Here is a 72,089-nt window from a genome sequence, read left to right on the forward strand (position 1 = left end):
AAAAAAAATTAGTTACTTGTTTTACTTTATTTAATTCGGTTTGCTTTATTATTGCTAAAATGGGTACTCCTTAGAACACTAAGTTGTGTGATTTCACTAGTTAGGCTTAATGGAAAACAACAAAAATATTAGAGATCTTTATAGTATTTATCTTGAGTTAGGACATGAGGTGTTTGAAGAGAAAATTTAAAAACCTATGGAACTTTATATGCATGCTAATGGCAATGTTATTAGTATGAATGCTTTGAATACCATTGTTGCCAATGCTATGGAAAATTCTAAGCTTGGGGAAGCTGGTTTTGAGGAGCATGCTATTTTTAGTTCCCCAAGCATGGAGGAGAAAATTTACTTTGATGATACTTTACCTCCTATATATGATGATTACAATGATGACTATCATATTTTCAGTCCACCTACTATTGAGGAGAAAATTAATTATGATTACAATATGCCTCCTATATATGATGATTATGGTAATGAGAATAATAATGATAGCTATCTTATTGAATTTGCTCCCACTACAATTAATAGTAATGACTATGCTTATGTGGAGAGGAATAATTTTATGCATGTAGCTCATGATAAGAATGTTTCATGTGATAGTTATATTATTGAGTTTGTTCATGATGCTACTGAAAATCTTTATGAGAGAGGACAATATGGTTGTAGGGATTTTCATGTTACTAAAACACCTCTCTTATTGCTTAAAATCTTGAAGTTGCGCTTGTCTTGTTTTCCTATGCTTATTGCATTATGCTTACATGACTTGTTTATTTACAAGATTCCTTTTCATAGGAAGTGGGTTAGACTTAAAAGTGTTTCTTATTTTCTTTTGATGCTCTCTTTTGCTTCAACTCTTATTTCTTGCAGAGCATCATTAAAATTACTCGAGCCCATCTTAATGGCTATAAAGAAAGCACTTCTTGGGAGATAACCCATGTTTTTATTTTGCTACTGTTTTGTTGTGTCTTGGAAGTTGTTATTACTGTAGCAACCTCTCCTTATCATGTTTTATTGCATTGTTGTTCCAAGTAAAGTCTTTGATAGTAAGGTTGATACTAGATTTGGATTTCTACGCAGGAACAGATTTTTACCTGTCACGAATTTGAGTAGATCTGTCTGTAGGAAACTCAGAAAAATCTGCGAAAATTCATGAGTGATCCTCAGATATGTACGCAACTTTCATTAAATTTGAGCTTCTTCATCTGAGCATGTTAAGTGCCTCTAAAAATTCGTCTTTACGGACTGTTCTGTTTTGACAGATTCTGCCTTTTATTTCGCATTGCCTCTTTTACTGTGTTGAGTGGATTTCTTTGCTCCATTAACTTTCAGTAGCTTTGGGTAATGTCCAGAAGTGTTAAGAATGATTGTGTCCTCTCTCGAACATGTGAATTTTTGATTATGCACTAACCCTCTAATGAGTTTGTTTTGAGTTTGGTGTGGAGGAAGTTTTCAAGGGTCAAGATAGGAGGATGATATAATATGATCAAGAAGAGTGAAAAGTCTAAGCTTGGGGATGCCCCAGTGGTTCATCCCCGCATATTTCAAGAAGACTCAAGCATCTAAGCTTGGGGATGCCCAAGGCATCCCCTTCTTCATCGACAACTTATCAGGTCACCTCTACTGAAACTATATTTTTATTCCGTCACATCTTATGTGCTTTACTTGGAGCGTCTGTATGCTTTTATTTTTGTTTTTGTTTGAATAAACTCGGATCCTAGCATTCCTTGTGTGGAGAAAGACACGCTCCGCTGTTTCATATGAACACTGGTGTTCTTAGCTTTAATTTTAATGTTCATGGCGAAGGTTGAAAACTGCTTCGTTCATTGCTATTTGGTTGGAAACAGAAAATGCGCCATGTGGTAATTGGTATATTGTCTTGAATAATTTGATACTTGGCAATTGTTTTGAGCTCTCAAATAGATTATATTTAAGCTCTTGCATCATGTAAATTGAACCTATTAGTGGAGAATTACCATAGAGCTTGCTGAAATTTGGTTTGCATGATTGGTCTCTCTAAAAGTCTAGATATTTTCTGGTAAAGGTGTTTGAACAACAAGGAGACGAGTGTAGAGTCTTATAATGCTTGCAATATGTTCTTATGTAAGTTTTGTTGTACCGGTTCATACTTGAGTTTGCTTCAAACAACCTTGCTAGCCAAAGCCTTGTACTGAGAGGGAATGCTTCTCGTGCATCCAAAACCTTGAGCCAAAACCTATGCCATTTGTGTCCACCATATCTACCTACTATGTGGTATTTTTCTGCCATTCCAAGTAAATTTCTTGCGTGCTACCTTTAAAATTTCATTCCTTGTCTTTGCAATACATAGCTCATGGGAAAATAGCTTAAAAAACTATTGTGGTATTGAATATGTCGCTTATGTATCTTATTTCTTATAAGTTCCTTGTTGAGCGGTAACCATGTTTCTGGGGACGCCATCAACTGTTACACCTTTGTTGAATATCATGTGAGTTGCTATGCATGTTCGTCTTGTCTGAAGTAAGGGTGATTTATCATGATTAAATAGTTTGAGTATGCATATTGTTAGAGAAGAACATTGGGCCGCCAACCAAAGCCATGTATCATGGTGGAAGTTTCAGTTTGGACATTAACCCTCAATCTCTTATGAGAATATTATCTGTTGTTGAATGCTTAAGCATTAAAGAGGAGTCCACTATCTGTTTTCTATGTTGTCCCGGTATGGATGTCCTCAAGTGAGATCTATCAAAAACGAGAAATCAAATGCGATCTATCTCCTTGGACCTCTGTACAGGTGACATAGAGGTGCCCCTTTGTGACACTTGGTTGAAACATATGTAATGCAATGAAAATCCATGGAAATCCGAGCTAATTAGGACAAGGTGCGAGCACTATTGGTATTCTATGCATGAGAATTGCAACTTATAGGATGTTTTATGCATAACACATATGAATTATTACTACCGTTGACAAAATTGTTTCTATGTTTCCAAAATAAAAAGCTCTAGCACAAGAGTAATCCCTGCTTCCCTCTGCGAACAGGCCTTTCTTTTACTTTATGTTGAGTCAGTTTACCTACTTCTTTCTATCTTAGAAGCAAACACTTGTGTCAACTACGCGCATTGATTCTTACATACTTGCTTATTTGCATTCATCATATTACTTTGTGTTGACAATTATCCATGAGATAAACATGTTGAAGTTGAAAGCAACTGCTGAAACTTATATCTTCCTTTGTGTTGCTTTAAAACCTTCTACTAAGAATTTATTGCTTTATGAGTTAACTCCTATGCAAGACTTATTGATGCTTGTCTTGAAAGTACTATTCATGAAAAGTCTTTGCTATATGATCAGTTGTTTAGTCATTATCTTTACCATTGCTTTGAATCACTTCATTCATCTCATATGCTTTACAATAGTATTGATCAAGATTATGATAGCAGCATGTCACTTCAGAAATTATCCTTGTTATCGTTTACCTACTCGAGGGCGAGTAGGAACTAAGCTTAGGGATGCTTGATACGTCTCAAACGTATCTATAATTTCTTATGTTCCATGCTAGTTTTATGACAATACTCACATGTTTTATATACACTTTATATCATTTTGATGCATTTTCCGGCACTAACCTATTAACAAGATGCCGAAGTGCCAATTCCGATTTTCTGCTGTTTTTGGTTTCAGAAATCTTACACAGGAAATATTCTCGGAATCGGACGAAACAAAAGTCCACGGTCTTATTTTGCGTGGAGCCTTCCAGAACACCGAAGGAGAGACGGAGAAGGGCCAAGGCGGCCCCACACCCTAGGGCGGCGCGGCCTGGTGGGGGGTGCGCCGGCCTGTGGGGTGGGCCCCTCGGGCGCCCTCCGACTCTGCCCCTTCGCCTATTTATTCTCTCCGTCGCGAAAACCCTAGTACCGAGAGCCACGATACAAGAAAACATACTGTGATGCCGTCGCCGCCAATCCCATCTCGGGGATTCTGGAGATCGCCTCCGGCACCCTGCCGAAGAGGGGAATCATCACCGGAGGACTCTACATCATCATGTCCGCCTCCGGATTGATGCGTGAGTAGTTCATCCTTGGACTATGGGTCCATAGCAGTAGCTAGATGGTTGTCTTCTCCTCTTGTGCTATCATGTTTAGATCTTGTGAGCTACCTATCATGATCAAGATCGTCTATTTGTAATGCTACATGTTGTGTTTGTTGGGATCCGATGAATATGGAATACTATGTCAAGTTGATTATTGATCTATCATATATGTGTTGTTTATGATCTTGCATGCTCTCCGTTGCTATTAGAGGCTCTGGCCAAGTTGATACTTGTGACTCCAAGAGGGGGTATTTATGCTCGATAGTGGGTTCATGCCTCCATTGAATGCTGGGACAGTGACAGAAAGTTCTAAGGTTGTGGATGTCTTTGTTGCCACTAGGGATAAAACATCGATGCTTTGTCTAAGGATATTTGTGTTGATTACATTACGCACCATACTTAATGCAATTGTATGTTGTTTGCAACTTAATACTTGGAAGGGGTGCGGATGCTAACCCGAAGATGGACTTTTTAGGCATAGATGCATGCTTGGATAGCGGTCTATGTACTTTGTCGTAATGCCCTAAGTAAATCTCATATTAGTCATCATGATATGTATGTGCATTGTTATGCCCTCTCTATTTGTCAATTGCCCAACTGTAATTTGTTCACCCAACATGCTATTTATCTTATTGGAGAGGCACCACTAGTGAACTGGGGACCCCGGTCCATTATTTTACATCTGAAATACAATCTACTGCAATCTCTGTTCTCTGTTGTTCTCTGCAAACAAACATCATTCTCCACACCATACGTTTAATCCTTTGTTTACAGTAAGCCGGTGAGATTGACAACCTCACTGTTAAGTTAGGGCAAAGTATTTTGATTGTGTTGTGCAGGTTCCACGTTGGCGCCGGGATCCCTGGTGTTGCGCCGCACTACACTCCTTCACCAACATCCTTCATGTGGCCTTCATCTCCTACTGGTTCGATAACCTTGGTTTCTTACTAAGGGAAAACTTGCTGCTGTACGCATCACACCTTCCTCTTGGGGTTCCCAATGGACGTGTGCTTCACGCGTTATCAAAGGGCTATGGAACAGAGGAGGTCATTGAGTTTTGTGTTGACTTTATTCGTGACCTTAAGCCGATCGGTGTTCCTGAATCGCACTATGAGGGGAGACTGCGTGGAAAAGGCACGCTAGGAAAGAAAGCAACAACGTGTATGGACGAACATTGTTTCACTCAAGCACACTACACAGTTCTACATAATTCCATCTTGGTGGCTCCGTACAAAGAGGAACACACTGATATCTTACGCTCTAAATGCCCGGAGCAACGTGAAGATTGGATTGATGGAGCACACATGAAGACTTTCGGCGGTTGGTTGCAAACACGTCTCATGAATGTCACTGATGACGAGCAGCTGTACTTGTTGGCCAAGCAACCATCTTCGACTATATCGACTTTTCAAGGGTACGAGATTAATGGGAATACATTTTACACGTTCGCCCAAGATAAAAAGAGCACCAACCAAAACAGTGGTGTCCGCTTTGATGCAGAAGATGACAATGGGAACAAGGTCACATATTATGGGTACATAGAGAAGATATGGGAACTTGACTATGGACCTAATTTCAAGGTCCCTTTGTTCCGGTGCAAATGATTCAACCTGAAAGACGGGGTACAGGTAGACCCGCAGTACGGAATGACTACAGTGGATCTCAAGAATCTAGGGTACGACACCGAACCATTCGTCCTAGCCAGTGAAGTGGCTCAGATTTTTTATGTGAAGGACATGTCTAGCAAACCTAAAAAAAAAGGCAAGAGGACACATCATACGATGAGCCAAAGCAGCACATAGTTCTTTCAGGAAAAGAAACATCGTGGGAGTAGAGGACAAGACAGACATGTCAGAAGATTATAATAAGTTTGATGATATTCCACCCTTCAAGGTAAAAACTAACCCAAGCATCATCTTAAATAATGAAGATTGTCCATGGTTGTGTCGCAGTCAGAAGAAAGGGAAACACACGAAGAAAACTCAGAAGACTAGCTAGATAGGGATCATAACTTGTGTATCTCAATATGGAAATCACTTTTGTGTAATGATGTTACTGTATGTAAGATATTAACAATGGAGATCGTTGGCTTGTTTTACTAGTTAAGCATCTTTCACGGGCTTGCAGGGAAATTTTTCCGAGGTGGAACTTCCGAATATGCCATATATAGGGCATATTCGAGAAGTTCCGCCACGGGAGATTTCCCAACCCTTTTCCCAACATTGTTAGAGGAGATGGAGTCTTTCACGGGCTTGCAAGGAAAATTTTCCGAGATGGAACTTCCGAAGATGCCATAGGGCCTGTGCACCAAGGGCATCTTCGAGAAGTTCCGCCACGGGAGATTTCCCAACCCTTTCCTCCATCCATGGGGATGAAACTCTCCCTACCTGCTTGTTGATCTGCTTGCCAAGGCGTATCAGTGTTCCTTTTATAGGCACAGCGCTGCTTCTGCTTTGTCTTGTTCCTCCAACACGGCGTCGTGCGCTACATGCTGTATCTCATCGAGCAGGGCGTCCTTATCCTGCCGACAGCTTTAGTACCGGTTGCACCCACCAGCCGGTACTAAAGGTCCCCCACGCATCCTTATCGCACCGACAGTTTTGTTACATGAAAAAAAAAACCACCTTTAGTACCGGTTATACCCACCAGCCGGTACGAAAGGTTACCCACGCGTCCTTATCCCACCGACAGTTTCGTTACATGACAGAAAAACCACCTTTAGTACCTGTTGCACTCACCAGCCGATACTAAAGGTTAGGGTTAGGGTTAGGGTTAAGTTTCCCGCGCCATTGCGTTCCCGCCTATTTTCTTCCCGCGCTTTCCACCGGTTCCCACCTCTGTCTTCCCGCCTCCGTCATCCCGCCATTTTTCACTATATATATGTAGGCTTGGCATCCATTTACATATCACATCTAGACTCATATCTGCAAACCTCATCATTCTCTCCCATGGCTTCCATCGTATCTCTAACCCCCCGGGAGGCGGGGGCGCTTTGCGCCTCGAACTACCCCTGCCCGCTGGGCTACCGCGTCTCGACCGGCTGGTTGCTGAGCGTCGGAGGCGTACCGGTCCCTCCTGTCCCTCTAGGTGTGGCGCGCGAGATGGCCATCACGAACCACTACTACTTCGAGCTCACGCCAGATCAGCGGAGGAATCCCCAGTGGCATCCCGACTACAGTCCGACTTGGGAAAGATTCTTCATCAATTGGCGTGAGAGTGCGCTTGCCAGGCACGAGGAGGACGGCCCACCTCGTTCGAACTTCAACGAGGCCGGCCGTCGGCTGTGGTGGCGCGACCGGACTCTCCAGGGCGTCATGGCCTACTGTGGCCCCCGCCTGCGCTACCCTCAGTCCCAGCCCACGCGTGCTCACCCGCCGAGGTTCGACTACCGCGACCCCGATGCCAGCGACGATGATGACGGCGACTACGACGACTACAGTGGCGACTACTATAGGGCTAGGCACGAGTATGACTGAATGACTCCAACAGTCGAATCTGGCCATGTATCTTAATTTTCAATTGAGCTATGTACTTTTAATTCGAGTTCAATCGTAATAAAATTTTATTCCCGCCCTTTCTTTCCCACATTTTTTCTCCCGCGCGGCGTTGTGGCGGGAAACTTTCCCGCGCGGACGGCGGGAGTAAAGAAAAGATATAGAAAAGAAATAGAAAAGATATAGCAAAATAAGAAATAGAAAAATAAGAAATAGAAAAAAAGGAACATAAAAGAAAAAAGAAAAGAAAAAGAAACATCAAATAAGGTATAAGAAATAGAAAAAGAAATAGAAAATAAGAAATAGAAAAGAAAAGAAACATACAAGAAAAGAAAAAAGAAAAAGAAACTGAAAAGAAAAAAGAAACAGAAAAGAAACAGAAAAGAAAAAAGAAATAGAAAAGAAACAGCAAAAGAAAAGAAAACAACAAAATAAAAAATAAAAAACAAAAAAAGACCACCACTAACCAGTACCAAAGGTCTTTCGTACCGGTTGGTGGTACCAACCGGTACCAAAGGTCCTCCCCTGCACTTAACTTAGGCGCGCGCGGCCATGACGCCCACAGACGCCCACAGACGCCAAGCCACCATCGCCCGCGCCGTCGCCCGCAACTCCACGCGCTACCGCCTTCGCCATCGCCCGCAACTCCACGCGTCGTCGCCGTTGCCATCGCCCGCAGCTCCCCGCGCCATGCCAAGCTGCCGTCGCCCGCAGCTCCACGCGCCGCCGCCGTCGCCGTTGCCCGCAGGTGAGCGCTCCTAACCCTCCCCCTTGTCGGCCCTCCGGCAGCGCCTCGCCGGGAGGAGCCCGCAGCTCCACGCGCCACTGCCTCCCTCGCCTCGCCTCCCTGGTCGTCGCGCGCCTCGCCGGGAGGAGCCCGCGCGCGCTTTGACTGTCGGCATGGCGCTCGCTGCCGCCCTCCCCTCGCGTACCCGCCACCCGTTCGACGAAATGCCAACGAGGAAGGAGACGCCCAGTACTGGCGGGGTCGGAGGGCGTGCGTGCGGCCGCTGCCGTGGGCGACTAGGTGGAGCTCGCCGGGGCATCTCCACGCCGTGCGCCCCGCCCGCGTGCCCCTGGTCTGCCGTGTGCCCCCCCGCGAGCCCCTGCCCTGCAGGTCGACGAGGATGCCGTTGGCCGACACAAATGCCGCCCGCTGCCGCGTCGAGCTGGTGGCGTGCAGAGCGGCCACGACGGCCATCCGCAGCCTTTAGAGTGTGAGAGAGTTGAGAGAGAGAAGAGAGCGCCGTCCCCTAACCGTCCCCTAGCCGGCACGTACTGTAGAGATGGAGAGAAATAGAGAAGAGCGAGAGGAGGAGGGGCACCGAGTCCGTGGCGGTGCCGCCGCGACATCGATGAGGAGCGCCGAGTAGAGGTGGAGAGAAATAGAGAAGAGCGAGAGGAGGAGGGGAGCCGAGTCCGTGGCGGTGTGATGTCTACGTTCCCCCTCCTTTCCTGTAGACAGTGTTGGGCCCCCAAGAGCAGAGGTTTGTAGAACAGCAGCAAGTTTTCCCTTAAGTGGATCACCCAAGGTTTATCGAACTCAGGGAGGAAGAGGTCAAAGATATCCCTCTCATGCAACCCTGCAACCACAAAGCAAGAAGTCTCTTGTGTCCCCAACACACCTAATAGGTGCACTAGTTCGGCGAAGAGATAGTGAAATACAAGTGGTATGAATAAATATGAGCAGTAGTAACGGCGTGTAGTTGATGGTGGTAATATGGTAGCAGTAGTAACGCAGCAGTAGTAACGCAGCAGTAGTAACGCAGTAAAACAGTAAACAAGCAGCGATAGCAGTATTTAGGAACAAGTCCTAGGGATTACACTTTCACTAGTGGACACTCTCAACATTGATCACATAACAGAATAGATAAATGCATACTCTACACTTTTGTTGGATGATGAACACATTGCGTAGGATTACACGAACCCTCAATGCCGGAGTTAACAAGCTCCACAATAATGCTCATGTTTTAGTAACCTTTAGTGTAAGATAGATCAACGAGACTAAACCAAGTACTAGCATAGCATGCACACCGTAACCTTCATGCATATGTAGGAGGAATAGATCACATCAATACCATCATAATGATAATTAACTCCACAATCTACAAGAGATCATGATCATAGCCTATGACAAGAACCACACGGTGCACACACTAGTCACCTTTACACACGTGCAGGAGGAATAGAACTACTTTAATAACATCACTAGAGTAGCACATAGATGAATTGTGATACAAAACTCATATGAATCTCAATCATGTAAAGCAGCTCATGAGATCATTGTATTGAAGTACATGGAAGAGAGATGAACCACATAGCTACCGGTACAGCCCCGAGCCTCGATGGAGAACTACTCCCTCCTCATGGGAGCAGCAGCGGTGATGAAGATGGCGGTGGAGATGGCAGCGGTGTCGATGGAGAAGCCTTCCGGGGGCACTTCCCCACTCCGGCAGGGTGCCGGAACGGAGACTCCCGTCTCCCGGATCTTGGCTTCGCGATGGCGGCGGCTCCGGAAGGTTTTCCGTCTCGTGGTTTTTTCCGTCGATGTTTTTAGGTCACGACGGCTTATATAGGCGAAGAATCGGAGTCGGAGGGGCCACGGGCTGCCCACACTATAGGGGCGCCCCCCTTGGCCGCGCCGGGTGTGGTGTGGGCCCCCCCTGGCACCTCTCTGGCCCTTCTCCGGTGCTCTGGAAGCTTCGCGAAATTATAAGATCCCCGGAATTGATTTCGTCCGATTCCGAAAATATTTCCTTACTAGGATTTCTGAAACCAAAAACAGCAGAAAACAGCAACTCGGCCTTTCGGCATCTCGTCAATAGGTTAGTTCCGGAAAACGCATAAAAATGATATAAAGTGTGAACAAAACATGTTGGTATTGTCATAAAACAAGCATGGAACATCGGAAATTATAGATACGTTGGAGACGTATCAGCATCCCTAAGCTTAGTTCCTACTCGTCCTCGAGTAGGTAAACGATAAAAGATAATTTATGAGGTGACATGCTACCAACATAATCTTAATCATACTATTGTAAAGCATATGAGATGAATGCAGCGATTCAAAACAATGTTAATGCAATGAGTAAACAATTGAATCATATAGCAAAGACTTTTCATGAATAGTACTTTCAAGACAAGCATCAATAAGTCTTGCATAAGAGTTACTCATAAAGCAATAAATTCTTAGTAGAGACATTGAAGCAACACTATGGAAGATTAAGTTTCAGCGGTTGCTTTCAACTTGTAACATGTATATCTCATGGATAGTTGTCAATGCAAAGCAATATAACAAATGCAATAAGCAAGTATGTAAGAATCAATGCATAGTTCACACAAATGTTTGCTTCTTGAGGTGGAGAAAGATAGGTGAACTGACTCAACAATAAAAGTAAAAGAATGGTCCTTCAAAGAGGAAAGCATCGATTGCTATATTTGTGCTAGAGCTTTTATTTTGAAAACATGAAACAATTTTGTCAACGGTAGTAATAAAGCATATGCATCATGTAAATTATATCTTACAAGTTGCAAGCCTCATGTATAGTATACTAATAGTGCCCGCACCTTGTCCTAATTAGCTTGGACTACCGGATCTTTGCAATGCACATGTTTTAACCAAGTGTCACAATGGGGTACCTCCATGCCGCCTGTACAAAGGTCTAAGGAGAAAGCTCGCATTTTGGATTTCTCGCTTTTGATTATTCTCAACTTAGACATCCATACCGGGACAACATGGACAACAGATAATGGACTCCTCTTTAATGCATAAGCATGTGGCAACAATTATTATTCTCATATGAGATTGAGGATATATGTCCAAACTCGAAACTTCCACCATGAATCATGGCTTTAGTTAGCGGCCCAAAGTTCTTCTCTAACAATATGCATGCTCCAACCATGAAGGTGGTAGATCTCTCTTACTTCAGTACAAGACGGACATGCATAGCAACTCACATGATATTCAACAAGGAATAGTTGATGGCGTCCCCGAAACATGGTTATCGCACAACAAGCAACTTAATAAGAGATAAAGTGCATAAGTACATATTCAATACCACAATAGTTTTTAAGCTATTTGTCCCATGAGCTATATATTGCAAAGGTGAATGATGGAATTTTAAAGGTAGCACTCAAGCAATTTACTTTGGAATGGCGGATAAATACCATGTAGTAGGTAGGTATGATGGACACGAATGGCATAGTGGTTGGCTCAAGTATTTTGGATGCATGAGAAGTATTCCCTCTCGATACAAGGTTTAGGCCAGCAAGGTTGTTTGAAGCAAACACAAGTACGAACTAGTACAGCAAAACTCACATAAAAGACATATTACAAGCATCATAAAACTATACATCGTCTTCCTTGTTGTTCAAACATCTTACTAGAAAATATCTAGACTCTAGAGAAACCACTCATGCAAACCAAATTTTAACAAGCTCTATGTATTTCTTCACTAATAGGTGCAAGGTATATGATGCAAGAGCTTAAATAAGAGCACAACAATTGCCAAGTATCAAGTTATTCAAGACATCATACCAATTACTACATGTAGCATTTTCCAATTCCAACCATATAAAAATGAACGAAGCAGCTTTTAACCTTCGCCATGAACACTAAAAGATAAAGCTAAGAACACATGTGTTCATATGAACCAGCGGAGCGTGTCTCTCTCCCACACAAGCATTTATTCAAACAAAAACAAAAACAAAAGCACACGAGACGCTCCAAGTAAAGTACATAAGATGTGGCCGAATAAAAATATAGTTTCAAGAGAAGGAACTCGATAATTTGTCGATGAAGAAGGGGATGCCTTGGGCATCCCCAAGCTTAGACGCTTGAGTCTTCTTGAAATATGCAGGGGTGAACCACCGGGGCATCCCCAAGCTTAGAGTTTTCAATCTCCTTGATCATAGTATATCATCCTCCTCTCTTGACCCTTGAAAACTTCCTCCACACCAAACTTTAAGCAAACTCATTAGAGGGTTAGTGCATAATCAAAAACTCACATGTTCAGAGGTGACACAATCATTCTTAACACTTCTGGTCATTGCTCAAAGCTACTGGAAGGTAATGGAACAAAGAAATCCACCCAACACAACGAAAGAAGCAATGCGAAATAAAAGGCAGAATCTGTCAAAAACAGAACAGTCCGTAAAGACGAATTTTAAAATGGCACCAGACTTGCTCAAATGGAAAAACTCAAAACTAATGAAAGTTGCGTACATATCTGAGGATCACTCAAGTAAATTGGCATAATTTTCTGAGTTACCTACAGAGAATTAGACCCAGATTCGTGACAGACAGCAATGCTATTTCTGCGCAGCAATCCAAATCTAGCATCAACTTTACCATAGAGACTTTACTTGGCACAACAAAACATAAAACTAAGATAAGGAGAGGTTGCTACAGTAGTAAACAACTTCCAAGACACAAATATAAAACAAAGTACTGTAGCAAAATAACACATGGGTTATCTCCCAAGAAGTTCTTTCTTTATAGCCATTAAGATGGGCTCAAGTAGCTTTAATGATGCATTTGCAAGAGATAGTATTTGAAGCAAAAGAGAGCTTCAAGAGGCAAATTCAAAACACATTTAAGTCTAACATGCTTCCTATGAAGAGGAATCTTGTACACAAATGAATTCATGAAGAACAAAGTGACAAGCATAAGAGGATAAAACACGAGTAACTTCAAGATTCTCAACATAAAGAGGGGAAACTTAATATTATTAAGATGCATATAACCATATTTCCCTCTCTCATAATAACTTTCAGTAGCATCATTGATGAAATCCACAATATACCCATCACTTAAAACATTCTTATCATGGTTCATATGCATAAAAGTATCATTAAATTTGGCATAAGAAGAATTATTCTCATTAATAGTAATTGGAGCAGGATTATTATCAAGAATTTGAACATGGTAAACAAGTTGCATATTAAGGAAATTGTTTTTGGTAAGCCTATCATAACTATGACAAGTTTCATAAGGATAATTGTAACATGTGTCATATCCATCTCTATAGCGATTATCTAGACCAGAATATGTGATATCATCATTTTCACTAAAAGTAGAGGTCTCAAGTATAGGATCTTTGAGCACAACATCCCCAAGCTTAGGGCTTTCAATATCATCGTTTGAGGAGACATGAATAATGCTATCATCATTACTTTCATAATCAGTACCAAAGAGATTTCCAACATCAAAGTTAATGTGCTCTTCCAAATCATGATCATTAATATGGGTAAAGGGTATAGGAAGATCATCGTACTCAGATTCATTATCACAATAATCATCAGGAGCAACATACTTACGGTTACCTATCGTTATCTCATATACGCGGGGATATGTTGTTACCTCTTTCTTTTTATTCCCCTTATTCTTCTTCTTCTTCTTCTTCGTTCCCTTCTTCTTCTTCTTCTCCTCCTCCTTTTCCGCGTTCCCTTCTTTAGGAGGAAGAGGCTTGGGTGGCTTGTCCGCATAACCTGATTTACTTTCAGAAACAATGGAAGAAACTTGGGAGGATCCCTCCTTTTCATTAATTAGTTGAAAACACACAGCGGTCCTATCATATTTTGGTAAGGTGTCATCTTCTAAAATATTTTGTATGTAAGTATTTGTATGACTATTATCAATGCAATAAGAAAAACACCCATGCAGGACATCATCGATATCAAGATCACTCATATGTAACAAAGAGATTTTTCTCGACAATTCTTCACACCCCAAAAATAAAGTAAGTTCATCATGCTGATTAGGAGTAATTTCATCATCACAATACAAATTTGCAGCACTCATTGGGTTCAAATTATCATTGGAGGAGCATTGAAAATTAAAATGACCCACTTCATGGCAAACTTCACAAATAAAAGGATAGAGGGCACAAACTTTTTTACCAAGATCATCTAGAGCCCTAAACCACTTTCTAGTTTTTTCATTAGCATGATGGATACAATATTCATCTTTGATTTGATTAACTCCACAAGGTCTATGTATTCCACAAAAATTAACATGCTTATAGGAAATAACATTCTTAGGAGTTTGAGCATGCTCATTACAATAATTAACAACAATTTCATTCTTCATGCAAGCCTCTTTAAAAGGTTCATGATACTTATCAAAATTCTTTTTAGGAAATTCAAAATGAGAAGCAAAGGCTTTATAAAGATTTGCAGCAACTTGAGAGTCAAGACCATAAGTAGCACTAATATTTCGAAATTTATCGGTATCCATAAAAGTTTCAATGCATTCATAATCATAATTTATACCTGACTCTTTACCTTTGTCGTTCTCCCAATCTTCGGCGTTCTCCTTAATCCGATCAAGAAGGTCCCTTTTAAACTCTTCTTTGTTGCGCGTGAATGATCCGGAACAAGTAGCATCCAAGCAAAGTCTTATCTTGAAGAGAAAGTCTCGCATAGAAATTATCAATAATGATATTACCTGGAAGCTCATGATTGGGGCATTTGAGCATTAAAGACTTCAATCTCTCCCATGCTTGGGCAATACTCTCTCCATCATGAGGCCAGAAATTATATATTCGGTTTCGGTCTTTGTGAATTTCACTTGGAGGATAGAATTTAGAATAAAATAGAGGCACAATATCCTTCCAATCAAGAGAATGCTCATCTTTTAGCAGTTTATGCCAATGCGCCGCTTTACCGATCAACGACATAGAGAATAATTTCTTCTTCACTTCATCCATAGAGATACCTGCACACTTGAATAACCCGCATAATTCATGCAAAAACAGTAAATGATCTCCAGGATGCACAGTTCCATCCCCTTCATAGCGGTTATCCATAACACGTTCAATAATTTTCATAGGTATTTTATATGGAGTACTTTCAGTAGGTGCATTTAAAATATCACAAGCATCATTAGAGTTATCGCATATGGGAGATAAAGTATTATCGAGCAAATTTTCTCACCTGAAGATGGGAAGCTAAAAAGATCATGAAAACCAGCTTCCCCAAGCTTAGACTTCTCCATAGCATTAGCAGTAATTGCATTCATACTAATAACATCGCTACTAGCATGCAAATGAGGTTCCATTGGTTTTTTAATGTTTGCACCAAACAATTCTAAATCAGGAAAAAGATTAAAAAGCTCACTAAATTTTTTGTTGTTTTCCATTATGCCTAACTAGTGAAAATAAAAACAAGAAACAAAAAGATGCAATTGCAGGATCTAAAGGAAATAGCTTCGAGCACAAACACAATGGCGCCGGAAAAGTACTCGTTACCCGGAACCGAAGTATGAGTGCCTTTTTACCTTTCCTCCCCGACAACGGCGCCGTGAAAATAGCTTGATGTCTACGTTCCCCCTCCTTTCCTCGTAGACAGTGTTGGGCCCCCAAGAGCGAGAGGTTTGTAGAACAGCAGCAAGTTTTCCCTTAAGTGGATCACCCAAGGTTTATCGAACTCGGGGAGGAAGAGGTCAAAGATATCCCTCTCATGCAACCCCGCAACCACAAAGCAAGAAGTCTCTTGTGTCCCCAACACACCTAATAGGTGCACTAGTTCGGCGAAGAGATAGTGAAATACAAGTGGTATGAATAAATATGAGCAGTAGTAACGGCGTGTAGTTGATGGTGGTAATATGGTAGCAGTAGTAACGCAGCAGTAGTAACGCAGCAGTAGTAACGCGATAGAAACGAGTAAACAAGTAGCGATAGCGATATTTAGGAACAAGGCCTAGGGATTACACTTTCACTAGTGGACACTCTCAACATTGATCACATAACAGAACAGATAAATGCATACTCTACACTTTTGTTGGATGATGAACACATTGCGTAGGATTACACGAACCCTCAATGCCGGAGTTAACAAGCTCCACAATAATGCTCATGTTTTAGTAACCTTTAGTGTAAGATAGATCAATAGACTAAACCAAGTACTAGCATAGCATGCACACCGTAACCTTCATGCATATGTAGGAGGAATAGATCACATCAATACCATCATAATGATAATTAACTCCACAATCTACAAGAGATCATGATCATAGCCTAAGACAAGAACCACACGGTGCACACACTAGTCACCTTTACACACGTGCAGGAGGAATAGAACTACTTTAATAACATCACTAGAGTAGCACATAGATGAATTGTGATACAAAACTCATATGAATCTCAATCATGTAAAGCAGCTCATGAGATCATTGTATTGAAGTACATGGAAGAGAGATGAACCACATAGCTACCGGTACAGCCCCGAGCCTCGATGGAGAACTACTCCCTCCTCATGGGAGCAGCAGCGGTGATGAAGATGGCGGTGGAGATGGCAGCGGTGTCGATGGAGAAGCCTTCCGGGGCACTTCCCCACTCCGGCAGGGTGCCGGAACGAGACTCCCGTCCCCCGGATCTTGGCTTCGCGATGGCGGCGGCTCTGGAAGGTTTTCCGTCTCGTGGTTTTTTCTGTCGATGTTTTTAGGTCACGACGGCTTATATAGGCGAAGAATCGGAGTCGGAGGGGCCACGGGCTGCCCACACTATAGGGGGCGCCCCCCCTGGCCGCGCTGGGGTGTGGTGTGGGCCCCCCCTAGCACCTCTCTGGCCCTTCTCCGGTGCTCTGGAAGCTTCGCGAAATTATAAGATCCCCGGAATTGATTTCGTCCGATTCCGAAAATATTTCCTTACTAGGATTTCTGAAACCAAAAACAGCAGAAAACAACAACTCGGCCTTTCGGCATCTCGTCAATAGGTTAGTTCCGGAAAACGCATAAAAATGATATAAAGTGTGAACAAAACATGTTGGTATTGTCATAAAACAAGCATGGAACATCGGAAATTATAGATACGTTGGAGACGTATCACGGTGCCGCCGCGACATCGATGAGGAGCGCCGAGTAGAGATGGAGAGAAATAGAGAAGAGCGAGAGGAGGAGTGCCGAGTGTTAGGGTTAGGGTTATTGCTTTCTTCATTTCAATCTGTTATGAGCATGATATGATGAATGAAATAATTGCTTTCTTAATTTTGTAGTGACATTGAGGTATGGAGGACGACACCTTCGTCCGAGATGAGGAGGGGGAAGAAGCGGTGCAGAAATTGATCTATGAGGGTGCCCGTGGTACGGAACCCGATGGAGATGACAACAACGAGTTCGAAGACTTTCTGAATGATTTCGGCGAGGGACTTGAGTCTGAACAAATTAGAAGAGACAACGAATTGTCCATAACAAACTCCGGTGAGGTGTATATTTATGTATGAAGTCTATGTTCATCCCTAGATGCATTCATTTATTTGTATTGCACTTATTAACGAATATTTTTTTCTTTTAGCCTTCTGGATCATCGAGCAAGTCTGTTAAAACAAAACGAGGCTCGACGCAACTGCTAAAGGGTGAGGGCAGGTTAGCCCTCACGGCATTTAAGGATAATGGTGAACCGGAGCATCCCAAAGAGCACTGCCGCAAATTTAAAAATCAATCCGGAGTTCTCGTTAGGGACCATGTACCGATCAGCATTCAAGAGTGGCATAAGCCGAAGAATGCGGAGACTGGTGCTAGTTATGTCAACGACGAGATGAAAAAAAAATTCTTTGGGACATGCTACTGACACGATTCAGCCTACCGGAAGACAAGACGGAAGGCCAGAAGAATAAAGTCAAGGAATGGACATGGAAGAAGATGGCCATACAATTCCAGAGCTGGAAGAAAAATTTATGGGACAAATATAAGAATGAAGATCCAGTATTCGATGATAATCTAGTGAAGATAAAAGATCATTGGCCCGCATTTAAGAGGTATAAGCAATCGTCTACTTTTGTGTCCCGGTCGGTCACAAATACGAAAAATGCTTCAAAGAAGAAACTTTGGTATCATTTGGGGTCAGGTGGCTACAAAACTGCCATTCCGAAGTGGACAGCGTTTGAAAATAAACTGATGAATGCAGGAATCACTCCACAGACATGGGACTGGCCCGAACAGTCCAAGTTCTGGTTGTTCGCGCATGGGGCAGGGTTGGACCCAAAGACAGGGCTGATCGTTGCGCAGGGAAAATGGAAGAAAAAAATTGAGGCAATCGTACCGAAGCTTGTAGATGCAATTGAAAAGGTCAGAAAGGGAGAGTACATTCCCGATAGAGAGAATGATGAGCTGACACTCGCTCTGGGGAATCCTGAACACGTTGGACGGGTACGAGCTCGCCCAGGTCTCACCATGAAGGAAGCGTGGCTGGACAGCGCTGACACTTATAGAAGCCATTCGCGAAAGAAGAAGAAGGACGCCGACACGTTAACGGAATTGTTAAATAGGGTGGAGGCGCTTGAGAAAAATCAGAGGGCACCTGGTCATCCGCTGTTTCTATAGGATCCACAAGCCGATGCTGCCCCATCTCAGCGAAGAAGCAGTGTGGGTTCCTGGCATCTTGATGGATGTGGAGGAAGCTACCCCATGGATTATGTCACGGAGAAGACAGATTGCGAGCTACATATGCTATTCAGGACCGCGTCCGTTAAGGTGGCGGTCGGATATGTGTACCCAAGTGAAGATGGAGCAACGCACCATCATATGCCCATTCCACCTGGCTGAGTTCGTGTCGGGGTGGATGAAGTTGTTCCTGGTTTTGAAACAGTGGAGCTTGATATTCCTAGAGGTGACGATGAGAGGACACTGGCCGATGTCAAGCACGGTTTCGCCCTATGGCCGAAGAAATACATCATCCTTTTGCAAAGGCCACCGACTCCTCCACATGAGCAGCAAATGCCATCGACTCCTCCTGGTAGCAGTCCTCATGAGCAGCCAAGTCCACACCTACCTGAGAGGGACCCCAGCGTGAGTCCAACATCTCGAGATCCTCCGCGTAAGACAGCGCCCGTTAATCGGAACGGTACGCCACCTAGGAAGAGATCTAGAAAGGAGAAACCACAGCCGCCCATTGAGAAGTTACCTTGGGAAAAAAGTGTCGAGGAAAACAGGGAAGCCGTTGAGTCCGAGCTGAGAGCCTTTTTTGCACCGAAAGTGCCAGAGATACCTTTCGAGAAGACACTAGATCCGGTGAAAGTTGTGCGTACCGTTGAGAATCTATATGACCCTGTACCATCGCCGCCATCTGACTATAGGCGTTCTATTGAAAGGTCGTATGACAAGATGATCGAGGCGACAAAACCCGTTCAATCGGGTATCAAGGAGATAAAAGGGATACACCAAGTCTACCAGCTCGGATAACAACCCGTTCAATCGGTCCCCCTTCTCAAGGTGTTTGACGGGAAGGCCGTTCAGAGTTTTCGACAAAACACAACCGATTACGCCATCGCTGAAGTAGCATATAAATTTGTTCAAGGGAAAGATTTGGTCGAGAATCTCAGGAAGGTACCAACATGTATGCGCAACTTGCATTCGTGGTAGCTTAATGCCTCAAAGGGAGTGACCGAGACTATCATGGTGCGAGTTAGGAAAGAGCACTACTTCCAGGAATACTGTGTGAACGTTGACTTCAGCGAGCTTTTCCAGTTATACAATCTCCAGGCCCTCGACAAATCTATCATCAGTTGCTATTGTCTGTAAGTGATTTATTTAATTTGAGAAGTCTTTAGCTCAACTCGTTCATTGTCTGCAAATTATAATCTTTTGTGCGCTATATTATGCAGATCGAAGATGCTCGAATGTAAAAGGGACGAAATCACGAACATTGGATTCATTGACCCGGACACAATGCATGTTAAAACCATAGAAGATCCCCTCTATAACAAGGATACACCGGAGACTTTGCTAAGGTTTTTGAAGCGACAACGTGACAAAAGGCTAATAATTTGGCCTTACAACTTCCGGTGAGTCTTACTGTCTTATAACACATTATATTTTGCTCACCGTATGTCAAAATTTTAACTAATGACTTATATATATGACACTACATATTTAAACGTGCGTAGGTTTCACTTTATTCTTCTCGTCATCAAAATGTACGATGGAGAAGTTGAAGTATTTGACTCACTAAGCAAAAATTCGGACCTATACAAGTCTTCTTTTTTTATGCTCAGAAGGTAATTTTAATTCTTATCGGTTTGTTTCGTTAATTTCCTGCTATCAACTAATTGATAACTCTTTTATGCATTTTCTTTTGTCGGGCAGCGTATGGAAAACTTTCATCAAGGAAGATAAGTCCCATGAACGGCCACCGAAGCTGCGATGGCGTGCGAAAGTAAGTAGTACTACCTAGGTCCACACACCTTTATCATACTTGACTATTGTTTGATTGAATTATATTCTTGTAAAGAAATGCCCGCAACAACCACAAGGGACCGATCTCTGTGGATTCTACGTTTGCGAGTACATCCACAGAATTGTCAGCGAGAGAAAGAATAATGAAAGAAATAAAGAGGTACGAAAACAATATTCACAAATTTATTTTCTTATCATAAGTTGTGTTGAGTTTCAGTAATAGTTGTTTGATTGTGATTTGATATATATATATATATATATATATATATATATATATATATATATATATATATATATATACACACACACATAGCTCATGTATTCATTTGTATCTTATTCTTTTATAGTTGGCAAGAAAGCGGAACAAGATCTCAATCGAGGACCGCTTCATAGAAATAGGCGAGGAATTGGCGGGATTTTTCCTTCGGGACGTCTTACCACCATTCGCAGAGTACCACTATGAATGAAGATGTACATGTTACATATATAGTTTGACTCGGAGAGTACAACTATGCTACATGTAATAGACATATATAGAGTACGCCTCGGAGAGTACCACTATGCATGAAGATCGATCTTCATGCATGTACTACTTAATTTGCGATCTTATGCAATTACATGTGTGTTATATTATATGCACCAACTTGATATGCATCATCTTGATCTTCATGTACTACCTAAACCCAAACGCGTTTCTGGTGCATCGACGCGATATGAAACGCTCCGATACCCCTAAACCCCTCCAAAAACCCTAAACCCTGAATTCACTGCCATATTAGGCAAAGAGCCAAAGATGTGTTTTCCCGTAATGCCTATATATATATGTACTGAGCTGGCAATTTCGGTTCTACACTAGCTGCGCTCTCGGGGTTGCGCAGGCGATGTTAATAACTTGCTCAGCGCCTGGTGATCCGCTGCCTGTTCCCCAGCAACAGGATGGAGTCGGCCCCGACGGCCCTTGCCCAAAGCTCCACAGCCTCCTAAGCGTCCTGAGGCTCGGCGAGCTCGGCGTCTTGGTCGCGTCGCGCGGTGTCGCCGGCGTCCTCGAATCCGGAATGTCGATCACCAGCACTTCTTCCGTGGCCAGGCCGGAGGGTCTCGGCTGGCCTTCGTCAGAGGTCACGGACGTCACCGCGGTGAGCGTGGCCTGGTCTGAAACCCCGAGCAGCACACTCGCCGGCAGGTTCGCAGCATAGTTCGCCTGCTCGGGCGATACGGGAGGGAGACTCGTCGACGCCTTGAGCAACGCGTCGGGCTTGGCGACGGTGACACGGCAGAGCGGGCAGGTGGAGTGGGATGCCAGCCAGGTGTTGACGCACTGGGCGTGGAACCCGTGGCCGCACCGGGGCAAGAACCTGGCCTCCTCCCCGTCCTCGAGCTCGGACAGGCACACCACACACTCCACCCTCACGTCCTCCGCGGTGGAGCCCTTTGGCACCGCCGCGCGGTACACCGTGATTGGCAGCGACTGTTGACGTGGGCATTACCCTTTGGTTAACCAGTATTGCCCTATCTGATATTGACAAATTGGAGGCCCATGAAGATACTTGAAGGCGAGATGGGCCACTAAGTCGGCGCACTAGAGGATCCCTTGACGGGCAAGACAAGGAAGCGAACAAACAAGGAAAGATTGGATCTAAACTACTGTAAACCTAGTCGTACTCGGTTAGGACTCTTGAGACCTGGCCTCCTATATAAAGGCCAGGAGAGGGGCTGCCGAGGAACAGAATCGATCTTAGCAATCTTAGCCAGAAAAAGCTTAGAGCTAGGTCACCATAGCAATAGCCATCTCGACGAGATCTCAGCCGAACTATTCGGCACCCCATTGTAACCCATTATCATCATAATCAAGAACAGACAGGCAGGACGTAAGGGTTTTACCTCATCGAGGGCCACGAACCTGGGTAAATCGCTCTCCCCGCTTGTCTGTGAACCGATGTCTCGTGTCAGCTTGCAGGATTCCGTCAACCCTAAGCCCCTATCGGAGGGCATTGGCGAGGAGTACCCTCGACAGTTGGCGCCGTCTGTGGGGTTCACAGACAAGCGGGGACGGCGCCCTTGTATCCAGCCGCCACCACGCCACCGTTCGGCCCCGGCCGGAAGTTGGTATTGAAGTAGTATTTGAGGAAGAAGATCACGAGAGCGAAGGTCAGAAACAGCAGGAACATGACCGACAAGAGTGTGGCGCCGTGCGACATAGTCGGCGCGGCGGGTGTGGAGACTGCCGGCGCGACCGCCCAGCCCGGGGAGGAGTACATGCCTGTGACCTGGTAGGTGGTGTCCTTTGGGTGGAATCTGTTGTTAGTTCTCTGCGGTACTGGCTACTGGGTGAGTGACACTGCGAGATGCGAGCTCAAGAGGCGCTCAACGCCGTATTTATATATGCATACGGATTGGGCGTTCGTGTTCGAGTGAGGAGGGCTGTGATTGAGAGAGGTGGTCTCGGCATCATCGACTTGGATAAATTTGCGAGCGCTTTGAGGCTTAGGTGGCCGTGGCTTGTTTGGAAAGATCCCTCTAAGACGTTGATTGGTACGGACCACCCTTGTGATGACGCGGATATGAATTTCTTCTATGCGGCTACCACCATAACCATCGGAGATGGGCGCATTGCGAGTTTTTGGCATGCTCCTTGGCTTGATGGTGTGAAGCCTAAGGACATTGCACCATCCATTTTCGCCATCTCTAAACGCAAGAATTTCACCGTCAATAAAGGGCTACACCTTGATGTTTGGATTGATAAGATCGACACCACCGGGGGCATCTCGACAAACAACATCTCCGAGTTTGTGGATCTATGGTCAAGGGTTCATGAGGTTCGCCTATTCGAGGGCACTACGGATGACATCAAATGGAAGTTCACTAACTCGGGTGTCTACACGGCCGCGTCGGCATACAAGGCCCAATTTGAGGGCATGACCTTTTCCCCTATGCCCCAATTGGTGTGGAACAATTGGGCCCCTCTTAAGTGCAAGCTTTTTGCATAGCTCGTGTTGCAAGATCGTGTTTGGACGGCCGACCGGCTCCAAAAGCGTGGATGGCCAAATTGCGGGGTTTGCCAATTATGCACGAGGGAACCCGAGTCCGCAACACACCTCCTCTTCAAATGCCGCTACTCCCGGAGGATTTGGAACTCTTTACTTTCTTGGCTTGGGATCATCTCGGTCGACACCTCTAATTGGCCTAACTTCGTGACGGTCGAAGATTGGTGGCTAAGCTTCATCTTCGTCAATAGCACAAGACGGAAATCCTTAGCGTCTCTCATCATGCTCACCTCTTGGGAAATTTGGAACGAGCGCAATGCGAGGGTTTTCCGTAAGGTTTCCACCATGCCGATGGTTGTTGTAGCTAAAATTAGAGGAGAGGCGGCTCTTTGGAGCGCGGCGGGTGCTACACACTTGGATTCTATCATGCCGCGAGAGTGATCTTTTGTTTTCCGAGTTTATACTCGGCTTGTAACAAACCATAACTCTTTCTTATTCAATGAATGGGGCCAAAGCTTTTGCACCCTTTCAAAAAAAAAAAGTTGACGTGGAAGATGCTGCTGCCGATGCGATTGTCACACGTGACTCCTATGAGGCAATGATGCATAGCACGTAGCAGCTCCCGGGCATTATTTCTAGTACTAACATATTTCTCGAAACCACTGCATGCATGCAGATGTATATCATCTTTAATATTGTTTTTGCGGGTATCTTTCTATAATATATTATCTGTTGTGATTCTTTAAGATTGTGTAACGTGTGAAACCAACACACACTATCTATGGGAAGGAATTCGCACGATACGGCCATGAGCTAGTATCAATTATATCCCAAAAAATAATCAAAGATCAGATGCTTCCCATGGACCCTGGTCAGGCGTTGAATAAGATCAGAATAGTATCAACTCGGGCTCTGTCTGTATGCAGCTCGCTTCGCTCTCACTCAATGTCTGTAGATGAGAACCTACTGATAGGTTCCTGCTGTTTTTTTTCTTGGACAAGTTTGATAAACGTTATGTACGTTGGACACGGCTAGAGGGCATCCGGATGCTGGTTTGTATATCTTAGCATTCACACCATAAAAGGTAAGTTTTAACAGCTCTTTACCCCAGATTCAGAAAAGGAAATTTCTGGGTAGACCGTACTCACTTGAAAGCACCACACGTATATTTAACTTTTACACGAAAAAATTCAAAATGTCATAAATGTTAAACCGTATGCCGAAACTGTTATCCGTTTTCATCATTGGGCCTCTCGCGATGAGATCTTCGAAACTAGATCCCATATGTATATGTTTCGACATTTTTTTTTTTAAAGCAACTCTCTTCGTGTGGAAAATCAAGTCTAGTGTTATATCAAATCAACTTCGTACAAAGAGTTGCTTTCACTATCTTAAAAAAAAAAATTTGATAGCCTTTCTAAGATTACGTAGCTTAGCAACAATGTCCAATAATTTCATAGTAATGAGACTTGCAACATTGCACTACTAGTTGCCCACCATAGTTTCTCGTATTGTTGGTAACTAGAAAACTTATTAGCAGCGAAAAATATAATTTCATAACCAAATAGTACACAACATAGTGACTGTGGTAGACAACTTAGACACGGTGAAACTATATTGGACAATGAACGCAACTTAATCATAGTCCGTATCCAACTTAACAAGAGTGTGTATGCAACTTAATAAGAGTTGGTATGCAACTTAATAGTAGTGGGTATACAACTTATAAATAGTGGGTATGCAACTTAGTACATGTTTAAAGTAACAATTTACTGTCTACAAATACGAATTAGCAAATGTGTGAGTGAACAATTTATTGTGCACACAATACAACTTAGCTCATGTGGAACCCGTAATACCGCCGGCAAAAATACAACCTATCACATGTGTGAAGAATTTTTGTTTCTTCATGGCAGTTGTCGCCTCGAGGTACACGACTTCGTCTCAATCAACACGGATCTGGACGATCCCACGAGCCAATACACGTGGTGCTATGCGAGCTACAAGAAGCCGAATGTGATATTTGATACCGATGGTGCTTAGGTGGGAGATCTAGGGCGATGGAGAGGGAAAGATGTGGGTGGACTGTCTAGCTCTGCATATGTCAGTGACAAGAGCGAATCGAGCGATATGAAGAGATGTTGTGACATCACGATAGGCAAGTCATACAACTTAGCACTAGCGGTAAACAACTTAGGAGTGAAATACATGTACTTATAGGTACGGCCACTCCTTGTGTATTAAGTTGTTTCTACTCTCGTGTCGAGGTGGAAAACTTCACATATGGGGTACACAACTTAGCACCAACGGTGTATATAAGTGAGTAACGATGTGTATGCAACTTAGCACTAGTGGTATATGAACTTAGTAATAATGAGTATGCAACTTACTACACGTGTGAACTAGATGGGGTATATAACTTAGCACAAGGGAATATACAATTTAGAGACAATGGGTATGCAACTTAGTATATGTGTGAAGCAATAATTTACTATCTACAAACACAACTTAGTAAATGTGTGGGAGAACAAATTATTGTGTGTAAAATACAACTTAGGTCATTTCTGGAACCAATAATACCACCGACAAAAATACAACTTACTACATGTGTGGAGAAACAAATACATGGCCTGCAAGAAGCCGAAGTGGGTGTCGCTTTGAGATCGGCGGTGCCCCACCATCTACGGAGATAGGACGGACGGTGGCAAGTCAGAGCTCCATTGGGAGGGAGGGCGGGACGTCTAGCTCGGCATATGTGGGCGTCAAAAAGCGAACCGAACGAGATGAAGAGGGATTACGATATCACGATAAGCAACTTTGTAGATGAGGCATGCAACTTAGAACTAGGGTTATAGAACTTAGCATTTGATAGATATGCAACTTAGCAATAATTTATTATCTACAAACATGAATTACAAAATGTGCGAGAGAACGGTACAACTTAGCACATGTGGGAAGAGACAATTTGTTTTTTTCGTGGCAGCCACCGCGAGGTACAACTTTACCTCGATCAACACATATGTGGTCGGTGGGGGGCCCATGGCACGAGGCGCAACACGAGCTGCAAGCCGAAAGGGATGTCAGCTAGGCCAAACGGTGGTGGGCCGAAATTTTATGACGATGGGGGAGTTACGGCGGGTGAACCATCTAAATTGGCTTACGTCGGCGGTACGAGCCAATTGAGGGACATAAAGAGGGGCTACAACATCGAGCGCACGATGTTTGCGAAAGAGATAAAAAATAACGGCTCGATAAACATATGTTGCTTTAAAAAATACAACATAGCAAATGTGTGAAATAATAAATTACGAACTTTGCAACAATGTATTGTTGCAGATGGACATATATGAGAAGGGCCTAAAATGGTCGTTCAACTAAGTTCAGAGGCTGAGCAGGAAAATACATAGACTTCTGCGTAATTTGGTTACAAGTTGGAGAAATATAGTGAAAAAAAGAAAAGATAAGTTCTTCTCTCCGCCACACAGCCGCCAGGAGAAACTGAAGCTCCGCTCGATCCCCACGATCGCCTCCCGCCTTCCTCAGGCTATGAGCTCGAACGCTAGCTCGCACCAGCCGCCCCTCCATGCTATGCGGCTCCAACCGAAGAAGCCAACCGAGCTCTGCTTGCCTCGGCCACCCTCACCAGCAGTCGCCCGTCAGCTGGGCCCCGCTTTCTTCGGCCGGCTAATACCGCGGCCGCATCGCTCGCTCCGACCAGTGTCCTGGTGGAGGGGCTGAGGCCTGGAGCGGCGGCCATGGGGGCATGGAGCGGCAGGCGCTGGGATCCGGTCTGGTGGCGCACGCCGCGTGGGAGACCAGGCTGGCGTCGGGAGGCGTGCGGGAGGTTCCCGGAACTAGGACGGCGGCGCGCTGCATACTGCGCCGATGGCGAGAGGTGGGCCGGAAACCAGGCCGGCGGTGGGCGTCGTGCCAGAGGATGTGAACGGGGGCGGCGAGGGAGCATACAGGCACAGCCGTAGTATTGTTTTTGTCGGGACGTGAGTAAGATGAGATTGATCAACGAGATAACGGCCACAGCGCGAGTGCTCATTGAGACAACCGGCATCCGAGTACTTTTTAGCACTTGGGATGTACGTTTATGATCCTGATTAGTTGGCTAACAATCAGTAGACTGATACGGCATTAGTTGCTGATTTGATCTGATTTGCTCTGTTGTAATCTACCTAACATGGACTCCTATTCTCATATAAATAGAAGGCAAAGCCAAAATCCGAAAAGAAGTATCATATGACGAGATGGAAGCTTTGTCTGTAGGACGCGTCTAGCCAGCGGCTGCATGCCGGTTGATCATTCTGAGCAGTCATCCAAAAAACGGAAAGGTTTACATAACGGAAAGATACATCCAGCTGTCAAATAAATGATAGGTTAGCTGATATCACTTGTCGTTCTTAAAAAAACTGTAACTTTTAAACCGTGCGACGAAACTAAATCTGTTTTCACTTTTTGTATCCGAACGACGAGAGCTTCGAAACTAGACCACATTTTCATATGTTTCGACACAATTTCTTAACAATCAACCTAGTTATGCAGGAAAACAATTTTGGTGTGCAGCAAAGCAATTTTGATGTGCAACGAAAACACTTGATTCACAGCAATGGTAGGCTTCACAACAGCTGCAGCAACAACTCCTAATGTTGTTATGCAGGACACTAAAATTGCTCTGTCGAGTACCAAAGTTGCTCTGCATGACACTAAAAATTGCTCGGTCGGGCGCCAAAGTTGCTCTGCAGGATTCAAAAACTGCGTCGCCGGGCACCAAAGTTGCTATGCAGGGCAATTAAGTTGCTTCGTCACACATTGAAATTGCTCCGATTGACACCAAAATTGTTGTCGGGCACCAAAGTTGTGCCTTCGTGTACCAAAAAGTGTACATGTTTGTTGCACACCAAAGTTGCTTTGTCGCACACCATAATTGTTTTGCTGCACAACAAAGTTGGTCTGTCGCGCATCAAAGTTGCTTGTTAAAAAAATCGTCGAAACATATGAAAATATGGTCTAGTTTCGAAACTCTCGTCATGGGGATTTTAGTAGTGAAAACGAATTGTAATTTTGCCGCACGGTTTAAAAGTTACAGTTTTTTTAAAAATGATACCTGATATCAGCTAGCCTACCATTTCTTTGACAGCTGGACGTAAATAGCTATCCCCTAGTGCGTGTGCCCGGGACGTCCGGCCGGCACGCGCCCACCCGTAAGATTTCAGGTTGTCTGTAAGCCAGAATCTGAAGGAGGTTTGGGTATTAGGAATCTGAAACTATTTTATCGCAGTTTTCCTCGGTGGGTTTATCTAGATCTAATTTTTGTCATTGCATCCCGTTAGATAGATCTTGGATGTTTATGTACGATAAAATTTCATGCCCCAACATGAATGGTGATGGAGATAAGGCTCATTTGCACTGAGTTGTATTTCAGCGGCGCTCTACTGCTATGATGACGCGGAGGGCTTATCAATAAATACCCCTATTTGATTTTATGAAGCCACCGATATGTTGTACGAGCGGGTATGATAACCAACAAGTGTAAGAAATCTATTATTGTATCTTTTGATAAGTAATGAGTGCTGAACCCACAAGGAGATGAGGAATTGGTTAACTAGTTTGCGAATAGTTAACAATAAAAGATATAGTATGGTATTTTGGTGTATAAATACTTCAGAAGTAACACACAAGTAATGTAAAATGCAAGTAACAAACTCTTTTCAGAGAAAGTCTGATCCTCTATGCAACAAAAGGACAAACTTGGTGTGCACTTATGTGAGTAAAACGTTTTTTCTATGCGACCTGAATTATTAAGATTATAAATTTCTAGATGAATATGGTGAATATTTTGTCAAGTGTTATTCCTAATGGATGGAGCCTATAATGGGTGCAACCATACATATGAGCAAACACACCTCTAGTGATTGATCCTAATGCCACATAAGTGAGAAATTATATAATTTTATATGGCAAAAGAATAAACCATTGTTTTATGTTTTAGGATCCCAATAAATACCCTCTATTGCAAGTCTAAGAATCGGGAAGCCTCTTTTTTTCATATCCAACTATCCCTCCTCTCTTCCTAATTCTAAGGAGCAGTCCTATGAGACCGTAAAAGCGAGGTAATATATATACGATTTTCGTACATTACCACCATAGAACCACAAAAATGTATAAAACTTGACCAAATACTCAGAGCAAATTATAGAGAAATCATGGTTAAATTATCCTATGTTTTAGGAATATGGGAAATCACAACGTTGAAAAATGGACATGATCAGTGGCATAATTATTACATCACAAACTAAAAATATAACTTTACCAAAAAAAAAACAATCGCAACTAACTAAGTACAATGATGCACAATACACCAAAAAGATGGTCTATGGTTCCGATCTTCACAATCTGCGAGGGGTGGCGTTGATCTAGAAGATGGTGATGGTGGTATTAATGAAGATGTCGAAGGTGATATTCCTCGCTACGCCAAGGATAAGTTGGTGGCAACGATGTCTTCGATTTACCCTTAGCACCGGTCGCGGGACAACGGGATCTGTCGTCCTATGGCTAATAGTACTGTACTTGGAGAAAGGCGCGATAAGGTTGACATCCACATGGTCGGCTTTAGGACCTTTCTCCGTGGAAGTGTTAAGTTGACGCGGGGAGTTCATCTAAGAAGCAGAATCTTGCCACGACATGGCGTACATCTCCTTGACCATAGCCTTTGCTAGCGTCTCTGGTACATCGACAAAAAAACAAAGTTGGTGATAGACTCACCACCCAGTGAGGTATGTCCAAGAATCAACAGAAAAGACACCTTCCGCGTGGCGCCGGAGTTGGTCAAGCTCTATGGCCCACCCGTGCTTCTCCTCTTGGAGGTGAGATGTAATATCCCAGGTATTGGGGTTACAAAAATAGAGGAAACAGATGTGTGCATTGCATTCATGCATAGAAAATCTGGGGAATTTTCGCGCTTTAAAGTAAAACAGTCACAGTAACTGAAGTTTCACTTGACCTTGGTGGAATTGAAGTAGATCATCAAGTCAAGCGCTATAAACCTCAATGTGACTTTGCTAAAACCTTGTTTTGGGTAGAGATAAGTTGATCTAAGGGGTTAGATCAAATGGAATTACAACCAACACCATAACTTATTAATCTAGGATCAATTACTTGATCTTATTAAGATCATAACATTGAATTCCTTGCCATAACATATGAACATCCATTTAATTGGAAATCAAGTAACAATAAGAGAAATTATTCTTCACTTATCTTTTCCATGTCTTAAACTAATCCATGCACTTATCATAAACCCTAGGATATTCATTCTACCTTAATCTTGGAAATAAAACAAGGAGATCCAACTAAAAAATATAATTCTTCTCTATTCCAAATTATTATACAATAAACCTAGAGAGGTGAGAGTTCTATATTATTTATTAGAAAAGCAATGACAACTCTTGAGCTAAACCTTGGATATACATCCATGCATTTAAATCATCATCTTTAAGAGAAGGGATTTCTATTTTCGTGCCCTCGGGTCCTTAGTTGTGCTCAGTTTTCCCCAGCTCCTTAGTTTTTCCTCAGTTTTACCCAAGCGTTTGTCTGAAACCATCACACGTGATGTAACGGCCGGTTGCCCGACGGTTGACCGTTATCTTCTGACTAGTGGGGCCACGTAGAGCCTGCAAAGACACGTCGGACCATCCATCTTTGTTTGACCGTAAGCATCGCTGTATCCACGACCAAAACGCGAACGAGTGGGGCTTCGGTATATCAAATGACAAGTACGGCCATGACGGCGATACAAGGGGCAATACACGGGTAGGATTAGATTTTTAAACGGAGCTCTACAGCGATGGCACGGAGGAGGTGGCATGCGGGGTGCCGAGATGAGATCGACGTCCACAAAGAACTGCATGAGGCGAGACCGGACGCATTAGATAGATATGAACTAGACGCGTTTAACCATGCAAAGAAGAGAAGAAATGGTCGACGACATCGACGACCACCTCAAAACTTTGACTGACCGTGTCGGACACGAACGCGAGCAATGTAGAGAAAACTAGTGTCTCTCCTTTCTGGCGTGTATAGGTGGGTGCTAGGAGAGTGTGGTGGCTGGAGGCTGTGGCATCGGCATCGGCATCGTTTGGAGGCTGTGGTGCTCGAATCAAGTTGGGATTTGTTTCTTGTAGGCCAAAATGAATTTGAAACAAGTTTCATGTTGAAGGTTAGGTAACGAAAGTTTGTAACTATCCCAAAATTATACTAGCGCCATGGTGAGGTTCTTTTTGATAGAGCTATACGGTTGGGCAAACTTTTTTGACACTTTTTAGATAGGGTTCCTTGTTGTTACACGTATGGCATAATGTATGGAAAATTTGGGGTCATTTGGAGATGTTCGAAAAATCACTTTGCTTAAGCGCATGCCGTTTCGTCTCGTTGAAACCAGCTTTTCTAACAAGGTGATTTTTTCTACCTTCTCTAAATAACCTCAAATTTCATACAGCTGATCTTCTATACATAGATAGATAGATTGTTTCGTTTTTACATTTTTCGAACTTTTTATTTCCCTTTACAATACCCAATTGATTTTCAGGTCAAAACCTCGAAAAACAGCATCATGTATGGCATCATTTTCACCCTAAATTTTCTGAAACTTTCCCTTTTAGATATTCCTTGTTGTTATAGGTATGCCATCATGTATGCCAAACTTGGTTAGGTCTCACTGAAACCAGCTTTTGTAACAAATTAGGTTTTTTCTGCGTGAAAAGTAATGGCTACAACAAATTGTTGATGGTTTATCATTTTTTGCGTGAAAAGTAATGGCTACAACAAATTGTTGATGGTTTATCATTTTTTGCGTGAAAAGTAATGGCTACAACAAATTGTTGATGGTTTATCATTTTTTGCGTGAAAAGTAATGGCAACAACAAATCGGTGATGGTTTATCATATTTTTTGCGTGAAAAGTAATGGCAACAACAAATTGTTGATGGTTTATCATTTTTTGCGTAAAAGTAATGGCTACAACAAATTGTTGATGGTTTATCATTTTTTGCGTGAAAAGTAATGGCAACAACAAATCGGTGATGGTTTATCATTTTTTTTGCGTGAAAAGTAATGGCTACAACAAATTGTTGATGGTTTATCATTTTTTTGCGTGAAAAGTAATGGCAACAACAAATCGGTGATGGTTTATCATTTTTTTTGCGTGAAAAGTAATGGTAACAACAAATCGGTGATGGTTTATCATTTTTTGCGTGAAAAATAACGCCTAAAACAGTTTATAATTTTTAGCGCGTGAAAAATAATACAGAAAACCGCCCTTCAGCAAGCTAATTAACCGCCAACAGAGAGAGAGAGGGGTTATCCTGCCCGTTCCCTATATCATACGATCAACGGTCGGTGGGCACGATCCGCGTGACATGGGCTAGACCAATCGGAGCGATGATGCACGTCTGCGAGAATTTGTGAAGAGAGAGGGCAAAGCTGAGTACTATCAAGAAACCAAGGGCACCTGAGTAGTAAATAGACTAAGGGATTCAAATATGAGATTTAAAAAATGGAAAATGCGTGTTTTGTACAATGAAACCCATCTTGGCCTACCTCAAACTATTTGCAATACCAATATACATCAGTGTGAGAATTGTGGCCTCATTTAGACAAAGTATGATTTGGGGGAAGCTGTTTTGGGAAGGGCTTATTGTGGAAAACCATGCACCTTCATAGCTACTAGGTGATTTGAGAAGTGGCAATTTGTGGTAAAACTTGATTTATCTATGATTTATCTATGATTTGAGAAGTGTCAATTTATGGTAAAGACTCCATGAGTAAGTGCCACTCTTTTTAGGATTTTTTTGCACATTAAATGACTCATTTAACTAGTTAATCCCATTTGTTGACTCTCTGTTGACCAGCCACTTGAGGGTAAAACTGAGTATATTGCACTAGCCAGTATTAGCACTCGAGGGGAAAATTGAGCACACAAAAAATGCTAGTATAAGACTCGAGGGTATACAGTAGTATATCTAAATTTCCAGGGTTAGACTCGAGGACACGTGCAATTGTTGACGCGTAGACGCGGGTCGCGGTGGAGAAGTCGAGACGTGCAATTGTGGACGCGTGTCGCGTTGCAGAAGTCCAAGACGTGCAGACGTGCACCTGTGCACGCGTAGGACGCGGGTCGCATTAACCACCCCTCGCCTTTATAGACGCCTCCTCCCACTTGTCTCTGTCACTCTCACTCGCTCACGCATCGCCAACTCTCTCCCACGTCCCATCATCTTCTCCAAAGCAAAAACCCTCTCCCTCTCCCTCTTCCTCTTCCTCTTCCTCCGCCGGAGAGATGGACAAGGAGAATGCCAATCCCATCGTCGAGGTTGGCTCGAAGCGCGACGCCTCCATCTTCGGCCCCGTCCCCTCGACGGACGACGCCGCCGCCGCCGCCGGTGCATCGGAGGCTGCTGCCGCCGGTGGCAGTCAGATCCCGGCGGGATGGGACCCCTACGACCCCGTGCCGTACGTCCCGCCCCCGAACCCCTACGACACCTCCCTGGAGGACCCATGGAACGAGGTAACTACGGTTTGCTTCCTTTTTTGTTCCCCATTCCTTTTTGAACCCTATTTTTGCTGGTGTAGATGGATCTGTAGATGGATGAGTATTGGGCTAATATCTGCGCCGATTTTATTCCATTTTGTTTTGATCACTTCTTGATTTGGGGTTCGGTTGTTCGGTTAATTTATGCAAGTAATATTGGATCTCAATCGGTTAATTTATGCAAGTAATCATGGGATCTCAATCGGTTATTTTATGCACTAATCAAAAGATATCAACCATTTAATTTTGCAAATAATCTCGAATGTGTTCAAGTTCAGATCTAGTTCAGATCTAGAATCTGTTTCTTTGCCTATGATGAATGGTTGGGCACAAATTTTTACGGGGAGGGTTCAGCGAACCATTGCTGTGTACAAATCTGTTGTGCATGAGCTTTAGTTCAGCTTACCCCTTCCCCGTAGATATATAATCATGTCCACTCTAACCGAGGCTGACTCTGTTTTTCTTAACTTTGTTATCATGTACGTTAGTCATCGTTGCAACTCATTCACTAGTTTCTGTTTGATATGGATCAGATGTACGGCAGCGACGTCGGCAGCGACGAAGAGCGGGGAGGACGTCAAGACTCGCCGAGTGCCGCGGAGGGCTGCGGGTCGGCCAGTACATCTCCTACTTCGCCAAGGAGGTGTACGGGGGCCCCTTCGCACCAGGAGACTCGGCGCCACGGACTTCAAGCTGCCTCGTCACGCATGCTGAGAACATCAGCAACACCTTCCCCAAGGTCGGCACGACGGTGAACGTCCACTCCTTCCGCGCCAAGCACGGGGCGCTCGGCATGCACCTCCGCAGCTTGCGGCGGGTGGAGATCTCCGCCGGGCGCATGCCTCCGCTCAAGCCCAAGGCTCCCAAGGGGAGCAAGAGCAACAAGTGGAGGGAGAGCCGGATGGGGTAGGCGGAGTCCTGGACGTGTCTTGCTGCTTCTGCTGCTGCCTCCTAGTTTGTTGTTGGGATCCCTTTGTTGTTAGCTAGGGATCCCTTGTTGTTATGTTAGTATGATGGTCTTTGTGAAGAACCTGTTACTATGTTGGCTGCTGTGTATGCAGCCTATTATCTATCCATATTATCTAGGGATTATCTATCCCTAGTCTACTATATTTTGTTGGCCGTACTTAGTTTTCTTGATTTACTATGACTGTGAATTTATCGTACATTATCCTGGAGATTTGCTTCTAGATTTAACTACGTACATATGAACCGGAGGGAGTACTAGATTTGCTGCCATATTGGGCAAACAACGAGGGCCAAAAGGCACAAATAATTGAAGAAAGTCGAAATGCAAGCTTCTCTAGATTTTATACTAATTTGGTGAAAAGGACGAGAGAGAAAGAGGGGAAAAAGGTGCACTTAATAGGGATGCCAATTTGGGGCCGAGAGAGACGGAACCCAGCTCCCGCTCACGTGCAACCAAATGCTTCTCGTCCTGTCCCACGCGGTCCCTTTCTACCAGCCCCACGCGACGCGGGCCCACCCGACTCGGCCCCACAAGACGCGGCCCCACACGTGACGAACGGTCAACTAAACGGGAATCCTGCCGTCTGAGCTGCTTCTGCGGGTTTCAAACAAGGGCTTGGGGAAAACTGAGGAAAAACTAAGGAGCTGGGGAAAACTGAGTACAACTAAGGACCGGAGGGCACGAAAATAGAAATCCCTTAAGAGAAACCCTAGGATGTTAATCAAAACAATCCCTAGAGAGAGAAACCAATTATGTTAAAAATAGATCTTGAAGATCACATCAACCTCTATGGAGCCTAATATTAGGTTAGCATTGAAGTCCTTCCCAAATGAGAGAGACCATCCATACTAATCCTAGTTTTATCTATTCCAATATCCAAATGGTTAAACCATCAGTTCTTGAGGGAACTTTAAGTAAATATCTCAGGCATTTTCCTGGGATATAAAACTATTGAGGCAACCATGACCATGACCATCCTAGAAAGTAAAATAGAAGTGATATATCCTAGTTGATCAAGACAATGCTTGATCATGGAAGTGAGAACCCATTCCATTAGAAATAATTTAGGAAGCCAAACCTTGATCATTATAAATTGAGTGATGATCATAAACCCTAAGAACTTGAGGTGATGATATCAAGAACAAGTTGATCATGTCTAACCATGATCATGATCTTGAGCTATGTAAGGATAAGTTAAATGCTAATAGGATAAGTAGATGTCATTAACCACATGAAATTATAAGGAGATTAATAGTAAGTAACCCTAGGCTTATATCCCAATCTTAACTTGTGAATCACTTGGTGATCATAAGTAGAATCTTACCCCATTTATTTTTCATTCATTCATCAATTAAATAACCTAAGAAAACCTTAGAGTAAAACTCCATATTTAATATGGTGAGAAACCATTCATCCATAAGACCAAAGTTAACTATAAAAAGAACTATAACCAATGTAGTTAACTTAATGATAACTTAAGGATAATAATTGTAGTTAATTGGTAGAAGATAAAACCAATTCTCAAATCCTTAGTAATAAAATGAGCACAGAAGCAATTAAGAAAGTAACCATATTATCTTGGTTAGGGGAGATTAACCCTAGCACATGCAATATGGTGTCATCTCATATCTACAACCCAGAATTAAATCTCAACCCTAGTTGGAGTATCACTTGGGTGATCACAAATAAAACCTAAACCACAATTAAGATTCAACCCATGTGTCATTAGGTAATTAGCAATTGAACCCTAATGATTCAATCATCAAATCCTATGATTCATTGATAAAACAAAAGAGCCACCTAATGCTAAAGTCCTATGATTAACACCAGGTGTGAAGGACAACCATTTAACTTTGTAACCAAGATAAACCATGATGGAAACAAATACCTACTTTGATACTCTCAAATATAATGCTAGTACTAACCTTAATAATAGGGGTTATGATGAAAACTATAAAACCCTAATACATTGGAGCCCACATAAAATAATATGCAAGTAACTAAATCAAGACCCTAGCAATAATTTGGTACATAAAGCCCTGCCATTTGGCCATCTCCTTGAATCATAATAATATTTGAAATTTCAAAAGAAAGAGAATGGAAGATTATAATTATTATCTTACCTATTTGAAATATAGTGTATGGTGAACCTATCATTATATGAACAATCAAAATAGTATGCCTCAAGTAGAATTATTACTTGAGAGGTAATTTCCAAGTGAATAGTATTTACAAATACCTGCATGGCAGAATTGATTTCAAATTTAAATTCAACAAATAAGAATACAAAACAGAAATAAATAAAAGAGAAAAAGGGGAAGAACCTTACCTGGACTTCACCTGGCCGCAGCAGCCCACCATCATAGCCCACCAGCAGCCCAGAACGACCCAGTCCAGCACAGCCCGTCGCAGCCCACGTACCTCTTCGTGAAAAATCAACACGAGGAGCTCGTCCTCATCCTCTTCCCCGCGCCTGGACGACAGCACGACGACGTGCTCGTCCTTCCCTCGCTCTGTCGCCCTCTCCTTCCCCGACGTCGTGACGAGGCTCGTCCTCGAGCCGTATAAAAGCCCAGCGAAGCACAGCAGCTCGGGATTTCTTCCTCCTCTCCAATTTTCTCCAATGGCCGAAACCCTAGCCGCAGACCTCCGCTCGCCGCCGGCGATAGAGGCATCCCCGTGCCTCGCCATGACCACCGTTGGAATCGCCATCCTCGACTTGCTCAGTATGTAAGAGGAATCGACCCCAAGCATCCTGTAGCGCCGCCGTCAACCTTGTCTTCCCCGACACCGGCGCCATGAATTCCGGCGACCTAGACCACCAGAGACTTCGCCGCCAAGCTCGTCGTGCTCCTGGTGAGCCTCTCTACCGCACAGCATGCCTAGCTTGCTCGATTGCACGCCGTAGCTCCACCGTATCGAGTACCCCGTGTGTACTGCCGCCGTTCCTCGCCGCCGGGCACGCTCCGGTGACCATACCGGAGCGGCGCCGCCATCATCGGGTTCGCCTCGGCGTTCTCTTTCCAACCAGCACACGCACGCCCTCGCGGGTGGCCGGAATCGCCGGCGACGTCCACCTCTGGTCGCCGGTGAGGCACTTGGTTGCCACGTCGGTACCACGTGGCCGCCAACGTGGACACGGCCCACCAGTCATGGACTGTGTGGGTGTCCTGTCCGTGTAGCTTTAGTCATTTCCTGTTTAGATTTAAATCCAGAAAATTGCTGCAACTTCAAACAAATTTAGAAAATTCAATTTAAGTCAGAAAAATAAAAATAAGACATCAAAATTCTTATAAAAGTAAATTCTATTTAATAAAAATATAATATGAAATTTTTATTTTTAATAAAAATTTAATTGTTTAATACTTGTTATTTAAAGCCTTTAATTTTAATTCTAAATTCAGTTAAAATTCAATAATTAGGAAAAAGGTATAAAATAAATAAAAACCAGAAAGTAAATAAGGAAAACATTAAAATTAATTTTCCTTTTCTATTAACTTATTAAATTCTTATTAGGAGGATTTAAAACCCTGATTAATAAATGCCTTAATTATTAATTGTTTAAAATAATAAAATATCAAATCTAATATTATTTTTATTTCAAAATTATTAATAACTTCAACTTTATTAATGAAGTTATTAATCCAATAATTATAGGGTAATTAGGAAACCCTAGTTCCATTAGAAACAGAGTGATAACCTCATCATTTCATGTGTAATACTAAAACCCTAATGCCATTTAGACCCTAGATCCATTACCTCTTATGAACCCTAAATTGTTCGCAAACCTAAAACCCAAGTAACATGTGATCATGTTACTCCATTAGTAATCATAGATTCATATTTAGCATCTAAATGCTTGTTCCAAATCCACATAAAATATGGGTATCCCATGTGTTCATCTTCATCAAACCTAGGTAATCAAAATAGGGTGAACCAAGTGTAAACCCTAGATCCTATTACCAAAGCCATCATCCTTATTCATCCATGCTTAGCATCACACCATTGTGATGAACCCTAATAACAACTATACCAAATATTGTGCATTACCTAACCATATTCCACTAAACCCTACTAGTGTGAGATACTTATGAACCATCCTATTTAGGAACCAGACCATTCTCTACTTAGAAACCCAATAGCTAATACAAGACAACCTCAACCTTAATTGTTATACTTCTTATTATTTAAGAAGTATGTTCTTCAAAAGTTATTCTTTTGAAGTAAACAGAAGAACCATCATCAACCACTGCTTATAAAAACCTATAAGTCCTAGCCAGCTATCACTAGCAAGATAAACCAACCTTGACCACAACCATGTATAATGAATTGCTTAGGATGCCTAGGCTTATCTTAACCAATCAAGCCTAGTTGCTGATGAATCCAACCATGTTGTGATCCATCTACTACTTACTCCAGAAACCAATTAGAACCATAGAAAACCATAGAACCTCACAAACCTAATTATCATACTTGTTCTTTATCAAAGAACATGTTCTTCAAAAGTTATTCTTTTGAAGTATATGATAATTAATCATTAACCATGCCATATAGTGCTAAAACCAACCACTATTCATTACATGTTAAGCTTATACCAAATGTTATCGTTATGTGCTATTAGTGTTATTATTATTTATTACAACACCTGTTTATGATAACAAGCAACCAATTCTTAATAAGAATCTTGTTTGCGAATCTTTGAATCACTCTAAAAGTGTAACACGCCCTAAAACAAATCATTTCAACTCACTAATCCTAAATCATCGGGGTTAGGTCACGCTTAGAGCGATTGCATCTCATTCTTATGCATTATTGCATCCTTGCCAATTTTTTAAACATCGTCCTTACCGGACGATGATGCTATTTCAGAAATTGGAGTTATTGCGTATCGAAGACCTTGCATGCATAATCTTGCAATCAAGAAAGGCAAGTTCATCGCTTGCTCATGTCGTTTGAGTATCTTTATCAAATTACTTGCAAAGTACTATGATTATCACTATTGCATAAAAACCAAAACCACTACTTTCATAACTATGAATATGACTATGTGGTGGGCAATGGAACCACGGATTGTGTTGATATGGTGGAGGTTCCATTGCACGGGTTTATATCCATCTAGGATTAAACAACAAATGTCGCCAGTGATTCTTGTGCTTGTAATACCCGTGTTAACCATAAGATCCGGAGTGGGACGGAGTAGTCAAAAGTGTTTCCACCTCTCGTTCATCAATGGATGCGCTTTACCGTAGACACTTGTATCTGTCAGGGCAAGCGGTTGGCTGGGGAAGCCTTAAGTCCCCACGGCATAGTCCGTAGACACTTGTCGCTCGAAGTGCAAGCGGTTGGCTGGGGAAGCCTTAAGTCCCCGCGGTATTGCGGTCTATGATGGGTTGCAGCTACCGGCGAAGGAGTTTGGTTAACGAGTCCCAAACTGTCGTCGTGGTCGGGGTCCACCCGTGAGTGGGAATAATGGGACCGGCGAGGACCCAGGGTCGGGGTATGCAACAAAGGGTGGGTGTTCGAGGTAGCGGAGGAACATGATTGGTTAGACCTTATACCGGGCCTCACACCAAAGGAAGTGCGGACGAGAATGTACACACTGGTTGGCACCAAGGATAAGATCTCTTATGGGTAAAGCAACACACCTCTGCGAGTGTAAAGAGCCGTGACCTGTCACTCCCTGTTCCGGGATATGGAGCTGCGAACGCTGCCGGAAAGGAGCTCCATGAAGTTCTAGTAAACCGGTGAAGGCTGACGGACATAGTTCTTCGAATAAAAGCAACCTTTTGAAGAAATGATTATGAAAACCTGCATTGGTATTAGACTTTACGGTCTAATTCCGTAGCTAGTGCATTAAACACCTCTTTCCTATAATGAACTTGTTGAGTACGCTCGTACTCATCCCACTCTTAAATCCCCTGCTTAGATATGGAGGCATCGAAGGAGGATCTATAGTGCAACTCGAAGACCGAGGAGTCAACAACTACTTCAAGGGACAGGAACCTGTCAGAAGAGTCAGATACCACATCCAACAAGGATAAACCTAGATTAGCAATAGAAAGGAACTAGCTTCCTAAACTTAGCTCCTATTTAGCTAGAATCTATTCATAGCCTCTGTAGCTAGTTAAATACTCTACAAGTAGAGTTCGTGTTAGGATTAGACCACGAGTTGTTCTTCTGGAGTTTATTTGCAGTTTTACCTCATTGTAAAGTAGGAGGCTGTGATGATCTTATGTAAAGAGTCACGTATGTAATTCTATAGACATGCCTTGGACCCGCATATGTTTCTGTTGTACCACTCTGAGAGATGTAATACTAGTGGAACGGTGTTTCATTGGTGTTATGTCAGACTTGCATACTACACCATGCAGTGATATGCCGGGTCACCACATGAGAGGACCAGAGGCCGACAGCCGAAGCCCGGACAACTCTTCCTCACATCTAGGCAACTTATCCTGAAAGTCGTAGAGGTCAATCGACAAGCGGACGACCTCAGCATCCTTCTCTCAAAGTCCCTAAGGAACAAAACCCTCCCTCAGGAACTCCCATGCAGTGGCAAGACCCTCATGTATAGCTTACAAAGAATAGTACAAAACACATACCTAAAACGTCACTCCGTATCAACATGTACATGCTTACATTTGGCGTGTCTGGTGTTATGGTGGCGTCGATGGAATGAACGATAAAGTTTATGCAGATATTTAACTCGAATATTGCTCGAAGGTGATGGCTTGTCTAGCGTGTGCTTGAGGTACTCGCTACGAGTCTGCTAGGCCAGATGAGTGCTCCCATTTCGTTTATAATGTATCTCAGGGTATGTGATGTTCCTGGTTCCTAGTTGATGAAGGATTTAATGTTCTCGGGATGCAAAGTCATGTTGGCATGATTTTCACTCATTGTCGTGTACCTAGTTCTTACGTGGTGTCTTCAAATTTTTTAATGTACAATTTTTATCAGACATTTATGAATCAACTAGTAATAAAGAAGGTTATATGTAGCATAACCTCCATTTCAGGCTTACATGTGTTAGGTTAGATATCGATCGCTCTCCTAATCTTGCGTGTCAAGACTAAATCTAATCACATCTCAATTATCAATTCTATCCTATTTTAATACGGGTAGATTTCGCACGACACGGACATGAGCTAGTATCAAAGTACAGATAATACGTGGGTGCATCGACCAAGGTCACGGCTTGACATACTCGTGAGCATCGGCCGCCTGCTGTATTGACAGACTTAGTTATAAGAAATTACGTTAAAAAGGACGCGACTATGTATAAGATGTCTTATGGATAGCAAAACGTGTAAGGCAACCTCCTCCCATGCATGCATACAGGAAAAGACAAAACTGATGATGTCATCCGCATTAAATGCGAAATCTAGAAATTTAAATATTTTGTAACTTAAATCGCTTATCCGATTTAAGATCCATTTTCACCAATGCACTAGTCGCGACGAGATCTTCAAAACTAGATCTCATGTTCATATGTTTTGATATATTTTTTCGGACCCAAAAGTTACCCACACTATAACATATAAGTTACCCACCATTTAAAAGGGTTGGGTGGAGATATTTTTACATACATGACGAAAAATACAAAAAAAAATCATGCCATCCGCATTAAATGCAAATTCAAAAATCACAAAGTTTTGTAGGTCAAAACATTTATCCCGCGTTGAACTAGTCGCAGCGAGATCTTCGAAACTAAACCCCATATTGATATATTTCGATGACTTTTTTCGATTCAAAAGTTACCTACATGTAGCATGTAAGTTACCCACGATGTAATATATAAGTTACCCACCATATAATAGGGCTGGTTTGAGACGTTTTTTACATACATGGAAAAAAGATAAAAAAAACTGTTGATGTCATCTGCATTAAATGTGAAATCTGAAAATTTAAAACGTTTTGTAGGCCAAAACATTTATCCCATTTCGGATCCGTTTTTACAGTTTGACTAGTCACGACGTGAGCTTTCAAACTAGATCTCATGTTGATATAATTCAACAACTTTTTTGTTGGATCCAATAGTTACCCACCCCTTACACATAAGTTATTCACCATGTATGTAACATATAAGTTACCCACCATGTAACGCATAAGTTACCCATCATATAGAAGGGCTAGGTGGATACGTTTTGCATGAATAAAAATACAAAAAAATGTTAATGTCATCCACATTAAATGCCAAATTCAAAAATTTGAAATGTTTTCTAGGTCAAAGTGTTTACCCCATTAGTATCTGTTTTCACCGTTAGACTATTCACGACGAGGTCTTCACAACCAGATCCCATGCATGTTGATATTCTTTGATGGCTTCTTTTTAGAAGAAAAAGTTATCGACCTATAACACGCGAGTTACCCACCCTGTAACATACAAGTTACCCACCCTGTAACATATAAGTTACCCACCATGTAACACAATATTCACCATATAAAAGGTTCTTCATGCCGTAGAACGTATGTTACCCACCTCTAACACATGAGTTATTTAGGCCGTAGCATGTAGTATTCGTTTTCGCCATTGGCTAGTCGCGTCAACATCTTCGAAAGTAGATCTCATGTTGCTATATTTTGATGACTTCAAAAGTTACTAGCAAGTAACACGTGAGCCATGTTGTCGTGCGTAAGTTGCACATCCTATGACTGCTTATTTTTGGCTTGAAACTATATCTCAATTTTATTTTTCCTTTTTTTAATCATAGAAGTTATAACCTAGTTTGCTAAGTGCATTACCACTTTTGGATGGTAACTATATCGTATACCATTGGGTAGCTATATACCAGAACAACTAGGCAACCCCATAAGTACTAGCCCAACAACTATATCAATATTTCATGGTGACAAACTACACCCCAAAAACACACGAGTAACTCAACAAGTAATGTGTGGATAACTATTAGTTAGATGGCAGGGATAACTAAATCAAATTTTGTGATGATTAAATATATGGTTACCCACTAGTTAATGATATAGTTTCCCACTTGTTAATATTATAGTTACCCACTTATTAGTTTTGAACTTACCCACATGTTAATATTCAAGTACTGTTGTTTGATCACTAGTTTACATTATAGTTACCCCATAAAAAGTATGTTGAAATTACTGTTGCTTTAATGTACTAGTTGCCCACTAGTTTACATTGGAGTTACCCACTGGTTAGCACTAAAGTTATCTACGTTTGTTCAGTTAAGTTACCCACCAGTAATTAGCACTGAAATTACCCATGCATGTCCGGTTAAGTTACCCATTAGTTAGCGGTGAAGTTATCCATACGTGTGCAATTACGTTAACCACTATCGACTAACACGACTGGTTGATGCCATGTAACATCCCATGTTTGTATAAACAACATTTTCATATAAGCATCACGTAAAAATCACAAAGAAAAAATGCATTTTAAAAAGAAAGAGAAAACCCTAAGTTTGACGTGTTTAAGCTGTTTCAAAAAATTCAAAACATATACATGTGGCTCTTCTAATATATGTTAGGGGGGCCTTGGTTATCTCCCATTACATTTTGAGTTGTTTTGAATCTTCAAACGATTTCAAATGAGAAAAAGGTTAGACATAGAAGTCTAGTTTTATGGTTTTCGGAAAAAACTACACATCTGAGGGTTTTTGTGCTTTTTTGCACGTTGTATTCTTCCTCTCGAAAGAGCTACATGTCATGTGTGTGTTGTCGATCTGATTATGGAATCCCCATCGCCATTGGAGCTCCTCCTGCAAGCAGGTACGACCAAAGACGCAAACCACGCCCCATCAATCCTCTCCCTTGCTCGCATTCACCGTCTCATCATCTTCTTCCCCTCGAGCTCTAAAGCTTAAACCTAGATGTCGCTTGGTGCCACCGGTGTATGCCAACCCGAGCCCAACAAGAAGTTGTGCAGGTCGCACAAATGAGGGGGTCCGTTCCTGGTGCCGCACATGGGAGGTCGCGACGGCACGGGGAGTTGTTCCCGACGGCGGGCAAGAGATGTCGCAGCGACGCAAGTAGCCGTTCCTAGCGGCATACATGACATGTCGCGGCAGCACGGGGGACATCGAAGGGCAAGGTCGCAGGGCGAGCACATTAGACACGGGCGAAGTCACATGGCAAAGCGTTGGGCAAGCCTCCCCTGATCGTGCTTTATGCACTGATCGGGCAGATCGGATGGTAAACAGACGCTTGTCACATTTTGACAGTTATCAGGCGCCTGATAATTTGATTTCCCATAAATAAAGCGCGAGCCGGAGCCCCGCAGGAGCCGGAACGACAGAGGCGACCGTCACAAAGGAGAAGGTAGCCACCGAAGCCGGAGTCAGCCGCGGGAAGAGCGCCGGGAATCCGAAGGCGGAAGCAGAAAATCCTACAGGCCCCCTCGCAGGTCTCCCTCACCACCGCCAAGTGGGGGAGGTGGAGGAGGAGTCGGAGGCCAGAGATCTCGCTCCCTCTCAAGAACCCCTAACGGCGGCCTACGCGATGCCTGGGAACGCCTCAACGAGTACAAAACTAACTACATTGGCCCCAAGTGCTTTGGCAGGATGATCCGAGAGGAACCAAAGCCAAGGATGAACCTCAAGCTACCCGGAAACTTGAAGCATTATGATGGCAGCGAAAGGCCGGATACCTGGATTGAAGATTACTACAATGCGGTAACCTTCGCCGGAGGAACCCCTAACATAGCATGCCGCATGCTCCAGTTGTACCTTGTAAGTCCAGCCCGGATCTGGCTCAGCGACCTCGAGAAAAAATCAATCTTTTGCTGGTTTGACCTGAAGAACGCCTTCGAGAAGCACTTCAGGGGCACCTACAAAAGGCCTGCCACAACAAGCGACTTACATGCATGTATCCAGAAGAAGGGTGAAACGTCAAGGAGCTTCCTCACCCGATGGTTGCAAACCAGGAACGAGTGCGAGAACGTGGATAATCGCACAGCTATGCACGCCTTCATAGGCAGACTGCAGAGGGGAAGCCTATTACGGCATAAGCTTACCTGCTTGGTTAACGAGAATAAGCTGATTTTGGATGACATGATCAACATCGCCAGCAACCACACCGCCGCCGATGACGACGCAGGCGGAGAACTTGCAGCTACAGCTTTACCCCTGCATCAGCAAAAGAAGAACCATGACAACGGCGGCAGCAATAACAAGCGGAAAAACCCCTCTGAGGACCAGAAAAGCGGAGGATCCAACATGGTCGCCATGGCGTTCCAACGCGGAGGTCAAGGAGGCGGAAGAGGCCGCAGTCGCGAAGGTGGAGCCGGCAGGGGCCAGCAGCCCGCTGACGAGGTCACCGCAGCCGGAACCCGTGCCCCCCAAACTTAGGAGGAGTACAGGGATATACCCTGCCTGGCCCACTCACACAAACCGCAACTGCAAGTGGGTCAATGATCTCAAATCTGACCCAGAAGTAGGATACAAGCGAGCCCGGAAGCACCGCCCACGCGGCAAAGGAGGCAAGGGCAAGAACAAGGACAAAGAAGAGGACAGTTCCGAGGCCATGGACGAGGATGACGCTTCGCCGGATCCCAAAGAGGGCTCCGCAGCTAACAAATCCAACCCCTTCGGAAGAAAGAGTGTTCGAGCTTACCACACCTTCCTCGGAACTCCAACGGTCCGGGCCAAAAAATCGGCCCTCCGGATCCTCAATGCGACGGTTCCGACCGTACCTCAGTATGTCAAGTGGTCGGAGAAACCCTGCACATTTGACAGGGCAGATTACCCGGCCATCATCCCAAAAGAGTGCTACGCCCTGGTTGTAAGTCCCCGCATAGACGGGTATGACTTCTCCAAGTGTCGTATGGATGCCGGAGCCAGCCTAAACATCATGTACCTGGAGACTCTGGAGAGGATGAACCTTACCAAGGAACAGCTCAAGCACAGCATCACTGAATTTCATGGTGTGGTTCCGGGTAAAAAGGCCAACTCCCTCGGCAGCATCAAACTTCTCGTGGCCATCGGCGACGTCAATAATTTCCATGAAGAGATGATCACGTTTGAGGTTGTGTCGTCCAAAAGCTCCTACCATGTAATTTTCGGCAGGCCCACCTACCACAAGTTCCACGCAAGGGCATGCTACATCTACAACAAGCTCAAGATTCTGGGTCCTAACGGCATGATAACCGTATCCGGAGACTACAAGAAAGCTCATGACAGCGAGGAGGGCGAAGCCGCCTTTGCAGAATCCGTCATATCAGGAGAGGAGCTGCAGGGCTACAGAGCCGCGGTGGATCCGAAAGAGATGCATACCATCAAGAAGCAGATCGCCGAACATAAGAATTCGTTTAAGGCCGCGATAGAAACCAAGCAGGTCGACCTCAAGGTAGGCGACAGCTTGATACGTCTCAAACGTATCTATAATTTCTTATGTTCCATGCTACTTTATTGATGATACTCACATGTTTTATACACATTATATGTCATATTTATGCGTTTTCCGGAACTAACCTATTGACTAGATGCCGAAGGGCCGATTCTTGTTTTCTGCTGTTTTTGGTTCCGAAATCCTAGTAAGGAAATATTCTCGGAATCGGACGAAATCAATGCCCGAGCATCCTATTTTTCCACGAAGCTTCCGAACACCCGAGAGCCACCGGAGGGGAGCCACGGTGGGCCCAGATGATAGGGCGGCGCGGCCAGGGCCTGGGCCGCGCCCCCCTATTGTGTCATCGCCTCGTCGACCTTCCGACTCCGCCTCTTCGCCTATTTAAAGGTCCCTGACCTAAAACTTCGATACGGAAAAGCCACGGTACGAGAAACCTTCCAGAGCCGCCGCCATCGCGAAGCCAAGATCCGGGGGACGGGAGTCTCGTTCGGCACGCCGCCGGGACGGGGAAGTGCCCCGGAAGGCATCTCCATCGACACCACCGCCATCTTCATCAACGCTGCTTGTCTCCCATGAGGAGGGAGTAGTTCTCCATCGAGGCTCGGGGCTGTACCGGTAGCTATGTGGTTAATCTCTCTCCTATGTACTTCAATACAATGATCTCATGAGCTGCCTTACATGATTGAGATTCATATGAGTTTTGTATCACTATTAGTCCATGTGCTACTCTTGTGATGTTATTAAAATAGTTCATTCCTCCTTCACGGTGTAATGGTGACAGTGTGTGCATCGTGTAGTACTTGGCGTAGGCTATGATCATAATCTATTGTAGGTTATGGAGTTAATTATTACTATGATAGTATTGATGTGATTTATTCCCCCTTCGTAATGTGATGGTGACAGTTTGCATGCTATGTTAGTACTCGGTTTAAATTGCAAAGATCTATTATGCTCTAAAGGTTACTTAAATATGAAAGTCGAATGTTGTGGAGCTTGTTAACTCCGGCATTGAGGTGCTCTCGTAGCCCTACACAACGAATGGTGTTCATTATCAAACAAGAGTATATGTAGCACAAAGGAAGAAAACTTATTTATTTATGTGATCAATGTTGAGAGTGTCCACTAGTGAAAGTATGATCCCTAGGCCTTGTTTCCAAATACTGCAATCATCGCTTGTTTATTGTTTCTATTGCATCTTTACTTCCTGCAATATTACTACCATCATCTGCACGCCAGCAAGCACTTTTCTGGCGCCGTTACTACTGCTCATATTCATTCATACCACTTGTATTTCACTATCTCTTCGCCGAACTAGTGCACCTATACATCTGACAAGTGTATTAGGTGTGTTGGGGACACAAGAGACTTCTTGTAATGTGATCGCAGGGTTGCTTGAGAGGGATATCTTTGTCCTCTTCCTCCCTGAGTTCGATAAACCTTGGGTGATCCACTTAAGGGAAACTTGCTGCTGTTCTACAAACCTCTCGCTCTTGGAGGCCCAACACTGTCTACAAGAATAGAAGCACCCGTAGTCATCAAGCACTTTTCTGGCGCCGTTGCCGGGGAGGAAAGGTAAAAGGCACTCATACTCCGGTCCCAGGTAAAGTACTTTTCTGGTGCCGTTGTAAGTGCTCGAAGCTATTTCCTTTAGATCCTGCAATTGCATCTTTTTGTTTCTTGTTTACACTAGTAAGGCATAATGGAAAACAACAAAAATATGAGAGATCTTTATGAACTTTATCTTGAATTAGGACATGATGTGTTTGAAGAGAGAATTAAAAAAACCCATGGAACTCTATATGCATACTAATGGGAATGTTATTAATATGAATGCTTTGAACACCATTGTTGCTAATGCTATGGAAAATGCTAAGCTTGGGGAGGTCGGTTTTGATGAAAATGATCTCTTTAGCCCTCCGGGTATTGAGGAGAAAGTTTATGTTGATTATGATATGCCTCCTATTTATGATGATTATAATGATAGTGGTCTTTTGTTGCCACCTACTATGGAGGATAAAGTTTATTATGATTATACTATGCCTCCTATATTTGATGATGGGAATAATAACGATAGCTACCTTGTTGAATTTTCTCCCACTACAACTAATAAAATTGATTATGCTTATGTTGGGAGTAGTAATTATTTTATGCATGAGACTCATGATAAGAATGCTTTATGTGATAGTTATATTGTTGAATTTTTTCATGATGCCACTGGAAATTACTATGAGAGAGGAAAATATGGTTGTAGAAGTTTTCATGTTACTAAAACACCTCTCTATATGCTGAAATTTTTGAAGTTACACTTGTTTTATCTTTCTATGCTTGTTGCATCATGCTTCATGAATTTGTTTATTTACAAGATTCCTATGCATAGGAAGCATGTTAGGCTTAAATTTGTTTTGAATTTTCTTCTTGATGCTCTCTTTTGCTTCAACTCTTATTTCTTGCGAGTGCATCATTAAAACTGTTGAGCCCATCTTAATGGCTATAAAGAAAGCACTTCTTGGGAGATAACCCATGTATTTATTTTACTACAGTAATTTTGTTTTATATTTGAGTCTTGGAAGTTGTTACTACTGTAGCAACCTCTCCTTATTTTATTTTATTGCATTGTTGTGCCAAGTAAAGTCTTTGATAGTAAAGTCAATACTAGATTTGGATTACTGCGCAGAAACAGATTTCCTTGCTGTCACGAATTTCGACCTGCCTCTCTGTAGGTAACTCAGAAAAATCTGCCAATTTACGTGCATGATCCTCAGATATGTACGCAACTTTCATTCAATTTGAGCATTTTCATCTGAGCAAGTCTGGTGCCTCTTTAAAATTCGTCTTTACGGACTGTTCTGTTTTGACAGATTCTGCCTTTTATTTCGCATTGTCTCTTTTGCTATGTTGGTTGAATTTCTTTGTTCCATTAATGTCCAGTAGCTTTGTGCAATGTCCAGAAGTGTTAAGAATGATTATGTCACCCCTGAACATGTGAATTTTTATTATGCACTAACCCTCTAATGATTTGTTTCGAGTTTGGTGTGGAGGAAGTTTTCAAGGGTCATGAGAGGGGGATGATACAATATGAGCAAGAAGAGTGAAAAGTCTAAGCTTGGGGATGCCCCCGTGGTTCATCCCTGCATATTTCAATAAGACTCAAGCATCTAAGCTTGGGGATGCCCAAGGCATCCCCTTCTTCATCAACAAATTATCAGGTTTCTTCTCTTGAAACTATATTTTTATTCGGTCACATCTTATGTACTTTACTTGGAGCGTCCGTGTGCTTTTATTTTCGTTTGTTATTTTCATTCTCTGAATAAATTCATGCTTGTGTAGGAGAGAGACACGCTCCGCTGGTTCATATGAACACTTGTGTTCTTCGCTTTATCTTTTAGTGTTCATGGCGAAGGTTGAAACTGCTTCGTTCATTGTTATATGGTTGGAAACAGAAAATGCTTCATGTGGTAATTGGTATAATGTCTTGCATAATTTGATACTTGGCAATTGTTGTGCTCAAATAGATCATGTTTAAGCTCTTGCATCATGTACCTTGTACCCATTAATGAATAACTACATAGAGCTTGTTAAAATTTGGTTTGCATGATTAGTTTCTCTAGAGTCTAGATATTTTCTCGGTTAAGGTGTTTGAACAACAAGGAGACGATGTAAAGTCTTATAATGCTTACAATATGTTCATATGTGAGTCTTGCTGCACCGTTTTATACTTGAGTTTGCTTCAAACAACCTTGCTAGCCTAGCCTTGTATTGAGACGGAATTCTTCTCGTGTATCCAAATCCTTGAGCCAAAAACTATGCCATTTGTGTCCACCATACCTACCTACTACATGGTATTTCTCTGCCATTCCAAGTAAATACTTCATGTGCTACCTTTAAATAATTCAAAAGCTATTATCTCTTATTTGTGTCAATGTTTTATAGATCATGAGGAAGTATCTGGTGTATATCTTTCGATCTTGTCATTTACTTTTGACAGACTTTCACAATGGACTAGTGGCTTCATCCGCTTATCCAATAATTTTGCAAAAAGAGCTGGCAATGGGGTTCCCAGCCTCAATTGATTAACTTTCATTAATAATTCTCTTCACATGTTTTGCCCTGATTCATCAGTAAGCAACTTAATTTTGCAAATAGACACTCCTTCATGGTATGTGAATGTTGGAAGGCACCCGAGGATTCGGTTAGCCATGGCTTGTGAAAGCAAAAGGTTGGGAGGAGTGTCACCCATCAATAATGAAACTAAAATACATGTGTAAACAAAAGAGAAGAGGGATGATCTACCTCGCTGGTAGAGATAACGTCCTTCATGGGAGCCGCTCTTGAAAGTCTGGTTGATAAGGTAGTTAGAGTACCCATTACCATTCGTTGACAACAACAAACACCTCTCAAAACTTTACTTTTATGCTCTCTATATGATTTCAAAACTTAAAAAGCTCTAGCACATGATTTAATCCCTGCTTCCCTCTGCGATGGGCCAATCTTCTACTTTATTGTTGAGTCAGTTTACCTATTCTTTCTATCCCAGAAGCAAACACTTGTATCAACTGTGTGCATTGATTCTTACATGTTTACCTATTGCACTTGTTATATCGCTTTGTGTTGACAATTATCCATGAGATATACATGTTGAAGTTGAAAGCAACCGCTGAAACTTATATCTTCCTTTGTGTTGCTTCAATGCCTTTACTTTGAATTTATTGCTTTATGAGTAACTCTTATGCAAGTCTTATTGATGCTTGTCTTGAAAGTATTATTCATGAAAAGTATTTTCTATATGATTCATTTGTTTACTCATTATCTTCATCATTGCTTCGAATCGCTGCATTCATCTCATATGCTTTACAATAGTATGATCAAGATTATGATAGCATGTCACTTCAGAAATTATCCTTGTTATCGTTTACCTACTCGAGGGCGAGCAGGAACTAAGCTTGGGGATGCTTGATACGTCTCAAACGTATCTATAATTTCTTATGTTCCATGCTACTTTATTGATGATACTCACATGTTTTATACACATTATATGTCATATTTATGCGTTTTCCGGAACTAACCTATTGACGAGATGCCGAAGGGCCGGTTGTTGTTTTCTGCTGTTTTTGGTTTCAGAAATCCTAGTAAGGAAATATTCTCGGAATCGGACGAAATCAATGCCCGAGCATCCTATTTTTCCACGAAGCTTCCAGAACACCCGAGAGCCACCAGAGGGGAGCCCTGGTGGGCCCAGATGATAGGGCGGCGCGGCCAGGGCCTGGGCCGCGCCCCCCTATTGTGTCATCGCCCCGTCGACCTTCCGACTCCGCCTCTTCGCCTATTTAAAGGTCCCTGACCTAAAACTTCGATACGGAAAAGCCACGGTACGAGAAACCTTCCAGAGCCGCCGCCATCGCGAAGCCAAGATCCGGGGGACAGGAGTCTCTGTTCCGGCACGCCGCCGGGACGGGGTAGTGCCCCCGGAAGGCATCTCCATCGACACCACCGCCATCTTCATCAACGCTGCTGTCTCCCATGAGGAGGGAGTAGTTCTCCATTGAGGCTCGGGGCTGTACCGGTAGCTATGTGGTTAATCTCTCTCCTATGTACTTCAATACAATGATCTCATGAGCTGCCTTACATGATTGAGATTCATATGAGTTTTGTATCAGTATTAGTCTATGTGCTACTCTTGTGATGTTATTAAAATAGTTTATTCCTCCTTCACGGTGTAATGGTGACAGTGTGTGCATCGTGTAGTACTTGGCGTAGGCTATGATCATAATCTCTTGTAGGTTATGGAGTTAATTATTACTATGATAGTATTGATGTGATTTATTCCCCCTTCGTAATGTGATGGTGACAGTGTGCATGCTATGTTAGTACTCGGTTTAAATTGCAAAGATCTATTATGCTCTAAAGGTTACTTAAATATGAATGTCGAATGTTGTGGAGCTTGTTAACTCCGGCATTGAGGTGCTCTCGTAGCCCTACACAACGAATGGTGTTCATTATCAAACAAGAGTATATGTAGCACAAAGGAAGAGAACTTATTTATTTATGTGATCAATGTTGAGAGTGTCCACTAGTGAAAGTATGATCCCTAGGCCTTGTTTCCAAATACCGCAATCATCGCTTGTTTACGGTTTTACCGCATCTTTACTTCTCGCAATATTACTACCATCATCTGCACGCCAGCAAGCACTTTTCTGGCGCCATTACTACTGCTCATATTCATTCATACCACTTGTATTTCACTATCTCTTCGCCGAACTAGTGCACCTATACATCTGACAAGTGTATTAGGTGTGTTGGGGACACACGAGACTTCTTGCACTGTGATCGCAGGGTTGCTTGAGAGGGATATCTTTGTCCTCTTCCTCCCTGAGTTCGATAAACCTTGGGTGATCCACTTAAGGGAAACTTGTTGCTGTTCTACAAACCTCTGCTCTTGGAGGCCCAACACTGTCTACAAGAATAGAAGCACCCGTAGACATCACAGCTCCAAGCAGGTTTCAGTCGGAGCCGACATGGACCCCAAATAGGAAAGCGCGCTCGTCGAATTCCTCCGTGCTAACATGGGTATCTTTGCATGGCAGCCTTCTTACATGTCCGGAGTACCAAGGGAACTCGCCGAGCACTACGTCAACATAAATCCGGGAGCAAGACCGGTGAAGCAAGCTATGCGACGCTTTGGAGATAAGAAGCGTCGCGCCATAGGGATGGAATTAGCAAAGTTACTAGAGGCAGGTTTTGTAGTAGAAGTTATCCATACTGATTGGGTCGCAAACCCCGTCCTTGTACCCAAAAAGAATTCTGAAATACTAAGAATGTGCATCGATTACTCCGGCTTGAATAAGCATTGTCCGAAGGATCCGTTCCCCTTGCCGCGCCTTGACCAAGTCATTGATTCGACGGCAGGGGCGGAACTTCTGTGTTTTCTTGACGCATATTCCGGGTATCACCAGATCCGGATGAAGAAGTCCGACCAAAAGGATACCTCGTTCATCACACCCTTTGGCACTTACTGCTATGTCACCATGCCCTTTGGTTTGAAAAATGCAGGTACCACCTATCAACGTACGATGCAGCGATGCCTGAAGGACCAAATTGGCCGGAATGTGCACGCTTACGTCGACGACATCGCGGTCATGACCCGGAAAGGATCCAACTTGATCAGCGACCTCACGGAAACCTTTGATAATCTCCGACGGTACAAGATGATGTTGAATCCGCTGAAGTGCGTCTTTGGCGTGCCAGCCGGAAAACTCCTTGGCTTCGTCGTGTCTCACAGAGGCATCGAAGTTAACCTGGAAAGGATCAAGGCAATTCTGTGCATCAAAAGGCCAACTTGTCTCAGAGATGTGCAACGACTAACTGGTTGCGTCGCTGCAATCAGTAGATTTGTTAGCCGTCTTGGCGAGAAGGCTCTACCTTTATACAAGTTGCTGAAGAAATCAGACAAACTTGTCTGGGAGGACGCAACAGACGCAGCACTTCAGTGGTTGAAAGAACTACTCACATCCCACCTATTTTGGCGGCACCAGCTAAGTCAGAACCCATGTTCCTCTACCTGGCAGCCACCAACAAGGTCGTTAGCTTAGTTATCATGGTGGAGAGAAAGGAAGAAGGCTACGAGCACGGAGTCCATAGGCCAGTTTACTACATAAGAGAGGTCCTAACGGAATCCAAGCAACGTTATCCTCACTTTCAAAAGCTAGTCTATGGAGTTTTCCTAGGCAGCCGGAAGCTGAGGCACTACTTCCACGAGCACCCTATGATAGTGGTGAGCAAGGCTCCCTTGTCAACCATCATTCACAATTCCGACGCGACAGGGCGTATAGCAAGATGGAGCATTGAATTATCTACCTTCGATATCAATTACCAAGCCAGAACCGCGATCAAATCCCAAGTCTTGGCAGATTTTATTGCCGGTTGGACGGAAATGCCGAAGGGCGAGCCTGACCCGGAACCTGAACCATGGATCATGCATTTTGACGGATCCAAGCAACACCAAGGCTCGGGGGCAGGAGTGACCTTGAAGTCACCAACCGAAGAAGAACTGCAATACGTTTTGCAGATTCACTTCGAAGCTACAAATAACATGGCGGAATACGAGGCTCTTCTACACGGATTGCGCATCGCTAAGGAGTTTGGGATCAAGCACATCATATGCTGCGGAGATTCCGACCTGGTGGCACAACAAGTAGCCGAAACCTGGAACGCCAGAAACTCTGTCATGGCGGCTTACAGAGACGAAGTTGATGAGATCGCCAAATGCTTCCTCGGATACGAAGTCAAGTATGCCAGGAGAGACGATAACACATCGGCAGACATGCTATCCAAGCTCGGATCCGGCAGAAAACCAATTCCGCCTGGCATTTTCCTGGAGCATCTACGGATACCCTCGGTGAAGGGCGCGAACCAGGAAAACCCGGACATGGAAGTATCTCCGGCTAAGGAAGTGATGGCTATCATTCCGGCCTGGACACAGCCGTTCCTGGACTACCTTATTGATCGAAAGTTGCCGGAAGACGAGGTCATCGCACGACAGATCATCAGACGAGCAAGATCCTACACAATTGTTGATGGACAACTCTACATAACAAGTGCAAATGGGGTGTTCCTCAAATGCGTCTCAAATCAAGATGGCATTGAAATCCTCAGAGAGATCCATGCAGGGGATTGCGGGCATCACGCCGCTCCCAGATCCCTCGTTGCCAAAGCTTTTCGACTAGGGTTTTACTGGTTAACAGCTAAAGAAGATGCTGATAAACTGGTAAAAACTTGCCGAGGTTGTCAGTACTACACTACTCAACCAAATGCTCCGGCTCAGGAGCTGAAGACCATCCCCATCACTTGGCCGTTCGCGGTCTGGGGGCTAGATATGGTCGGAAAATTGAAAAAATCATCTCCTGGCAGTTTTGAGTACCTCCTCGTCGCTATTGACAAGTTCAGTAAGTGGATTGAGGCAAAGCCAGTGAGAAAAGCCGACGGTGCTACGACACTAAAATTTGTTTGCAGCCTCGTGACGAGATTCGGCATCCCACACAGCATAATCACAGACAATGGCACAAACTTCGCACAAGGAGAATTGAAGGATTACTGCAATGACGTAGGGATCCGCCTTGATCTTGAATCTGTGGCTCATCCACAGTCTAATGGTCAGGTCAAAAGAGCCAACGGCCTCATACTATCCGGAATTAAACCGCGCCTTGAAGAAACACTGCGACGTGCAGCCGGAGCTTGGGCTGATGAGTTAGACTCTGTCCTGTGGAGTTTACGAACTACCCCTAACAGGTCAACCGGATTTACTCTGTTCTTCCTGGTATACGGATCCGAAGATGTGCTCCCCTCCGACATCATCCACGATTCACCGCGAGTCTCCGCCTACAATGAAGAAACTGCTGACGAGGCTCGACAGCTATCTGTGGACCTGATCGAAGATGCTCGGAATTTAGCCGATCAACGCTCCGCCATTTACCAGCTGAAACTCTGACGCTACCACAGTCATCAAGTTCGGAACCGCTCGTTTATGACAGGAGATTTGGTTCTCCGCCTTCGCCAGGTTAAAGACCATAAGTTGCAATCTCCGTGGGAAGGACCTTTCGTCATTAGCAAAGTGCTTCATAATGGATCATACTACCTCGTTGATTTCCGGGAGTTAAAGGATAGACCTGCTAACTGGTATCGGAAACGCAAGCGAGAGGATCTGGATGACATATACGATGAGACAGATCGTCCTTAGAATATAGCACAGCTACGTCCTTTCCACACTTAGCAATTTGCACATTACATACTTTGTAATATCTATAATACATGAGCAATGAAATAAAGCATATGGTTCACTCTTTGAGTCTTTTACCTCCTTTACTTGTTCATTCTTAGATCATGTATGTTTTCCGACTAAAACCGCAGAGCTGGATATTTGCGCCTAGGCGTGTATGAAAGTTGTGATTTTCAAAATCATCCACTAGGACGTAAGCTTAAGTTTTCTGGTGGATGAATTTTCTATTGCGAACTAATGAATTCCTAGTAGCGACTGCCGGCACCTTGGCCGGGGGCTTGTTTCCGCGGTTATTGATGGATTGCCATTGGGCTTCGTCGCCGCAGGCGAGCGTTTTCGGCTAAAGGTCTTCCGGCTCGTGGAAGGTCAAGTGAGCAAGCCGGAAAATTTAGAAACTATCACTTGCTTTTTCAAGGAACAAAACATGCATTCATAAACACATAAAGGATGACAGGATAAGTTTCCGCTCACATGCAATTGTTTCGTCCCTAGCTACTTAAAAATACTTAAGTCTTATTACAAACCCACTCCGGGGTCAAAATGATGCATTTCATTGTTTTATGACATGATCTACTTGGAGGTAGGGTCTTCATCCTCCGAAGCCACATACGCGGAAGCGTCACCGGAATCATCGCTGGCATCTTCGTTCGATTGGTCGGCGCTGGATCCGGAGCCTTCTTCGATGTCCTCATCTTATTCGTCATCCTCCGCGTCAGTGAAGCCCTCGGGAAGATCATACTTGTTATACCAGAACGAGTGATTCACTCGCTCGGCTAATAGCGTATCATATCCTTGGGTTTCCGCGAGGGCGACCTTGATGTTGGTACCCTTCGGAACTCCGCGCGCGACGGCCGCGAAATCCATGGCAGGGAAATGACCTTTGCACATTTCCAAGGTGAGAGAGGCGACCCCGCGGGCAGAAGACGCTTGCCAGTCCTTGATGAGATCCGGCACCATCTGCATAAGCTTTGTCATCCTATCGATCACTGTGGTTCCGGCTTTCTTCAAGTTCAAGGACTTGCCGATTCCACGGCAGACTTCGAAGAGATCGTTGATAGAGTTCCGCGCATCTTCACATGCCTCTGTCCTACTGGTGGTGGCCTCCTTGGTCCATTCGAATCCAAGCGATGTTGTGAAACAATATGATCAGTTCCCTCCGCGACAGAGGCAGAATCAATATGAAATAGCCGGAGTACAGCAAGAAGTCCTTACGGAAGATCAACTTTTCAATGTTATCCGCCTCCATCTCGTAAGTTTTTTCCTTGGCGACCAGCGTTTTTATCCGCAGGTTGCTCTTCTTTAGCTTGTTGGATAATTCCGCGGTGGCCTGAGCATGCTTCTCCCGAAGCTCCCTTTTATCCCTAGTTTCCTTCTCGGAGGATTCTTTGAGGAACTTCTGGAGGGAGTCATGCTCGGCCTTCAGCACCTCAAGCTTAGCAGAAATCTCGTCGATGGAAGGGCGTTTGGCAAGTTGTTCTGAAAGGCAGAAATAGAAGAACACAGTTAGTTCGAAAATATGTTTGCATTGCAGAACCTGGGGGCTAAGTCGGAATCTTTACCTTCACAGCTCTTGAGGCGGGTCTCCAGGGTCGCAATGGACGTTTGGCTCTCCGCGTCCCTCTTGTGCAACATCTCAATCTCTGCCTTTTGCTCTAGCACAAGGACGCGCAGATCTTCATGCAGTTTTCGCGTGTTCTGAGAAGCAGGTCAGAGTTAGCCGGAAATTTAAAATTCTAGGGGGCTGGACGCAAAGCTAAACTCCTTAGTCTGGGAAAATTTTAAGTTACCGCTAAGGTACACATTTGAAGACATTGGCTCACACATATTACCCGGAAAATGTATAAACCAACGCTTGGGGGCTGGTGTTACCTGGCGCACATCCTTGTGCTTGGCGAAAAAGACTTTGAGGCCGCTCTCGAGGTCGCTCAGCTCTTGTTGCTCCGTGTTTGTGGGTCCCCACACTTTGTCCATCATGCTGGAGATTTCCGCGTTGTGTTGTGAGAGGGGGACTTTCTGCAGGGTCGGAAAAAGATGAGGGTGCGTCTGGGGCGTGCCAGTTGCACGACTTAGGAGTAACTTCTTTTCGACATCATCAGCCGAAGCTTCAGCCGAGGTAATTTCGGGTCTTTCAGGCGGAGGTGGAGGCGAGGATGCTCCCTTGCCGGAATCGCCTTTGCCGGATTCAGTAGTTGTCTCCTCAGGGAGATCATCAAGGTTGATGATGTCCTTTGGATCCGGCTTGGCAGATGAAGAGGCTTTGGGCGGAACCTCTACTTCCGGTGTAACAGGCATTTAAGCCGGAGATGGCTTGGCCTTCTTCTTGGGGTTCTTGGGGAGCTTGCTTCCGGAACTTTTGCTGCATGCAAAGAAAGGCGTAGCACTTTGATACGTCCAAAACGTATCTACTTTCCCGAACACTTTGTGGCCTGAGGTGGCCGGAGGTGAAAGGCCTGGAGGGGGGCTGATACGTCTCCAACGTACCTATAATTTCTGATGTTCCATGCTTGTTTTATGACAATACTTACATGTTTTGCTTGCACTTTATAATGTTTTTATGCATTTTCCGGAACTAACCTATTAACGAGATGCCGAAGGGCCGATTCGTTGTTTTCGTTGTTTTTGGTTCCGAAAGGCTGTTCGGGCAATATTCTCGGAATTCGACGAAACGAAGACCCAGCATCTTATTTTTCCCGGAACCTTCCAGAAAGTCAAAGGGGGGCCAAAGGGGTGCCCTGGGGGCCCCACACGTGTGGGCCGCGCGGCCTCCACCCTGGCCGCGCCGGCCTGGTGTGAGGAGCCCCCGTGGCCCCTCCGACTCCGCCTCTTCGCCTATTTAAGCCGTCCCGACCTAAAAACGCGACACCAATTGACGAAACTCCAGAAAGACTCCAGGGGCGCCGCCACCATCGCGAAACTCCAATTCGGGGGACAGAAGTCTCTGTTCCGGCACTCTGCCGGGACGGGGAAGTGCCCCCGGAAGCCATCTCCATCAACGCCACTCACTCCATCATGCTCCGTGAGTAGTTCCCCCATGGACTACGGGTTCTAGCTGTAGCTAGTTGGTATTCTCTCCCCTATGTACTTCAATACAATGATCTCATGAGATGCCTTACATGATTGAGATTCATCTGATGTAATCGGTGTTGTGTTTGTTGGGATCCGATGGATTGTTACATTATGATTGTCTATCTACAAAGTTTATGAAGTTATTGTTGCTGCAATCTTGTTATGCTTAATGCTTGTCACTAGGGCCCGAGTGGCATGATCTTAGATTTAAGCTCTATACTTATTGCTTAGATTGTATCTACAAGTTGTATGCACATGTCTATGTCCGGAACCAAATGCCCCAAAGTGACTGAAATTGGGACAACTGGAGGGAAAGGCTTAGATATGAGGATCACATGTTTTCACGGAGTGTTAATGCTTTGCTCCGGTGCTCTATTAAAAGGAGTGCCTTAATTTCCGGTAGATTCCCTAGAGGCCCGGCTGCCACCGGCTGGTAGGACAAAAGATGTTGTACAAGTTTCTCATTGCGAGCACGTATGACTATATATGGAAAACATGCCTACATGATTAATGATCTTGATGTTCTGTCTTAATGCTATTTCAATCCTATCAATTGCCCAACTGTAATTTGTTCACCCAACACTTGTTATTGGAGAGTTACCACTAGTGTAGATAGCTGGGAACCCCGGTCCATCTTTCATCATCATATACTTGTTCTATATGTCATTGGAAGTAGTATCAACTATTTTCTGGTGCCATTGCTCTTATATTACTGCTACTGCTGCTGTGTTACTGTTATTATTGCTCTCATATTACTGCTGCTTTCACATCACCCCTGTTACTAGTGCTTTTCCAGGTGCAGCTGAATTGACGACTCAGTTGTTAAGGCTTATAAGTATTCTTTACCTCCCCTTGTGTCGAATCAATAAATTTGGGTTTTACTTCCTGATAACCCACAAGTATAGGGGATCGTGGCAGTCTTCGAGGGAAGTAAAACCCAAATTTATTGATTCGACACAAGGGGAGGTAAAGAATACTTATAAGCCTTAACAACTGAGTCGTCAATTCAGCTGCACACTGAAAAGCACTAGTAACAGGGGTGATGTGAAAGTAAGCGATGATATGAGAGCGTAGATAACGGTAACACAGCGACAGTAATAGTAACACGGGAGCAATGGCACCGGAAGATAGTTGATACTACTTCCAATGACATGTAGAACGAATATATGATGATGAAAGATGGACCGGGGTTCCCAGCTATCTACACTAGTGGCAACTCTCCAATAACAAGTGTTGGGTGAACAAATTACGAGTCGGGCAATTGATAGGATTGAAATAGCATTAAGACAGAATATCAAGATCATTAATCATGTAGGCATGTTTTCCAATTATAGTCGTACGTGCTCGCAATGAGAAACTTGCACAACATCTTTTGTCCTACCAGCCGGTGGCAGCCGGGCCTCTAGGGAATCTACTGGATATTAAGGTACTCCTTTTAATAGAGTACCGGAGCAAAGCATTAACACTCCATGAAAACATGTGATCCTCATATCTAAGCCTTTCCCGCCAGTTGTCCCAATTTCTGTCACTTTGGGGCCTTTGGTTCCGGACATAGACATGTGCATACAACTTGTAGATACAATCTAAGCAATAAGTATAGAGCTTAAATCTAAGATCATGCCACTCGGGCCCTAGTGACAAGCATTAAACACAACAAGATTGCAGCAACAATAACTTCATAAACTTTGTAGATAGACAATCATAACGTAACAATCCATCGGATCCCGACAAACACAACACCGATTACATCAGATGAATCTCAATCATGTAAGGCAGCTCATGAGATCATTGTATTGAAGTACATGGGGGAGAGAATACCAACTAGCTACAGCTAGAACCCGTAGTCCATGGGGGAACTACTCACGGAGCATGATGGAGGCGATGGCGTTGATGGAGATGGCTTCCGGGGGCACTTCCCCATCCCGGCAGGGTGCTGGAACAGAGACTTCTGTCCCCCGAATTGGAGTTTCGCGATGGTGGCGGCGCCCCTGGAGTCTTTCTGGAGTTTCGTCAAAAGGTGTCGCGTTTTTAGGTCGAAAGGGCTTATATAGGCGAAGAGACGGAGTCGGAGGGGCGACAGGGTGCCCTCCCCATAGGCCGGCGCGGCCAGGGGCTGGCCCGCGCGGCCCTATGGTGTGGGGGCCCAGGCCTCCCCTCTGACTCCCCTTCGGTGTCCTGGTCCGTCTCGGTGAATTATGATGTTTGGTCTTCGTTTCGTCGAATTCCGAGAATATTGCCCGAACAGCCTTTCTGGAACCAAAAACAGCGAGAAAACGAGAACTGGCACTCGTGGCATCTTGTTAATAGGTTAGTTCCGGAAAACGCATAAAATCATCATAAAGTGCAAGCAAAACATGTAAGTATTGTCATAAAACAAGCATGGAACATCAGAAATTATGGATACGTTGGAGACGTATCAGCATCCCAAGCTTAGTTCCTACTCGTCCTCGAGTAGGTAAACGATAAAAAGAATAATTTCTGTAGTGACATGCTACTTACATAACCTTGATCATACTATTACAAAGCATATGAGATGAATGAAGTGACTCAAGGCAATGATCTATAGTTGCTAACAAATAGATAACATATAGCAAAACTTTTCATGAAGAGTACTTTCAAGACAAGCATCAAAAGCCTTGCACAAGAGTTAACTCATAAAGCAATAGATTCAAAGTAAAGGCATCGAAGCAACACAAAGGAAGATTTAAGTTTCAGCAGTTGCTTTCAACTTTCAACATGCATATCTCATGGATAATTGTCAACATAAAGTAATATAATAAGTGCAAATAAGCAAGTATGTAAGAATCAATGCACAGTTGACACAAGTGTTTGCTTCTAAGATGGAAGGAAGTAGGTAAACTGACTCAGCATAAAGTAAAAGAATGACCCTTCGCAGAGGGAAGCATTGATTGCTATATTTGTGCTAGAGCTTTGGTTTTGAAAACATAAAGAGAGCATAAAAGTAAAGTTTTGAGAGGTGTTTGTTGTTGTCAACGAATGGTAGTGGGCACTCTAACCCCCTTGCCAAGCAGACTTTCAAAGAGCGGCTCCCATGAAGGACGTTATCTCTACCAGCAAGGTAGATCATCCCTCTTCTCTTTTGTTTACACATGTACTTTAGTTTTAGTTTTATGGTTGACACTCCTCCCAACCTTTTGCTTTCACAAGCCATGGCTAACCGAATCCTCGGGTGCCTTCCAACATTCACATACCATGAAGGAGTGTCTATTTGCAAAATTAAGTTGCTTACTGATGAATCAAGGCAAAACACGTGAAGAGAATTATTAGTGAAGGTTAATTAATTGGGGCTGGGAACCCCGCTGCCAGCTCTTTTTGCAAAGTTATTGGATAAGCGGATGAAGCCACTAGTCCATTGGTGAAAGTTGCCCAACAAGATTGAAAGATAAACACCACATACTTCCTCATGAGCTATTAAACATTGACACAAATCAGAGGTGATAAATTTTGAATTGTTTAAAGGTAGCACTCAAGCAATTTACTTTGGAATGGCGGAGAAATACCATGTAGTAGGTAGGTATGGTGGACACAAATGGCATAGTGGTTGGCTCAAGGTTTTGGATGCACGAGAAGCATTCCCTCTCAGTACAAGGCTTTGGGCTAGCAAGGTTATTTGAAGCAAACACAAGTATGAACCGGTACAGCAAAACTTACATAAGAACATATTGCAAGCATTATAATACTCTACACTGTCTTCCTTGTTGCTCAAACACTTTTACCAGAAATATGTAGACCTTAAGAGAGACCAATCATGCAAACCAATTTCAACAAGCTCTACAGTAGTTCTCCACTAATAGGTTTAAACTACATGAAAAAACTTAATCATGATCTACTTGAGAGGTCAAAACAATTGCCAAGTGTCAAATTATCCAAGACATGATGAGGCATTTTCTGTTTCCAACCAAATAACCATAAGTGATGTAGCTTCCAACTTTTATCATTGAACATTAAAAGTAAAACGAAGAACAAGTGTTCATATGAAAAAGCGGAGCGTGTCTCTCTCCCAAACAAGGATTTCTAGGATCCAATCTTATTCAAACATAAACAAAAATAAAACACACAGACGCTCCAAGTGAAGAACATAAGATGTGATCGAATAAAAATATAGTTTCAATAGAAGAAACCTGATAAGTTGATGAAGAAGGGGATGCCTTGGGCATCCCCAAGTTTAGACGCTTGAGTCTTCTTGAAATATGCAGGGATGAACCATGGGGGCATCCCCAAGCTTTGACTTTTCACTCTTCTTGATCATATATCATCCTCCTCTCTTGACCCTTGAAAACTTCCTTCACACCAAACTTCTCATAAACTTCATTAGAGGGGTTAGTACTCAAAAATTTTGAATCCACCTTGGTCCTGTAGTGACACATTGCAAGAACTCAATAAAACATTAGCTACAGCTCCCCACGTCTAGAAAGCCTTGCTTAAAGTCCGCAAGAGACAATGCAAAAAACAGAGACAGAATCTGCCAAAACAGAACAGCCAGTAAAGACGAATTTTAAACAGGTACTTCCGTTGCTCAAATCAGAAAACTCAAAACTAATGAAAGTTGCGTACATATCTGAGGAACACACACGTAAATTGGCATAATTTTCTGAGTTACCTACAGAGAAAACAGCCCAGATTCGTGACAGATAGAAATCTGTTTCTGCGCAGAAATCCAAATCTAGTATCAACCTTCGATTAGAGGCTTCACTTGGCACAACATTGCAATAAAATAAAGATAAGGAGAGGTTGCTACAGTAGTAACAACTTCCAAGAAACAACAAAACAGTAGCAAAATAAACACATGGGTTATCTCCCAAGAAGTTCTTTCTTTATAGCCATTAAGATGGGCTCAGCAGTTTTAATGATGCACTCGCAAGAAATAAGAGTTGAAGCAAAAGAGAGCATCAAAAAGCAAATTCAAAACACATTTAAGTCTAACCCACTTCCTATGCATAGGAATCTTGTACACAAATAAATTCATGAAGAACAAAATGATAAGCGTAAGAAGATAAAACAAGAGTAACTTCAAAATTTTAAGCATATAGAGAGGTGTTTTAGCACCATGAAAATTTCTATAACCATATTTTCCTCTCTCATAATAATTTTCAGTAGCTTCATGAACAAACTCAACAACATAACTATCACATACAGCATGCTTTTCATGATTCCCAAACACATAATTTTTATCAAGCTCAAAAATAGTGCGATTAAAACTTTCAAACAAACTTTTATCAATAATATAACAAGATGGTTGATCAATCTCAAGAGATATGGGACTCATAGATAATGTCAAGACCTCTCCAATCCCATTTTCATTAGTAGTACAATTAATATTATCAAGTAACATAGGACCATCATCAAGAGCTTTATCATAAACATTTGCTACGCAAAATTCTTTAGTACCATGCATTTCGACATCGAGGCACAAACAAAGCATTATCATAAGATTTATCAAAGTAGCATGGATTATCATAAATAACAGTAGCATAATTATTCTCACAAGTTTTACTCATAGGGAATATTTCAAGAGAATCCACGGGAACATAACATTCAACCTCTTTCGGTAAGCATGGAGGACAATCAAATAGTGTAAGAGATAAAGAGTTACTCTCATTAGAAGGTTGGCATGGGTAGCTAATCCATTCTTCCTCCTTTTGTTCATCACTCTCCTCTTCTTTTTCATCCAATGAGCTTTCAGGTTCATCAATTTCCTCCTCTTTTTCATCCAATGAGCTTTCAGGTTCATCAATTTCTTCTTCCACAGGTCCCTGCAAATTGTGAGTGCATTCTTGTGCATTAATGAGTCTCTCTTTATAATCAATGATATAAGGATTATCAGTGTAACTTTCATTGCAAAAATTAAGGATAGAAGAGACATAATCTTTAAGGTCCTTACAAACAACACAAGTTTCATAATTTTTAACCATGAAGGATTCTATCTCGAGGCTCCCATAAATCCGACAAATTATTCTACCTCTTCAAACCCAAAATGAATATAGCTATTCCGATTATAGTTCTTAATTAAAAATTCCTCACTAAAGCCACATTGAAATTTAAGATGTTTAGTGTCCTGTTGAGAGCAACAGTTTATATCATGGTGTTTAAGCAAGATTTTAGCAATTGTATTCAATTTTTCTATCATAGCACTCATCACTTTTCCCGCTCTTGATTCTCTATAATTATTATAATATTCTATAAGCTCCAAATAGGTTGTAGGTTCTCCCATAACAGCAGTTTTTAATTTTTAGGTTTTTCAAATTTTTATGGATTTTTGGGTATATGAGAAAAGTAAAACAAGACAAAAAGAAACTAGACAAAAGTAAACTAAGAAAAATAATACTAGACAGAAATAAACTAAGCACAAATAAACTAGACAAAAGTAAACTAAGCAAAACAAAATAAAATAAAACAGAGAGAGAGGTAGAGTGTACTCCCCAGGTGAACTTATGAGTAGAGCTATGCCTCCCCGGCAACGGCGCCAGAAAACAGTCTTGATAACCCACAAGTATAGGGGATCGCAACAGTCTTCGAGGGAAGTAAAACCCAAATTTATTGATTCGACACAAGGGGAGGTAAAGAATACTTATAAGCCTTAACAACTGAGTCGTCAATTCAGCTGCACCTGGAAAAGCACTAGTAACAGGGGTGATGTGAAAGTAGCAGGGATATGAGAGCAGTAGTAACAGTAACACAGCAGCAGTAATAGTAACACAGGAGCAATGGCACCAGAAGATAGTTGATACTACTTCCAATGACATGTAGAACGAATATATGATGATGAAAGATGGACCGGGGTTCCCAGCTATCTACACTAGTGGCAACTCTCCAATAACAAGTGTTGGGTGAACAAATTACAGTCGGGCAATTGATAGGATTGAAATAGCATTAAGACAGAATATCAAGATCATTAATCATGTAGGCATGTTTTCCAATTATAGTCGTACGTGCTCGCAATGAGAAACTTGCACAACATCTTTTGTCCTACCAGACGGTGGCAGCCGGGCCTCTAGGGAATCTACTGGATATTAAGGTACTCCTTTTAATAGAGTACCGGAGCAAAGCATTAACACTCCATGAAAACATGTGATCCTCATATCTAAGCCTTTCCCGCCGATTGTCCCAATTTCGTCACTTTGGGGCCTTTGGTTCCGGACATAGACATGTGCATACAACTTGTAGATACAATCTAAGCAATAAGTATAGAGCTTAAATCTAAGATCATTCCACTCGGGCCCTAGTGACAAGCATTAAACACAACAAGATTGCAGCAACAATAACTTCATAAACTTTGTAGATAGACAATCATAACGTAACAATCCATCGGATCCCGACAAACACAACACCGATTACATCAGATTAATCTCAATCATGTAAGGCAGCTCATGAGATCATTGTATTGAAGTACATGGGGGAGAGAATACCAACTAGCTACAGCTAGAACCCGTAGTCCATGGGGGAACTACTCACGGAGCATGATGGAGGCGATGGCGTTGATGGAGATGGCTTCCGGGGCACTTCCCCGTCCGGCAGGGTGCCGGAACGAGACTTCTGTCCCCCGAATTGGAGTTTCGCGATGGTGGCGGCGCCCCTGGAGTATTTCTGGAGTTTCGTCAAAAGGTGTCGCGTTTTTAGGTCGAAAGGGCTTATATAGGCGAAGAGACGGAGTCGGAGGGGCGACAGGGTGCCCTCCCCATAGGCCGGCGCGGCCAGGGGCTGGCCCGCGCGGCCCTATGGTGTGGGGGCCCCAGGCCTCCCCTCTGACTCCCCTTCGGTGTCCTGGTCTGTCTCGGTGAATTATGATGTTTGGTCTTCGTTTCGTCGAATTCCGAGAATATTGCCCGAACAGCCTTTCTGGAACCAAAAACAGCAGAAAACAGGAACTGGCACTGTGGCATCTTGATAATAGGTTAGTTCCGGAAAACGCATAAAATCATCATAAAGTGCAAGCAAAACATGTAAGTATTGTCATAAAACAAGCATGGAACATCAGAAATTATGGATACGTTGGAGACGTATCACTTCCCTCGAAGACTGTTGTGATCCCCTATACTTGTGGGTTATCAAGACTATTTTATGGCGCCGTTGCTGGGGAGGCATAGCTCTACTCATAAGTTCACCTGGGGAGTACACTCTACCTCTCTCTCTGTTTTTGTTTTATTTTATTTTGTTTCGCTTAGTTTACTTTTGTCTAGTTTATTTTTGTCTTGTTTTATTTTCCTCATATACCCAAAAATCCATAAAAATTTGAAAAATCGAAAAATTAAAAATTGCTACTATGGGAGAACCTACAACCTATTTGGAGCTTATTGAATTATATAATAATTATAGAGAATCAAGAACGGGAAAAGTTATGAGTGCTGTGATAGAAAAACTGAATACAATTGCTAAAATCTTGCTTAAACGCCATGATATAAACTGTTGCTCTCAACAGGATACTAAACAACTTAAATTTCAATGTGGCTTTAGTGAGGAAGTTTTAATTAAGAACTATAATTGGAATAGCTATATTCATCTTGGGTTCGAAGAGGTAGAACAATTTGTCATATTTATGGGAGCTTCTGAAATAGAATCCTTCATTGCTAAAAATTATGAAACTTGTGTTGTTTGTAAGGACCTTAAAGATTATGTCTCTTCTATCCTTAATTTTTGCATAGAAAGCTACAGTGATAATCCTTATATCATTGATTATAAAGAGAGACTCATTAATGCACAAGAATGCACTCACAATTTGCAGGAATCAGTGGAAGAAGAAATTGCTGAACCTGAAAGCTGATTGGATGAAAAAGAGGAGGATATTGATGAACCTGAAAGCTCATTGGATGAAAAAGAAGAGGAGAGTGATGAACAAAAGGAGGAAGAATGGATTAGCTACCCATGCCAACCTTCTAATGAGAGTAACTCTTTATCTCTTACACTATTTGATTGTCCTCCATGCTTACCAAAGGCGGATGAATGTTATGTTCCTGTGGATTCTCTTGAAATATTCCCTATGAGTAAAACTTGCGAGAATAATTATGCTACTGTTATCTATGATAATCCATGCTACTTTGATAAATTTTATGATAATGCTTTGTTTGTTCCTGATGTCGATATGCATGGTACTGAAGAGTTTTGCTTGGCAAATGTTTATGATAAATCTCTAGATGATGGTCCTATGTTACTTGATAATATTAATTGTACTACTAATGAAAATGGGATTGGAGAGTTCTTGATTTTATCTATGAGTACCATATCTTTTGAGATTGATCAATCATCTTGTTACATTATTGATAAAAGTGGTTTTAAAAGTTTTGATCCTATTATTTCTGAGCTTGATAAAAATTCCCCCGATGTAGGCTGCAGGGGATGGTAGGGATTGGATGAGATTGGTCATGTAATAGCATAAGATTGTTAGGGCATAGTGCCTAGTGTCCGTAATTGGTACTTTTATGATATTGTTGCAACTTGTTATGCTTAATGCTTGTCACTAGGGCCCGAGTGCCATGATCACAGATCTGAACATGTTATCAATTCATGATGATATTCATTGCTTTATGATCTTACCTGCAAGTTGTATACACGTATTGTTGTCCGGAACCCGAGGCCCCAAAGTGACAGAAATTGGGACAACCGAAGGGGAAGGCGGTAATATGAGGATCACATGTGTTCACGGAGTGTTAATGCTTTGCTCCGGTGCTCTATTAAAAGGAGTACCTCAATTTCCAGTAGTTCCCTAGAGGCCCGGCTGCCACCGGCTGGTAGGACAAAAGATGTTGTGCAAGTTTCTCATTGCGAGCACGTACGACTAAATATGGAACACATGCCTATTGATTGATTAGTACTTGGATACCATTTTATTACTATCTGCAAATTCCCTACATTGATTGTTACATGAGTTTCTCTCATCCATGCAACGCCCGTTCGTCCATCCCTGTGCCTACAGTATTTTAATCCTGCTGTTTACTATAATCACTACTGTTGTCTTTGTTACACCGTCGCTGATATTTCACTACTCGCTATCGCTATAAAGCTGTTACTACTCGATAAACTCTTGCGAGCAAGTCTCGTTTCCAGTGTGCAGCTGAATTGACAACTCCGCTCGTTAAGGCTTACAAATATTCTTTGGCTCCCCTTGTGTCGAATCAATAAATTGGGTTTTACTTCCCTCGAAGACTCGTTGCGATCCCCTATACTTGTGGGTCATCAAGACTATTTTCTAGCGCCGTTGCCGGGGAGCATAGCTTTATTTGCAAGTTCACTTGGATTGATATTGTTCGCTGCAAATTCTCCATCATGGGTAAACCTCGCGATACTAAAGTCGCCATATTACCATCTACAAGAAAAGGTACAACTCGAGTACCTCTGCTGCTCTTGATTCACCATCTGTGATAGATAAACTTATTTCACCACCACAAGCTTCACATGCTGGTACTTCTGCTAGATCTGAAAATTCCTCTTATAATTTTGATGATGCTTCTGTTGTGCTTGATAATGATGGTTCATTAGGATCTTTTCTAGATGCTACAATTGCTAGGTCTAGACAAAATGAAAATACTGAAACTCCTAATGAAAATGCTGCTACACTCGTTAATTCACCCGAGTCCGTTGAATACTCTAGTGATGATCTTGATGAAGATTATGTAGAACTTGATGATGATTTCATTGATAAATGCAATGCTACTACTGATGCAAGTAATATTAAAAAGCTTCTTGCACAACGTGCTGTTAGATATAAATTGTCTCCTGATCCTAAATTTGCCACATCTCCTATAAACATTAAGGATAAGGATTATGATTTTTCTCTTGATTTATCTCATATATCTATTGTTGAGAAAACACCTTTTTGTGGTACTGAAAAAGAAAGTGTTGTAGAACACATGAATGAGCTTTCAACTTTGAGTAGCTTGTTTTCTGATGATGTTAAGAAGCGTACTTATTTCGTTGCTAAAAATTTTCCTTTCTCATTAAAGGATGATGCTAAAACTTGGTATAATAGTTTGCCTCCTGATTCTATTGATAGTCCAAGAGATTTGCTTGATGTTTTCTTTCGGAAATACTTTCCTGCTAGTGCTCAACATATTGCTTTGCAGAAAATTTATAATTTTGACCAGGAAGATTGAGAGAAATTACCTGAGGCTTGGGCGAGATTTTGCTCTCTTATTAGAGCTCGGCCTGGACATGATTTGGAAAAGCATGATTTACTTGATATATTTTATAGTGGACTAACCATTGAGTCTAGGGCATACCTGGATAGTTGTGCTGGTTGTGTTTTCAGGAAAAGAACTCCAGACGACGCTAAAGAATTATTGGCTAGAATAGGCCGGAATCATGATGATTGGTCTACACCTGAACCAACCCCGACACCAATATTGAACAAGAGGGGTATGATTAAATTAAATGATGAAGATATGAGGGAAGCCAAGAAATCTCTTAAAGAGAAGGGTATTAAATCCGAAGACATGAAGAATTTACCTCCCATAGAAGATTTATGTAAGATCACTCCCCCTTCATCCATGATTGAGGTACACTCTCTTGAACGCTTTACTAGGGAAGATATTCCGTATTCAAAACCTCCTGCTCAATGCTTAGATGAGTTTGATAAATATATTGTTAAGCAAAATAATTTCAATATGAGAGTAGAGAATCATTTAATGGAAAATTCTCGAGC

General features: G+C 43.0%; 1 protein-coding gene across 1 annotated transcript; it reads right to left on the minus strand.

Annotated features, from left to right (window-relative positions):
- Window positions 1-21,586: 21,586 nt before the first annotated feature.
- Window positions 21,587-22,997, minus strand: LOC124690149 (E3 ubiquitin-protein ligase EL5-like). Its single transcript, XM_047223577.1, has 2 exons — window positions 22,785-22,997; window positions 21,587-22,207 (listed from the first exon to the last, which is right to left on the minus strand). The coding sequence occupies exons 1-2, from the start codon at window positions 22,995-22,997 to the stop codon at window positions 21,587-21,589; spliced, it is 834 nt and encodes a 277-aa protein (XP_047079533.1).
- Window positions 22,998-72,089: the final 49,092 nt, after the last annotated feature.

Source organism: Lolium rigidum, chromosome 2 (genome assembly GCF_022539505.1).
Source record: "Lolium rigidum isolate FL_2022 chromosome 2, APGP_CSIRO_Lrig_0.1, whole genome shotgun sequence".
In the NCBI taxonomy this organism is placed as follows: Eukaryota; Viridiplantae; Streptophyta; class Magnoliopsida; order Poales; family Poaceae; genus Lolium; species Lolium rigidum.

Excerpts from the sequence above, each read along its gene's own strand:
- LOC124690149 (XM_047223577.1), bottom strand. The coding sequence starts at position 22,997 with ATGTACTCCTCCCCGGGCTGGGCGGTCGCGCCGGCAGTCTCCACACCC. Across the intron at positions 22,208-22,784 it reads GATACAAGGGCGCCGTCCCC|TCGCTGCCAATCACGGTGTA; the intron begins GCTTGTCTGTGA and ends CCACGTCAACAG.